This window comes from Phocoena sinus, chromosome 9, assembly GCF_008692025.1.
Source record: "Phocoena sinus isolate mPhoSin1 chromosome 9, mPhoSin1.pri, whole genome shotgun sequence".
NCBI lineage: Eukaryota > Metazoa > Chordata > Mammalia > Artiodactyla > Phocoenidae > Phocoena > Phocoena sinus.
The window spans coordinates 11,451,395-11,523,483 of record NC_045771.1 but is presented as its reverse complement, the minus strand read 5'-3'; the positions used below and the strand labels follow the sequence as shown (position 1 = coordinate 11,523,483).

Sequence of the window (72,089 nt, the reverse complement as noted above, 5' to 3'; positions counted from 1 at the left end):
AGGTAAGTTCAGAAAAGGATGCGGACCTGAGGACGTAGATGTCATAAACTGTGTTTTGTGGAACATCAATGCCAAGCAGATGTTTTTAAGTTTTCATTGAAATAAGTGTTCTTCTCAAGTGCATTTTGAAATGCAAATTTAAAAAAAGTTTCTGGTCTTGATCACATATTCAGGCTGTTAGCTAATGTTCATGTAAATGGAGAAGAGATGATAGTAGGTAGCATTTCTTTCTTTCCTTTTTTTAAATGAAGTGTCTATTATCCAAAGAGCGTGTGTTTCTCAACACATGGTTTGGGAAACACCAAGGTAAGGAATTGATCTTATCTTAAAGGCTATGAAGAGTCATGGAAAGTTTTTCTGCAGGATACGAAGTGACATGTCACCAGGATTAATCTGGTGTGGTTTTAAGATGGAATGAAAAGGGAGAAAATGGAGACAAAGAGAACACTATAGTAATAGTTGAAAGGTGAAGTCATGAGGGCCTGGATTTGAGCAGTGGGTGTGTGAATAAAAGAGAAAGCTCACGTACGGGAGAACCTTCAGGTTCAATAGATAACTGAATGAGAAAGGTGAGGGTAAGGGATAAGTCAAGTGTTATTCAGAGTTTTTGAGTGTAGGCAAAATTTGTGACCGTTGACAGAAATGGAGGCATACGCAGAGAGAGAGCTAGTGAGCTGGAAAGGATGCTGAGGTCAGAACGGGACTCACTGAGCTGCACGTGGCCATTCAGGTGATGATGCACAACAGCTGCTGATGTGGGCGTGAAGCTCAGGAGAGGGAGGGCAGGGCAGGACATGGAAACTTGGAAATTTTTGTGGCTGGATTTTGAGTGGCGGAAGGCTGGTAGTAAGAGTCCATGCAGATTTTATAGGCAGTGTGGTACCCCAGAAAGAATAGACTCTGTCTGGAGTTAGAAAATCTGGTTTCTAATTCTATCTCTGGCACTTTGCAACTTTGGACAAATTATTTATCTTTCCTGAACCTCGATAGATAGATAGATAGATAGATAGATAGATGATAGATAGGTGATAGATAGATATACAATAAAAATGTCTGTCTCGAAGGATTGTTGTGAAGGTTGACTTAGATAATGTTTGTACAGTATAAACTGTAAAGGGCGGTACCAATATTAGTTACTGCTATGAGTGTTAGAGTTAGCAAACTAAAATGTAAACTCCAGATTCAGAGATCAGTCCCAGAATAAGTGGACAGTGAGTAAAGACCATTATAGTTCATGTCTACACAAGTGCCAGGGGCTTCCCTGGTGGCTCAGTGGTTAAGAATCCACCTGCCACTCCCTGACTTCAGACTATACTACAAAGTTACAGTAATCAAGACAGTATGGTACTGGCACAAAAACAGAAAGATAGATCAATGGAACAGGATAGAAAGCCCAGAGATAAACCCATGCACATATGGTCACCTTATCTTTGATAAAGGAGGCAGGAATGTACAGTGGAGAAAGGACAGCCTCTTCAATAAGTGGTGCTGGGAAAACTGGACAGGTACATGTAAAAGTATGAGATTAGATCACTCACTAACACCATACACAAAAATAAGCTCAATATGGATTAAAGACCTAAATGTAAGGCCAGAAACTATCAAACTCTGAGAGGAAAACATAGGCAGACCACTCTATGACATAAATCACAGCAAGATCCTTTTTGACCCACCTCCTAGAGAAATGGAAATAAAAACAAAAATAAACAAATGGGACCTAATGAAACTTCAAAGCTTTTGCACAGCAAAGGAAACCATAAACAAGACGAAAAGACAACCCTCAGAATGGGAGAAAATATTTGCAAATGAAGCAACTGACAAAGGATTAATCTCCAGAATTTACAAGCAGCTCATGCAGCTCAATATCAAGAAAACAAACAACCCAATCCAAAAATGGGCAGAAGACCTAAATAGACATTTCTCCAAAGAAGATATACAGATTGCCAACAAACACATGAAAGGGTGCTCAACTTCATTAATCATTAGAGAAATGCAAATCAAAACTACAATGAGGTATCATCTCACACTAGTCAGAATGGCCATCATCAAAGAATCTACAAACAATAAATGCTGGAGAGGGTGTGGAGAGGAGGGAACACTCTTGCACTGCTGGTGGGAATGTGAATTGGTACAGCCACTATGGAGAACAGTACGGAGGTTCCTTAAAAAACTACAAGTAGAACTACCATACGACCCAGCAATCCCACTACTGGGCGTATACCCTGAGAAAACCATAATTCGAAAAGAGTCATGTACCAAAATGTTCACTGCAGCTCTATTTACAATAGCCCGGAGATGGAAACAACCTAATTGTCCATCATCGGATGAATGGATAAAGAAGATGTGGCACATATATACAACGGAATATTACTCAGCCATAAAAAGAAACGAAATTGAGCTATTTGTAATGAGGTGGATGGACCTAGAGTCTGTCATACAGAGTGAAGTAAGTCAGAAAGAGAAAGACAAATACTGTATGCTAACACATATATATGGAATTTAAGAAAAAACAATGTCATGAAGAACCTAGGGGTAAGACAGGAATAAAGACACAGACCTACTAGAGAATGGACTTGAGGATATGGGGAGCGGGAAGGGTAAGCTGTGACAAAGCGAGAGAGAGGCATGGACATATATACACTACCAAACGTAAGGTAGATAGCTAGTGGGAAGCAGCCGCATAGCACAGGGAGATCAGCTTGGTGCTTTGTGACCGCCTGGAGGGGTGCGATAGGGAGAGTGGGAGGGAGGGAGACACAAGAGGGAAGAGATATGGGAACATATGTATAACTGATTCACTTTGTTATAAAGCAGAAACTAACACACCCCATTGTAAAGCAGTTATACTCCAATAAAGATGTTAAAAAAAAAAAAGAATCCGCCTGCCAAGGCAGGGGACACGGGTTCGAGCCCTGGTCCGGGAAGATCCCACATGCTGCAGAGCAGCTAAGCCCATGCGCCACAACTACTAAAGCCCGCGTGCCTAGAGCCTGTGCTCCGCAACAAGAGAAGCCACCGCAATGAGAGTCCCGCACACCACAATGAGGAGTAGTCCCCGCTCGCCGCAACTAGAGAAAGCCTGTGTGCAGCAACAAAGACCCAACACAGCCACACACACAAAAAAAGTGCCAGGATCTGAGGAGCTGGACTGGTATGGGGGAGGTAACGTAGGGTAAGAGTGGGCAAATAGTTTGTAACAAGGAATTCTGTTAGCAATTATTAGAGATCTACGCATTGGGAATCTGGGGCAGGTGGGGGCCAGCCCCTGGGTGCACTATATGAGGGAAGAAATCTAAGCAGCAGGCCTGGGGTGGAAGATAAGGACACCCACTCCCTTGGAATGCCAAGAGCTCAGCATTAGCAAGAGCAAGGCTGGCAACAGTCAGAATTGGTCTCAGAGTTTGGAGCAGAGAATACTTATGGGGGTCCTTCGATAATAAAAATACAACAATAACAATTAACTCTCCAGCACTTACTGTGTGCCAGGCTCTACTATAAGCTCTCCTCATACTGACTGAATCATTTGGTCCTTAGATACAACCCTAGGCTTCTCAGTCTTTTGCAGATGAGGAAACTGAAGCCCAAAGCAGTGAAGTGACTTGCCCAGGTTCACACTGCTGGTTAGTAGCAGGGTCAGGATTCGCAGGGAGCGGGCTGGCTTCAGAGTCTGCCTTTTACCTTGGGCCACAGTTCTAGTGTTAGAAGGGAGAGGAGGTTTCCTAGAGGGTGGATAATCCATTCAACAACCCACATTCCCAGGGTCTGGAGATTTTTACTGCTAATCCTTGTTCTTTATACCTCTGTACTCTCCATCGCCACCATTAATTAGCGTAGTCACAGTCACTGCATTAGTCCTGCGACAAAGGGTGGTGGCTTTTCTTAGTCTACTGGATTCTCTGTTACGGATTACGGAGGCAGAGCAATGCGGGGTGGGCCCAGGGCTCTGAGAAGGCTGGGTTTGAGGCTGACCCCACTCTGTGTGGCTGTGTGCCCTTGGCTGTTAACTTAAATTCTCCAAGCCCCAGTTTTTTCATCTGTTGCTTTAGACTAGTATTGTGTGTGAGGAGTCCATGTACAGGCTTTGGAATCACACACTTTGAATCCTGACTTGGCCTCTTATTAGCTGTGTGCTGTTGGGAAAATGATGGACTTTTCTGTTTCTCTGTTTCCCCATGTATAATATTGGGATAACAGCAATCATACCTGTGCCAGAGAGCTGTTCTGAGGATTTAATAGAATATTAGCCCCGATACCTGAGGCTCAGTCAGTGTTCTCTATATGCCAATTTATAGGGTTATGGAGAGGGTGCAAAGTGCTCATTCTGTGCCGTGGTGAGCGCAGTACATGGCACAGAGTGAGTCCTCACTAAACCTCATATGTTATTATCTCCTTGTTTATCCTAATGCTTTTACCACAGAACAACAGCAGTGCACGGCCCTCATTCTTTTCCTTGAGGACTGAACCTCTGCGTGTTCTCAGGGGATGTATCTCTTGAATGTAGACGGCCTGTAGGTAGGATTGAATCTAAAATTCACTCTTGTTACTGATTCCAGAATACAGAGAGATATTTTTGTCTTCGACTACTGGCCGCAGGGCAACATCTTCCCAGCTCCTTTCTGTGGTCTCACCTGGAGCACTCTCCTGCCCTTTGTCGCTCTCTGAAGGCTTCGCAGCAGGGCCCTTAGCCCTTCAGAAGAGCCCTCACAAGGCGTGGCTCTGTGGCTTCAGGAGCGATGGCTGGCAAGTCTGCTACCTCCACTTACTTTTGGCTAGATGACCCCTTGTAAGCTTGCTTCATGAATCTTACCACATACCCTACCTCACCCTCAAGCTCCTGGCAGGAAAAAGCACTTCTGTTTTAGCTGGAGTTTTATTTTTATCAAAGTTAAAAAATAATTATGTAAGACTGAAAACAGTATTTCCCCTACTCTGCCCCGTCTGCCTCTGACTTCTGTTCCTCAGTATCTTAGTCTATTATTGGTTGATATTTTTTTTCTTTTTTTTTTTAGTTTTACGTATTTCTCAACTTTCTATTGTGGAAGATGGGAATTTGGCTTTCTTACACTCCTCCCCAACACAAACACACACAAGACAAACACACATACTTCCTTTCCCCATAGAATAATTACATCATTATCTTGGTATAGAGCAATATTCACTGTATCCGTTATTGTAATTATGTTAAGAGTATTCATGGATGAGCCGTAGGTTACACTATTATCACCAATTATTAAATTTCCTTTCTTGTAAAACTTTCATTTCCCCTAGAGTTAATAATTACCTCATTTTTGTTTGTTTGCTTAGCTTTCTAGGTAGCTGTTAGTACTTCACCCCAGAGCACTGAGCCAATAGTGTAAAGCTGTGAGTACATTTAAACATATCAGCAATATGTCAGTTTCACCGTTGTCATGGAGACGTCCCCCCTGGAGTGGAAAACTACTGCTCCAGCGTGGATGGTTGGTCTTTGCTCACTGTATGTACATCTTGTCTTCCTCGCATTGATGGCCCTTTATGCACATCCTGGAGATTACCTTCACTTTCTCTGGGGTCCCTGTTTCCTGGATGCCCGATGCTTCTCTCTCTCATTTATTCCCTTATTTGTTGGAAAATATTCCCCTAGAAACTTCCTTAATATAAGGAATATGAGAAAATAAAGATGTTGTTGTCTTTAACATCTGTTAACGTCTATCTGTCCACACAATGGATTCATACTTTGGATGGGTATAAGATTTTGTGCTGAAACTCATTATTCCTCAGAATTGTGAAGGATCATTCTATTGTTTCTGGACTCCAGTGTTGCTTTTGAGAAGTCCAATCGCATTCTGAATCTCAACCCTTTTCACATAACCTATTTCCGTCTTTCTCTCTGAAAACATTTTGTGTCCTCTGTTTGTCCAGAATAACCTGACATATCATGGCACTGTGCCTGTGGGTGGGTCATTTTAAAATTGAATCATGAGTACTTCAGTGGGTTCAGTCTTGAAGCTCAAGGCTTTCGCTTCTAGGAATACTCATTTATTATGTGTTAGATAATATTCTTCACTTTCTTTGTTCTTTCTTTTTGGAACTTCTGTTCAGGACCCTCTGGACCACTCCTCTTTCTTTTTTCTCAGGTATGATTTTTCTCTAGTTTTTCCTGTATGTTTTTTTCTTTACTTATATAAGGGAGATTTTCTTGAATACCTTCCTAAACTTTCATTGAATTTTTCATTTCTACTGTCAAAGTTCTGATTTTAAAGAGCATTTTATTCTCTGTTGTTTCTTTTTCTTGTGTGACGTGATGTTCTATTTGTTTTCACTTGATAGATGGAATATCTTTTGTAATTTCTCTGGGGAGATGCATTATATATATTTTGTAATAATTTTCTTCTGAGAATTTTTTGTGTGTATATTTTCTCTAATGTTAGAGGTTTTTAAAATGACTGATGCTTCCTAGCTTTCTGCCATATTTATGAGTCAATAAAACTGTTTAGAAGCACAATATGTACAGACAATTCTTGCTGATTGGTAGGCTTCAGCAGTTGAGTGGTGCCTCCGCTACTTCGACAGGGGACCTCTCAATGTCACGATCATAAATTTCTTCTACTGACTTGTCAGTGTACTCAGAAAGAAATTCACATATCTCTAGCTGGTAGGGTATAAGTCTGGCTGCCAACATCTCGGGTGAAAGGGGTTTGAGGGTGAAATGGGGAAGAAGCCTCACTCAGTGTCTGTAAACTACCCCTGTTCTCGGATGTGTATGGAGTCCTTGAGTACAGAGTTCCTCTAGTTCAACCTCTTCATCTTCACCTGGGGTAGAGTGGGGGCAGCTCACTGACTGTATGGATCTCACTGCTTTTGTGCAGACTTTTTAACCAGACCTTATTTCTTCAGCTTTCAAATCTCGACTCTTCCCCAATTCCAGAGACTTTCTAGTAATCTACAGCATAAATCTAGCCTTTAAGAGCTACTATATTTCCAGCTTGGTTTCTGTTTCCCTTGATCCGCTAAGTTGGTTACCCATCAGTTTGTGTTGCTCTCATCACCGCTCCTGTTTTCTTGATCCCCTTGAAGATTTACACCTTTTGTAATTCCTTAATTGTCATTTTAGCGAGGTATGAGAGGGAGAAGAGGTAAATCTCATGCATAAATGGACGTTTCTTGAGAAGCACTTGCACCGTCTTCGGCAGGGCATGTGTGGTTACCAAGCATGGAAGATAGTTTTGTTTTTGTTTTTTTCATTTATTTTCCTTCCTGACAGCAGCCAGATTTGGTTTTAGGATTTAACTCCTTCATAGTCAGATGAAACAATAACCACTGGTCCTGCTCTCTCCAGTCAGGGGCTGGGCATGTGGCCCATGCTGAGCCAGACTGATTCTTCCCCTTAAGATTTCAGTCTTCAGAAGATGTAAGACAAGTCTGAAGATACTTGCCATTCGTCCATCCCATCCATGGCATCCTAACTAGATTTCTTCTTCTATTAGACAATTTCTGGTTTTCTTGCCTTCTAGATTTCAGAAATGACTGCTGACTTTAAAAAATGCACAATGTGAGAGTTTCTAGTTAAGTTTTATTTGGGGCAAAATGAGTAATATAGCCTGGGAGACAGCATTTCAGATAGCTCTGAACAGCTGCTCCGAAGAGGTGGGGGGAAGGTCAGTATATATTTGTGATTTTGGTGGAGGGGGAGTACACGCAATCAAGCACATATTGTTTGCAGAAGGTGTTTGCTGGTCATGAGGAGCAGTCATCACCATGAAAGATTTTAGCGCTTTTCTAGATATGAGGAGATGCAAGAATTGGGATCATAAAATAGGCGCCTGAAAATATCTATCTGAAGACCTGTTCTGCCAGTTTCTCCCAGGGGCGCCTCACTTCTGCTCTCCCCCCTGAACTCCTTTCAGGGCTGTTGGAAAGCAGCAGCTGCAGCAGCACATGTTTTAATCCTTGTAGAGGGAGATGGCAGGTGCCAAGTTGTAGTTGACACGACTTTTATTACCACTGGTTTCAAATCTGATTCTATGGGCTTCCAGTCAATTTTATTAGCTTCTGATAATGTTTCAGTAATTTCACACTAGATTTTGTCATTACTCTAAGGCTGTGTAAGAGTTGCCATAACTTTGATTTGGCGAGAAGCTGCTTCATTACGCAACCCTGCACATTTCCAACTCACTAAATTTTCTCTAAATTCTTGCAAACTGACCGGTTCTTTCCTCAGTTCAGCTCTTTTAGGTAGCACCTCAATAATGTAGCTAGTAGCAGTCAGCTCATCTTTCAACATTCTTCTACAAAACATCTTTGCTTAATGTTATAATTTTGGTAAGGAATTTTTTTTTTGTTTTTTTTCCGGTACGAGGGCCTCTCACTGTTGTGGCCTCTCCCGTTGCGGAGCACAGGCTCCGGACGCGCAGGCTCCGCGGCCATGGCTCACGGGCCCGACCGCTCCGCGGCATGTGGGATCTTCCCGGACCGGGGCACGAACCCGTGTCCCCTGAATCGGCAGGCGGACTCTCAACCACTGTGCCACCAGGGAAGCCCAACGTTATAATTTTGTTAATGACAGTTTCTGTCTTACAAATGATCACAGTCACAGTTTATGCCAAATGCCTTGCCTCTATATAATACACACCAGCATTTTTTCAGCTTCCACCAACAGTCTTCTTATAGCCTAAAGCTAATGCCACATATTCCAAGTTTTTGTTATGTCAGTAGCTCACATCTATGTTTCAATTTGTGTTTCAGTCAGCTATTGCTATGTAACAAACAACCACAAATCTCAATGTTATATGACAAGATTATGCAGTCTTCATCAAGTTCCCTTTACATCCTTGTGAAAAATAAGTCAATCATTTATGTGTGAGTCTATATCTGAATTCTACGCTTTTACATTGATTTATGTGTCTGTCCTTCCACCAACACTACACTGTCTTGATTAATGCAGTTTTATAGTATGCCTTGATATGAGGTAGTCCTCCAGGTTTGTCTTTTTCAAAATTGTTTCAGCTCTTGCAGTTCTTTCGATTTTTTTTCAATGTAAATTTTAGAACCAGCTTCTCAATTTGTACAAAAAATATCCCACTGTAACATTAGGATTGCATAGAATCTATAAAACAGTTGATGGGGAATTGACATCAAGACTTTCAACTCATGAACAAGGTAAATCTCCTATTTGTTTAGGTCTTTGATTTCTTTCACCTCTTTTTTGGAGTTTTCAGTACAGAGATCATAAACATATTTTGCTAAAGTTTTTGTGTTACAATGCACGAAATTATTTTGTATTTTTTGGTGTTATTATGACGTTGCTGTTTGCAATTTTCCAGTTTCCATGGGTAATATATAGAATATATACAGAAACATGATTGATTTTATACTATCAGTAAATTGAACTTATATTGGCCTAATATCCATTGACCTTGCTAAACTTACCTTCTAGCTCTATTAGCTTCCTTGTAAATTCTTTGGGATTTTCTCAGTATACAACCACGTCATCTGTGAAGAGAAACATTTTTATTTCTTCCATTGCAAACTGTATGTCTTCAAGTCTCTTATTTATATCTACTTATTGCAATGAGTAGAACTTCCAGTATGATGTCAAATAAGAGTGGTGAGAGTGGACCTCCTAGCCTTGTTCCTGATCTTAGGGGTAAAACATTCGATCTTTCACCATTAACTATGATGTTAACAGGCCATTTTGTAGATGTTCTTCCTTAGTTTTAAGAATTTCCATTCTGTTATTAACTCCCTGAGAGGTTTTTTTTTGTGAATAGATGGTGAATTCTGTCAAATGATTTTCTGCATCTCTTGGAATGAGCATATGATTTTTTCCTTCTTTTGTGTACTGATGTGGTGAATTAATTCGTTAACTTTGGAATGTTCAGCTATCCTTGCATGCTGAGACAAACCTCACTTCATCAGGATGTCGTTTTTTACATATTGTTGGTTTGCAATTGCTAGTATTTTATTGAAGAGTTTTGGATCTTTTGTTGTGAGGGATATTTGGTCTGTAGTTTTCTAGTAATATCTGTTTTTAATATCAAGTGATGCCAGCCTCATAAAATGAGTTGGATAGCATTCCCTCCTTTTTTATTTTCTGGAAAAAATTTGTGTAGAATTGATATTGTTTTTTGAAATGTTTGAGAAAACTTGATGGTACAGCAGTCTGGCCTGAAGAGCTCTTCTTGGAAGGATTTTTAACCACATATTCTATTTCTAAAATACATATTAGATTATTGAATCTATATATTTCTTCATATCCATTTCACCTTTATAGTTATAAATGTCTGTAGGATCTGCAATGATGTCCCCTCCTTTGTTCCTCTAATTGGTAATTTATATCTTTTCTCTTTTTTTATCTTTGTCGATATACCTAGTCATTTAATAATTTTTAATTTTTTCCAATGGAACCAGCTCTTTGGTTCATTGATTCTTTCAGTGTTTTTCCATTTTTTATCTGTTGCTATTTATATTATTTCCTGGGAATTCTGGAACAATTTCCATGAATCAACACTCTAGGTCACTGTGTTTAAAACTTAAAATAAATTGTGACTTATAAGAAATACTCTTTACATCATATCTTGATATGGGTACAAAAAGCCTACATACATATAATTACAACAAACTTTCTTGTATTACGTGTGATAAATTTCATTTTTCCCTAATTTAATTCCCTTCGGTTCCAACCTGGCTATATTCTCTTTTGTTAAGAAAAATCTGTTCACAGCCTGCTAACTATATTCACTGACTGCTAATGGTTAGTGATCTACAATTTGAGAAACTTTGCTGAAGATTATCCTGTTAACAGGTCATATATACCACACTTCGTGAAACTGGTTACTATTTCTTGATCCATGTCATTGATAAAAATAAAAAAACAAGATAAGATACATTATCTAGTCCAACAGCATATCCCTAGAAATCTATTGAGAGGTTGAAACAGAGCCATTAATGAATATATTGATACTTTGCATGTGTTGGTTTATATATCCATTTGACAAACACTGAACCCAGGTATCAATTTAGGTAATGTGAATACAGCAGTGAATAAAGCAGTCCTTTACCTATGATATTTCTATCTTAGTGGCTAAAGTAGTTAATAAACAGAATGTATAAATAAGTGTGTCAAGTGGTAATAAATGCAATGACGAAAAGTAAAGCAGGATAAACGAGAAAGACGTGGGATGCCAGGCTATTTTATCTGGCAGAATTAGTGACTATTTCTCTTAAAAGAGAAATGAAGAAATGAGAAATAGCTGGGGAATGAGTATTCTAAACAGGGGAAAGAGCAAGTGCAAAGGCCCTGAGGCAGGATCAAGGAGCTAGAGAGGAGAACATTGCGGGAGGAGAGTGGTAGAGATGGGAGCAGAGAGGTCGTAGAGTCTAGGCCATGGACGGCTTTACAGGCCTTGGCAATTACTGGATTTTACTCAAGAGAAAGGGGAAGCTACTGAAGTGCTTTTGCAGCTGAGTTACGTGATCTTTTAGACTTACATGCTAAAAGACTCAGACTGCTGTGGGGAGAGTAGAACACAGGGAAGATGGGGCAAAGGAAGGTATTGCAAAGGTCCAGGCAAAAGGGGGTGGTGACTTGCGTTAGGAAGATAACAACAAAGATGGTGAGAAGTGATGAATTCTGCTTCTATCTAGTAGGTAAGGCTGACCATACCTGCTGATAAATTGTATGGGGGTTCAAAAGAAGGGAAAAAGCCAACCCCCAGTCCCTATCATTCCATTTTATGTATTTTTATAACATTAGTTACCATTTATAATTACACTGTGTATTTTTTATTTCTTGTTTATTGTCTTCCTTAACCCGTAGATTAGGTATTGCATGAGATTAGAAGCCTTGCCTATCTGTTCACAGCCATATTCCAGCACCTAGAAGAGTGCCTGGCACTAAAGATGCTTATTACATATTTGCTTGTATGAACGAGTGAAAGGAAGGGAATTTGACATCCATATTGAGTCCTAAATATATTTTGGCCTTTTCACCTCTAATTTCACTTCTAGGAATCTATTTTGAGGAAATCTTCACAAATACAAAGACTTATACCCATAGACACTCATCAGAGCAACTGATGCTAATAGTGGAAAATCAAACACATCCTAATTGTTCAACAAGAAGAAAATCTGGGGCACTTCCCAAAGGTTTAAGGAAGACTTTGACCACTTTCAGGGCAGGACAGTGGATGGCAGGAAACAGCTGTCTCTGCCAGGGCATTAGCACCAGAGCCCAGCAGACCCGTGGACAGAGGACCATGCCAGCTGGATGGCAGGGTGATGTTAGTTCACTTCAAATCATGCATTCTAATCACAACTCTTAAAATCTTGAGGGTTTAATTTTAAAAGTTTTACAGCGGGCTTTGAGCCAGTTCCTGGGGCCTCACTGTTGTCAGCTCTCTTCACCATGGGCCTGTGTGGAGGGACTTAGGGGGAAGGAGAGAAGTAACTAAGGGAGGAGAAGTGTACATATAGAATGACACGAGGGAAAGTGAGTGCAGAGCTTCAGTTAAAACCCAGCTGGGCAATTTGCATCAGTGAATCTAACTCTGAGAAGGAAAAGGTAGTCTTAGGAAATGCTGTGGGAATATGGGTTTGCTTGACCCCTCAGAGGTAACACTTCCCATAGACATTGCAGTATAGCTCATGGCAGGAACTCGGCATCTTCCTGTGGGAACTCGTGCTGCTGTGCTCAAACTTGACACACTGGCATGTACCATTTTACTAATTATTGAAACCTACACTTATTCTGAGTGCTGAGTGCTGGGGAAAATAAATGAGATATATAACCCCATTTTTTCCTCACCAAAGAAAGAATCCTCTTTTAAAAAACTTGCACACAACAGAGTTCTAGTATCCAATCTTCAGTATATTTATTCCCAAATCAAAGAATTTCTGAGCTGAAAGGTAATCTGAGCTATTTTGCCTCTTTATTTTACAAATAAGGAAAATGATGTCCCGAGAGAACCTCAAGGTAGTAGAGAAAAGAAGAGAATGCTTCGTTTTCTGACCCTTATTTCAGCTCTCCCTCCATGATTCTGTACTGTTTACTCATTTTTTAATGGATTTACTTATTCAACAAATATTTACTGAAAATTTATGTGCAATGCACTGGTTAGCCATTGGGGAAAGATAAAAAGGAAATGAATTATATTTTCCAGGGATGTGTACTCTGCATGTACATGTTCTTGTACTCATTCTTTCTCTCTTCCCTCTGCCTAACTCGAAAACCAACTTTAGGTGCCCAAGACTTTGATCATTGGGAGCCAAATGCAGGACCTAATGCAAAGGGGAAAATGTAGTTACTATTTGGGCTTCCAGAGACTCTAAGATTTGGGTGGAATTCTTGGAGGAAGGGGCTGTGAAGTTGGCCTGGGGATCCTACAGTTGTGGGTATATCTAGTATAGCACTTGGGGATCTTGGCTGGATAGCAACAGAAAAGAAAGCCTTGGCTAAATTTTGCAGGAAGGAAATTTACTAGAAGCAATTTGGGTACTTCTCATAACTAATGTTATATATGGAGAACTGGGCCTGAATACCCTAGGCACCAAAATCTAGATGTTTGGAAGAGCAGCAAAAATGATGCCACAAGAAGAGTTTGGTTGACATGTGGCTGCTGTGGTCACTGGTCACTGGATGCCACCAACAGAATTAATTCCATACTTTACACTCCCCGTGTGTCAACTACTAGCTACAGGGTTGAGGGGAAATATATATGTATCTGGCATTTTTAGCACGTGTGTTGTGAAGAAGAACCTTGTCTTACACGGTGACTTGGACTATTTGAGAAGACCCCCAACAAAATGAGGGTCCTAATGCTGAGCAGCCAAAAAAGAAAAAAACCCAAAACTCTAAAAAGTCTGTTTAAAATTGAATATAATTGAGTTGAGACCAAATAGGCAATCTGTATAAATTTAGTCAAATTTCCACTTTTTCATCCATAGAAGGTTTCTAGGTATGAATTAATAAATATTTTGTTAACAGGTTTATCCTAGATACCCAAAGATATATTGGGAAGTAAGGTGCTATGATTAGGGGGAAAGCTCCCAGATATTTTACTATAATGAAAATAATCTCTGAGCTAATTAGATATCTGTAAAAGATAAACTATCTTTTACACATTAGTCTCTTAAATGTCAAGCATATAACAAAATTCAAATCCAATTGAATTAATAGAAGATCACTTAGGCTGACTTACGGATCATGTTCTATCTAATCTCTTTCCTTTTACTTGAGAACTACTTCATAATTTCCTATAGAACTAAATTTAATTTACTTGCCCCCCCTCTTTCAAGCACGTGTCAAAATTTCTCGCTCCATACTGGATTATTCACATCTTCATTGTAGAAATATTCTCTAGTATTTCATTATCTTCAAAAACAAATTTTTCTTAGTCCTTTATCCCTCTAGTTATCACTCTTTTTCTTTGCTTCCATACCAAGAAAAATGTGTCAAAAGTGTTTCGAATATGGGTTGTCTCAAATCCCTCACCTCCCATTCTCCTCGACCTGTTTTCTGACTCAGCCACCACCCACAAGGACCGACCCCAAAATTGTCTCCACGCTCGTTTTACGTGACTTCTTCACGAGCGTTCAGCAACATGAACTGTTGACATCTCCCCCCTTCTTTGCTATAAAAAACTATTTTCTTCTCCACAGTTCTGTGACACTGTAATAAATATGGGCTTTCTTCTTATCTCACCAAAAGCTAGTCTTTCCCAATCTCATTTGCTTTCACTAAAATAGTGGCTTGCAGCGTACTAGTGTTCTTTTTCTTAAGGAATTCAGTGTGGCCTAAAGCTTTGAATACCGTCTATATTCTGATGAGTTCTAAATTTATATCTTCACACTGGACCTCTGCTCTGAAGTCTAGACTCATCTATCAAACTGCCTATCTAATAACTCCTCTTAATTTTGTACTCCAAACCTCTAAAGTCTAGACTCATATATCAAACTATTTCATGTTTTCTCTTAATCCCATACTCTCATTTCCCATCATCTCAGTTAAAGGTATGAAAAACACTGAGGGCTCATTTGCAGCAACATGGATGGACCTAGAGATTTCCATACTAAGTGAAGGAAACCAGATGGAGAAAGACAAATATATAATATCACTTTTATGTGGAATCTTAAAAAAAAAAGATACAAATGAACTTCTTTCCAAAACAGACGTAAAAAGCAAACTTATGGTTACCAAAGCAGAAAGGGGGCTGGGGGGAGGGATAGATTAGGAGGTTGGGATTAATATATATATACACACTACTATATATAAAATAGATAACCAACAAGGACCTACTCGATTGCACAGGGAACTATACTCAATATTTTGTAATGACCTACAAGGGAAAAGGACCTGAAAAAGAATCTATCTATCTACCTACCTACCTACCTATCTATCACCTATCTCTAAATTGGTGTGCACTAAACTTGAAACTAACACGATATTGTAAATCAACAAAAAATTAAACAAATAAATTTCAACAAAAAATTAAAACAAAACAAAACCCACTGAGGGCTCAAGCCAAGAGCCTAGGTGTCATCCTCGATCTCTCTTTACCTGTCCCCATCACATCCACTTCATCACTATTCATCACTATTATATACAATCCCAAAATATAGAGGGTCATATTTTCTGAAAATAATGACTGTTTTCCCCTTCCTTTGCAGTCTGTTTTTCTTGTCCAAATGCATTAATAAAGACCTCCAAGGATATGCTGAAGGTAGCACTAAGAGTGAACATTCTTTTCACATTCTTGAGTGTAATGTGAGTGCTTCTGCTTTTTAACTACTGAGTATAATGCCTGCTAAAGGTTTCTGGTGCGTACACTACTTGTTATAGGAAGTTTCTACTTCACTGTCTTACAAAACGTTTAATCATGACTGTGTCTTGAATTTTTTAAGCTATTTTCTGTCACGATTGTAAAGTTTTTCTCTTACGATCTGTAAATTCAGCGAATGTATTAGGTATACTATAAATGCATCATTCTTGCATTCTTGAGATGGATCTGTTCCCCCAAGCTACCTTCTCTGGATTTGGAGAATTCCTGTGGTCACTCCTCTCTGTAAAGCACTTTGCACTGAGCAGGTTCTTGGTTTTCTTTTACCATGTGATACCATCTCCCTGGATCTTTTAGGGGATGCTGTGTTAGAATTTTAGAAAAGATCTGGTCTTCCTAGTAATCTAGGGCCAGGAGTCGAAAGAGGCTGGAGCCTGTGCTCAGTGTGCCATCTTGAGGACAGACAGGAAAGGACGGGATTACTTTGGTTGATGATATAAAAAGATTTGGGGATCATCCTGACTTAGAGGAATGCCCTTGATCCAGAATTTAACGGCATATAGCAGGACTAGGGGGAGTGATGATTCCGAGAAAAGAAAAACCTCTCCAAAATTAATGTTGGCTTGAAGTTCAAGTGAAGAGAGAAAAGAAACAGGTATGCGAAGAAGTGAAGACAGAGACCATAAAATGTCAAGACCTAAGAAATTTATTTTAAAAATGATTACATCCCTTGAAAGCTTCCATCTTCATTACCCACAAAAATTTTGCTAAAAACAAACATTCTCATAAGTACTGAATCTTGAATATATGAGTGGTTGGGAGGAGACCAATGGAAAGTTCCCACTCATCCAGTCTGACCACAAATATGACCAAACTTTTTGTAGCCGGGTATGAGGTGTAAAAAAATAGAGGAAAGGCTAAAGTCATATTACTGCTTCCTTCTAGAATAATGGAAGAATTTCTTTGAATTTCAGCAAATATCATAGGGCTCTATAAGATATTCATTGTGGACAGGCGTTGGGAGTCCTTAATCAGTCTTGTCAGCCAACAAATACCTATCCATAAAAAACTTGCGATGCGTCAGGAACTGTGCTATTTATTGGGGATAAAGTCTGAGAAATATAGACGGCAGCCTTGCCTTCATGAAGTGTGCAGTCTGGTGAGGGAAGAGAACATTAAACACACATTAAATGTGAATGTGATGAGAAGTATTGAGTGAAGCATGGGTGGTGTGGCTGCTGGTAAGCAGCGTGCATGGTCAGGACACAGCTGGGCATGGCGTTTCCTCTAAAAAATGACTTTTAGATTGAGACCCAAAAGAGAAGACAAAGAACCATTGTCAGCCTTTCCGACCAGATTCCTGTCTTTCCAAAGCTGGAAAATAAAACCCAAATTCTTTGTCTAGCCTCTCTGTCCAGCGGTACCTTTAAAAACAAGAGTGTATGGTTTCAGAATCATGGAATTCTAGAGGCGAAGGCTTTGGTGACTGTTGGTTATCTTTACCATCAGCGGAAAACTGGCTTGTGTTACCACTGTCTCAACTCATGTTATACTGCAGCTGCCCACTGTGAGTAGAGGAGAGGGATGTGAAAGCAGGAGGGTCTCTTCCAGGTAAATCCTTCCTGAGAAAAGGCAGGAGTCACATTGCTCCAATAGCAAACTGGAGAGGACTTAAAAACAGGGAAAAATTTTATTTGGACATTTCTGATGACAGGTAACAGGAACTCAGCTCAAACTGGTAGAAGCAAAAGGAAGCAATTTATTGATTCAAGGAACAGAAGAGTCTGGGTGTTGCCATGGAGCTTGCAGCACTACTAGATCTAGATTCTTGAACAATGTCCTTAAGGATATAGATCTTTGTCTTTGTCATTGTTTTTCTTTGTGTGGGTTTCATTGTCCGTCAGCCTCTCTTTATGCAAAGATGATATTACAAGGCAGCTCCTGGCTTAAATGGCTCATGGAACCTGTGATCTCAGAAAAAAAATTGTTCTTCCTCACCAGTGACTTTATTACTTATCGAAAAAGGACACTGCCTGGTTCTACTTAAGTCACGTGAACATCCGCAATCCAGTCAGTAGGTCCAGAGGATGGAGTACTCTGGTTGTCCATGGTCTTGTGCCAGCTCTATGGTGGGAATGCTGTGGTCCCTTGATTGACAACCCCATTCCAGTCATGGAGAAGGTAGAGGCAGCTCTCAAGAGGAGGCTTCACAGAACAGATGAAAAAGTGAGTAAGTCCACTAAAGAAAGGCGCATTTATGTATTTTTCTCCTTTGAGCTTACATTGGGCTCCTGTAACTAGAGGAAGAGTAGCTATGATCATATGTTCTTACAGTTAATCCAAATTAACTGTTCTTACAGTTAATCCTTGCTCTGCCACTTGGTAGCTTGTCACTTTGAAATTTAAGCATCCTTGTGTGCCAGTGAAGATTATATATGCATACATGGCTTAGCAGTACTCCATTCAGCATGGATTTGCAGCAGCATTAATCCTCCAGCACAGAAGATACCGACCAAAACGCAACCACGTGCCTTGCAAAGGTTTCATTGATATGCATGGAACAAGCCAATATTTCTTTTTTTTTTAACATCTTTATTGGAGTATAATTGCTTTACAGTGGTGTGTTAGTTTCTGCTGTACGACAAAGTGAATCAGCTTTATGTATACATATATCCCCATATCTCCTCCCTCTTGTGTCTCCCTATCCCACCCCTCTAGGTGGACACAAAGCACCGAGCTGATCTCCCTGTGCGATGCAGCTGCTTCCCACTAGCTATCTATTTTACATTTGGTAGTGTATGTATGTCAACGCTACTCTCCCAGCTTCCCCTTCCCCCTCCCTGTGTCCTCAAATCCATTCTCTACATCTGCGTCTTTATTCCTGTCCTACCCCTAGGTTCATCAGAACTATTTTTTTTCTTTTTTTTTAGATTCCATGTATATGTGTTAGCATACGGTATTTGTTTTTCTCTTTCTGACTTACTTCACTCAGTATGACAGACTCTAGGTCCATCCATGTCACTACAGATAACTCAGTTTCGTTTCTTTTTATCAAGCCAGTATTTCTTTCGTTTGCTTGCCTTGGTCTATCTTTCTGACACTAACATCAGATTTTCTCAGATAACAGGTTTTGAATTGTCAGCAAATTGTTTGATCATTTCCCAAAGGAGCCACATGGGGTGTTTGGTAGGCCGTGTGGCAGCTCCCATCTGTAGAGGTGAAATGGATGTGCGTGGTCCTCTATGCTGCAGGAATAATTCTAAAGAATTTTGTGAAGTAGTAAATCAGCACCCCCTCCCCTATGCATATGAAATAGATCTTCATGAAGTTTAACCTATTATAACGTTAGAGCTTTAATTTCCAGGAACACGTTTTCCTACTTGGAACAGGACCTGTAATAGTTCCTAACTCAGGGTCGCTGCAATCAGGAAATGACTTGGTCCAGTTAAAGCACTTGCTGGCTGGCACACAGTGAGTTCTCTATCACGTAGTTGTTGTTATTCATTTTCTTTTTCTTCTTCTTATTTATTTATATTTATTTTAAAATTTTAGTTACTAATTTTTGGCTGCGTTGGGTCTTCGTTGCTGCACGCGGGCTTTCTCTGGTTGCGGTGCGCAGGCTTCTCACTGCGGTGGCCTCTCTCGTTGCGGAGCATGGGCTCCAGGCGCGCGGGCTTCAGTAGTTGTGGCTCACGGGCTCTAGAGCGCAGGCTCAGTAGTTGTGGCGCACGGGCTTAGTTGCTCCACGGCATGTGGGATCCTCCTGGACCAGGGCTTGAACCCATGTCCCCTGCATTGGCAGGCGGACTCTCAACCACTGCGCCACCGGGAAAGCCCCTATTATTCATTTTCATCAAGTATCTGTTGACCAACTACTGTGTTCAAACCATGCAGACAAAAGATATTTGTGAAACGTATGAAATAATTTTAGGATAAAGAGAAAGGTGCTCTAAAGGGATCCAAGGAAAGACATTCCTGAGGTTAAGTCTTTGGGTCTGAGCAGTTCCTGTCACCCAATAAAGCAAATGTAAAACACAAAACAAATCAAGAAAGAAATCTCTTAAGATTAAAAAATAAAACTAGAGAAAACATGGTTGAGTTATGCAAATTACTAATTTTGAAAAATCACTGTCTAATTTAATCTCTATGTTGCAAATGAATTAGGATATTCTGAACAAGACTGAGAAAAAAAATAAAGCTGAAATTTGGGTTGATTATGTGAGGATTAGATCTGTTATATCCAATGATCTGTTTTAAAGTGAACATTTCTACAATTCTTCACTCCTTTCTGTAGTGTGCATATGATTTCATGGGATTTTCTTGCTACTCAGGCAGACAGGGCAGGCTGTCAGCCACTTCTGGACAGGCCAGCCCCAGGCCTCAAAGGAAGGAGCCAGATTCTTCTGCCCCTTTTCAGAGAACTTCTTCACCACAGATTCATCTTGCCAGTGTTGTCTTTGGGGATGCCAGAGAGGGTCTGGTACTCAGGAAAGAGCTGGACAAATGCCTCCCACCCAAAGGCCTCCTGGAGCTGGGAAGAGAAGGAAGGGGCAGAATGAGGTGTTTGGTCTACAAAAGCCACGCCCCCCCGACACATACTCACATAAAATTACATGGTAATGCTTAGGTGTAAGCTATCTTTTAACACTGATTTAATTCTCAACAGTGGCTCTCTCCTTCTCCATTCTCTCATATGCTCATTCCAGTGACTGGTGTCATATCTTATTCTGCCTCACTCCAGTCTCAGAGATGGAGTCTGTGCTTGCACTTTACTTGGTCTCTAATAAATGGTAGTTACTTTTAGTATTATTATTTTTCTCCTAAGCTTAGAGGTAGATAAAGATTTTAATCTGACATAGGTGAGGATCATCTTGTGTAGCTGAAAAGTGGAATCCTTCCACTTGAAAACACAGATACCACCCAGATGTAAAGATATTTTTGTTCTTTGTTGAAGACTCGACTCTTAGTAAGTCTGCCACATTGTCTTATGGAGACAGGCAGATGTGTAAAAAGAATGCATTTTTTTTTTTTGTGGGTAGAGCTAGGATGAACTCAGACATAGGGAGAGATGTGTACTCAGAGTCAGTTCCTGGAAGGCCCTGTGAAATGGATAGTTGGGATTATAGAACTTGAGAGCTAGAAAGGACACAATCCTGGTCCATCATTTAGGAATCTATGACCCTGGAGAAGCACTGCCTTGAAGACAAGTTAAAGTAGAATGTCTCAGCCAACACCACTATCATTCTTTCATTATTGCTCAGCTGAGATCACAGACTGAGCCATTAGGAGATATCTAATTATAATCAACTTATTAAGTTAAATTAAATTTTAATTAATTGAATTGAATTAAATAACTGACAACCTGGGGTCACTTCAACACAATTGTAACATGGGGGAGCAAGTAACTAATATCTCAAAGGAACATATTCAGGGAGGGCTTCTTGGAGAAGGTGACAATGGTCTGATTTTGAAAGACGGACAGTTTTCTTGGTATATAAAGAAGGCAAAACTATTTCGGTGAGAAAGAGCAATATTTGCAAACGTACAGAAACATGGACCATGGCGATGTGTTCTGAAAACTGTAAACAGTTCGGATTTGCTGGCGAATGAGTAAGAAGGCAAGAATCTGGATCTCGAGGCAGGAGGAGAAGGCAGAGCCAGTTACTAAAGAGTGTGGCATTCTACCTGGAGGCACCAGGGAGTTACTGAAGTTTTAGTAGCTGAAATGTATGTTTTTTTTTGTCAGCACCTTTAGAAGACAGGTCAGTTGGGATCATGGATAGAAGCAGGGAGACTAGTGAAGAGGCTATTGGAATAGCTTGGATGACAGATGCCCGGGACTTGAATTTTGACCATGTGGTGGGAATGGAAGGTGAGGGGTCAGGGAGGTGGCCGCCTGGCCTGAATCCAGCCCCAAAGCTAGAGAGAGCAGTGAACGGAGTCTGCCCCCAAGGGCTTTGAATTGAACTTGTAGGTCAAGCTTCTGGGACACTGACTCTTTCATGCATGTGCTCAGACAGATTAGTTATTGCTAAGGAAAATGGAACAGTCCGGATTTATTGTGCGGCCTGAAGTAATCTCGGAATCTTTGGAATCGTGAACATCCAGAGACGGCGTGCGGTAGTGCCAAAGGCGCGGGGGTCTGGAGTCAGGACACCAAACCTGAGTTCTAGGTCTTCCCCTTTCTCTCAGTTTTAAGGTCGATGACAGACTGCTTATGCCCTTTAACCTTCAGCTTCTGCACTTGCCAAATGAGGATTGTGATAATACATCCTTAATGTGTTTCATGAGGCTGGCAAGGATTAGATGGGGGAAACGGAAGGGAAGGCTTTGAAAAGCTGAAAAACACTACACATGTTACTTATTTTATAATGGAACTAGGACTTATCCACACTTGGGGTTTGAGTAAGAAGATACCATTTTGAGAAACTTGCTACCAGGTCACTTTCCCCAGCCTGTGTCCTCGTAATGCATTGTTGTAGTGAGGTGATGTTCTTGTCTTCTGAACTATAAAGATAACTCAGGAGAAACCACTCAATTTTGGATTTGGCAAAGCTGCGAGTCTACCTCAAGCTTTCATGGCCAGAACTCTGTTATCGTGCTATACTTTTCACAATGATTCCACCCACTTTCATTTATTTCCACAAAGTTCTGAGGTGGAGGGGAGGAGTAGGACACATATCATTATCCATTTTAGACATGTAAAACCTGAGCCACAGAGAGACACCACCATGCAGCCGTCTCCCATGTCCAGGGGGAGGCGGTGCACCCATGGCTGGTGGCAGTGTTGAAGGAGTTGTAGTGTGGTCCCCGTTTCCCTCCATTTCTGCTCTGTACCTGAAGATACGTTTCCAGAGCCGTCCACATGTTCCAGTCACTCAGGGGGGTTCCCTTGTCCATGTGCATTTTGATCCTCTGCTCCCGATTTTGAGGACTCAGACGAGAGTGGGCCTGATTCCCAGGGATGTCCAGCACTGTCTCACTCACATAGACTGACCAGAGGTTGCACATGGCCTCACTGGTATGAGAATGGATAATCCATCCAGAATGCTTCAAGTTGCGGCCCATCTCGTGGAAGAGACCCCAGATGCCTTTGGATCTTATGATCGTCTCATCAAGGAACACAGGCACTGACTGCACGTGGCACATGATGGGGTATCCAGACTGCATCCAACCTGAAGGAAGCAATAAGGAAGAAGAACTGAGGTGATGAACGATGTTCTTTGTAGATTATATCTCTCCCACTATCCCAGGAAGCCTAGAACATTTTAAGTAGTCCCAGATTAATCAGAAAAGCATCCGACTTTACCCTCTTGTCCAAGCTTATTTGTAGTCTAGCCGGTCTCCTTCCTAGTTTCTTGGACTTTTTCATTTTCATCCCTACTTGACCCCAGGGGTATACGTACATGTAATGTGACTATTAGTGTCATCATTCCTTTTTCTTTTTTTTCCATTTTTGCATGGGTGACTATTCCCGTGAATTGCTATGTGGGTGATGTGTTTCAGTGCCATGATGTCCTGTGTCTGCATTTGGGACTACGAGGGAAAACACTATAATTTCTCCCTTCTCTAATTTAGTCTTAATCCATTTTATGGAATCATTTTGAGAGCCTGAGGACGGCAATCAGACTTCCTCATTTTTCTCTAAATACCTACATTTACTCCAGGGTTGTTTTTTTTTTAACATCTTTATTGGAGTATAGTAGTTTTACAATGGTGTGTTAATTTCTGCTTTATAACACAGTGAATCAGTTATACATATACATATGTCCCCATATCTCTTCCCTCTTGCATCTCCCACCCTCCCAACCCTCCCTATCCCACGCCTCTAAGCGGTCACAAAGCACCAAGCTGATCTCCCTGTGCTATGCGGCTGCTTCCCACTAGCTATCTATTTTACGTTTGGTAGTGTATATATGTCCATGCCACTCTCACTTTGTCCCAGCTTACCCTTCCCCCTCCCCGTATCCTCAAGTCCATTCTCTAGTAGGTCTGCATCTTTATTCCCATCTTGCCCCTAGGTTCATCTGACCATTTTTTTTCTTTTTCTTTTTTTTTTCTAGATTCCATATATATGTGTTAGCATACAGTATTTGTCTTTCTCTTTCTGACTTACTTCACTCTGTATGACAGTCTGTAAGGTCTATCCACCTCACTACCAATAACTCAGTTCTGTTCCTTTTTATGGCTGAGTAATATTCCATTGTATATATGTGCCACATCTTCTTTATCCATTCATCTGATGATGGACACTTAGGTTGCTTCCATGTCCTGGCTGTTGTGAATAGAGCTGCAATGAACATTTTGGTACATGACTCTTTTTGAATTATGGTTTTCTCAGGGTATATGCCCAGTAGTGGGATTGCTGAGTCATAAGGAAGTTCTATTTTTAGTTTTTTAAGGAACCTCCATACTGTTCTCCATAGTGGCTGTATCAGTTTACATTCCTACCAACAGTGCAAGAGTGTTCCCTTTTCTCCACACCCTCTCCAGCATTTATTGTTTGTAGATTTTTTGATGATGGCCATTCTGACCTGTGTGAGATGATATCGCATTGTAGTTTCGATTTGCATTCCTCTAATGATTAATGATTTTGAGCATTCTTTCAGGTGTTAGTTGGCAATCTGTATATCTTCTTTGGAGAAATGTCCATTTAGGTCTTCTTCCCATTTTTGGATTGGGTGTTTGTTTTTTTGATATTGAGCTGCATGAGTTGCTTGTATGTTTTGCAGATTAATCCTTCGTCAGTTGCTTCATTAGCAGATATTTTGTCCCATTCTGACGGTTGTCTTTTGGTCTTGTTTATGGTTTCCTTTGCTGTGCAAAAGCTTTTAAGTTTCATTAGGTCTCATTTGTTTATTTTTGTTTTTATTTCCATTTCTCTATGAGGTGTGTCAAAAAGGATCTTGCTGTGATTTATGTCATAGAGTGTTCTGCCTATGTTTTCCGCTCAGAGCTTGATGGTGTCTGGCCTTACATTTAGGTCTTTAATCTATTTTGAGTTTCATTTTGGGTATGGCGTTAGGGAGTGTTCTAATTTCATTCTTTTACATGTAACTGTCCAGTTTTCCCAGCACCACTTATTGAAGAGGCTGTCTTTTCTCCACTGTATATTCTTGCCTCCTTTATCAAAGATAAGGTGACCATATGTGTGTGGGTTTATCTCTGGGCTTTCTATCCTGTTCCATTGATCTATCTTTCTGTTTTTGTGCCAGTACCATACTGTCTTGATTACTGTAGCTTTGTAGTATAGTCTGAAGTACAGGAGCCTGATTCCTCCAGCTTTGTTTTTCTTTCTCAAGATTGCTTTGGCTATTCGGGGTCTTTTGTGTTTCCATACAAATTGTGAAAATTTTTGTTCTAGTTCTGTGAAAAATGCCATTGGTAGTTTGATAGGGATTGCATTGAATCTGTAGATTGCTTTGGGTAGTATAGTCATTTTCACAATGTTGATTCTTCCAATCCAAGAACATGGTATATCTCTCCATCTATTTGTATCATCTTTAATTTCTGTCATCAGTGTCTTATAATTTTCTGCACATAGGTCTTTTGTCTTCTTACGTAGGTTATTCCTAGATATCTTATTCTTTTTGTTGCAGTGGTAAATGGGAGTGTTTTCTTAATTTCACTTTCAGATTTTTCATCATTAGTGCATAGTAATGCTAGAGACTTCTGTGCATTAATTTTGTATCCTGCTACTTTACCAGATTCATTGATTAGCTCTGGTAGTTTACTGGTAGCGTCTTTAGGATTCCCTATGTGTAGTATCGTGTCATCTGCAAACAGTGACAGCTTTACTTCTTCTTTTCCAATTTGGATTCCTTTAATTTCTTTTTCTTCTGATTGCTGTGGCTAAAGCTTCCAAAACTATGTTGAATAATAGTGGTGAGAGTGGAAAACCTTATCTTGTTTCTGATCTTAGTGGAAATGGTTTCAGTTTTTCACCATTGAGGACAATGTTGGCTGTGGGTTTGTCATATATGGCCTTTATTATGTTGAGGAAAGTTCCCTCTATGCCTACTTTCTGCAAGGTTTTTATCATAAATGGGTGTTGAATTTTGTCGAAAGCTTTCTCTGCATCTATTGAGATGATCATATGGTTTTTCTCCTTCAATTTCTTAATAAGGTGTGTCACATTGATTGATTTGCGTATATTGAAGGATCCTTGTATTCCTGGGATAAACCCCACTTGATCATGGTGTATGATCCATTTAATGTGCTGTTGGATTCTGTTTGCTAGTATTTTGTTGAGGATTTTTGCCTCTATGTTCATCAGTGATACTGGCCTGTAGTTTTCTTTTTTTGTGACATCTTTGTCTGGTTTTGGTATCAGGGTGATGGTGGCCTTGTAGAATGAGTTTACGAGTGTTCCTTCCTCTGCTATATTTTGGAAGAGTTTGAGAAGGATAGGTGTTAGCTCTTCTGTAAATGTTTGATAGAATTCACCTGTGAAGCCATCTGGTCCTGGGCTTTTGTTTGTTGGGAGATTTTTAATCAGTTTCAATTTCAGTGCTTGTGATTTGTGTGTTCATATTTTCTATTTCTTCCTGGTTCAGTCTCGGAAGGTTGTGCTTTTCTAAGAAATTGTCCATTTCTTCCAGGTTGTCCATTTTATTGGCATATAGTTGCTTGTAGTAATCTCTCATGATCCTTTGTATTTCTGCAGTGTCAGTTGTTACTTCTCCTTTTTCGTTTCTAATTCTGTTGATTTGAGTCTTCTCCCTTTTTTTCTTGATGACTCTGGCTAGTGGTTTATCAATTTTGTTTATTTTCTCAAAGAACCAGCTTTTAGTTTTATTGATTTTTGCTATCATTTCCTTCATTTCTTTTTCATTTACTTCTTATCTGATCTTTATGATTTCTTTCCTTCTGCTAACTTTGGAGTTTTTTTGTTCTTCTCTCTCTAATTGCTTTGGGTGTAAGGTTAGGTTGTTTATTTGAGATGTTTCTTTTTTTTTTAATTAATTTTTCTTTTCCTTTTTTTTTTTGTGGTACGTGGGCCTCTCACTGCTCTGGCCTCTCCCGTTGCGGAGCACAGGCTCCAGACGTGCAGACTCAGTGGCTATGGCTCTCGGGCCCAGCTGCTCTGCAGCATGTGGGATCTTCCCTGACTGGGGCATGAACCCACATCCCCTGCATCGGCAGGCGGACTCTCAACCACTGCGCCACCAGGGAAGCCCTGTTTCTTGTTTCATAGGGTGGGATTGTATTGCTGTAAACTTCCCTCTTAAAACTGCTTGCTGCATCCCCTAGGTTTTGGGTCATCGTGTTTTCATTGTCATTTGTTTCTAGGTATTTTTTGATTTCCTCTTTGATTTCTTCAGTGGTCTCTTAGTTATTAAGTAGTGTAATGTTTAGCCTACATGTGTTTGTATGTTTTACAGATTTTTTCCTGTAATTGATATCTAGTCTCATAGCGTTGTGGTCAGAAAAGATACTTGATACGATTTCAATTTTATTAAATTTACCAAGGCTTGATTTGTGACCCAAGATATGATTTTAAAGTCCATTTTGTCTGATACGAGAATTGCTACTTCAGCTTTCATTTGCATGGAATATCTTTTTCAATCCCCTCACTTTCAGTCTGTATGTGTCCCTAGGTCTGAAGTGGGTTTCTTGTAGACAGCATATATATGGGTCTTGTTTTTGTATCCATTCAGCCAGTCTAGGTCTTTTGGTTGGAGCATTTAATCCATTTACATTTAAGATAATTATCGATATGTATGTTGCTATTTCCACTTTCTTAATTGTTTTGGGTTTGGTATTGTAGGTCTTTTCCTTGTCTTGTGTTTCCTGCCTAGAGAAGTTCCTTTAGCATTTGTTGTAAAGCTGGTGTGGTCGTGCTGAATTCTCTTAGCTTTTGCTTGTCTGTAAAGGTTTTAATTTCTCCATCAAATCTGAATGAGATCCTTGCTGGGTAGAGTAATCTTGGTTGTAGGCTTTTCTCCTTCATCACTTTAAATATGTCCTGCCACTCCCTTCTGGCTTGCAAAGTTTCTGCTGAAAGATCAGCTGTTAACCGTATGGAGATTCATTTGTATGTTATTTGTTGCTTTTCCCTTGCTGCTTTTAATATGTTTTCTTTGTATTTAATTTTTGATAGTTTGATTAATATGTGTCTTGGCATGTTTCTCCTTGGATTTATCCTGTATGGCACTCTCTTGCTTCCTGCACTTGATTAACTATTTCCTTTTCCATATTAGGGAAGTTTTCAAGTATAATCTTTTCAAATATTTTCTCATTTCCTTTCTTTTTCTCTTCTTCTTCTGGAACCCCTATAATTCGAATGTTGGTGCATTTAATGTTGTCCCAGATGTCTCTGAGACTGTCCTCAGTTCTTTTCATTCTTTTTTCTTTATTCTGCTCTGCTGTAGTTATTTCCACTATTTTTTCTCCAGGTCACTTATCCGTTCTTCTGCCTCATTCTGCTGTTGATCCCTTGTAGAGAATTTTTAGTTTCATTTATTGTGTTGTTCATCATTGTTTGTTTGCTCTTCAATTCTTCTAGGTCCTTGTTAAACGTTTCTTGCATTTTGTCTATTCTATTTCCAAGATTTTGGATCCTCTTTACTGTCATTATTCCTATTCTTTTTCAGGTAGACTGCCTATTTCCTCTTCATTTGTTAGGTCTGGTGGGTTTTATCTTGCTCCTTCATCTGCTGTGTGTTTTTCTGTCTTCTCATTTTGCTTAACTTAGTGTGTTTGGGGTCTCCTTTTCACAGGCTACAGGTTTGTCGTTCCTGTTGTTTTTGGTGTCTGTCTGCAGTGGCTAAGATTGGTTCAGTGGGTTGTGTAGGCTTCCTGGTGGAGGGGACTAGTGTCCGTGTTCTGGTGGATGAGGCTGGATCTTGTCTTTCTGGTGGGCAGGTCCATGTCCGGTGGTGTGTTTTGGGGTATCTGTGGCATTATTATGATTTTAGGCAGCCTCCCTGCTAATGGATGGGGTTGTGTTCCTGTCTTGCTAGTTGTTTGGCATGGGGTGTCCAGCACTGTAACTTGCTGGTCGTTGAGTGAATCTGGGTCTTGGCGTTGAGATGGAGATCTCTGGGAGATTTTCGCCATTTGATATTACGTGGAGCTGGGAGGTCTCTTGTGCACCAGTATCCTGAAGTTGGCTTTCTCCTCTCAGAGGCACAGCCCTGACGCCTGGCTGGAGCACCAAGAGCCTTTCATCCACATGGGTCAGAATAAAAGGCAGAAAAAAAGAAAGAAAGAGAGAAAGAAAGGACGAAAGGAAGGAAGGAGATAAAATAAAATAAAGTAAAATATATAAAATAAGGTTATTAAAAAATAATTAAGAAAAAAATTAAAAACAAACCAAAAAATGGACGGACAGAACCCTAGGACAAATGGTAAAAGCAAAGCTATGCAGACAAGATCTCACACAGAAGCATGCACATACACACTCACAAAAAGAGAAAAAGGGAAAAAAAAAAAACATATTTTCTCCCAAAGTCCACCTCCTCAATTTGGGATGATTCGTTGTCTATTCAGGTATTCCACAGATGCAGGTACATCAAGTTGATTGTGGAGCTTTAATCCGCTGCTTCTGAGGCTGCTGGGAGAGATTTCCCTTTCTCTTCTTTGTTCTCACAGCTCCGGGGGTTCAGCTTTGGATTTGGCCCCGCCTCTGCGTGTAGGTCGCCTGAGGGCATCTGTTCTTCGCCCAGACAGGACGGGGATAAAGGAGCAGCTGATTCGGGGGCTCTGGCTCACTCAGGCCGGGGGGAGGGAGGGGCACGGATGCGGGGCGAGCCTGCAGCAGCAGAGGCCGGCGTGACGTTGCACGAGGCTGAGGCGCGCCGTGCTGCGTTCTCCCGGGGAAGTTGTCCCTGGATCCCGGGACCCTGGCAGTGGCGGGCTGTGCAGGCTCCCCGGAAGGGGGGTGTGGAGAGTGACCTGTGCTCGCACACAGGCTTCTTGGTGGTGCCAGCAGCAGCCTTAGCATCTCATGCCCGTCTCTGGGGTCCGCGCTGTTAGCCGCGGCTCGTGCCCGTCTCTGGAGCTCCTTTAAGCAGCACTCTTAATCCCCTCTCCTTGCGCACCAGGAAACAAAGAGGGAAGACAAAGTCTCTTGCCTCCTCTGCAGGTCCAGACCTTTCCCCGGACTCCCTCCCGGCTAGCCGTGGCGCACTAACGCCCTGCAGGCTGTGTTCATGCCGCCAACCCCAGTCCTCTCCCTGCGCTCCGACTGAAGCCCGAGCCTCAGCTCCCAGCCCCGCCCACCCCGGCGGGTGAGCAGACAAGCCTCTTGGGCTGGTGAGTGCCGGTCGGCACCGATCCTCTGTGCGGGAATCTGTCAGCTTTGCCCTCCGCACCCCTGTGGCTGTTCTCTCCTCCACGGCGCCGAAGCACCCCCTCCGCCACCCACAGTCTCTGCCTGCGAAGGGGCTTCCTAGTGTGTGGAAACCTTTCCTCCTTCACTGCTCCCTCCCACTGGTGCAGGTCCTGTCCTTTTTCTTTTGTCTCTGTTTTTTCTTTTGCCCTACCCAGGTACGTGGGGAGCTTCTTGCCCTTTGGGAAGTCTGAGGTCTTCTGCCAGCGTTCAGTAGGTGTTCTGTAGGAGCTGTTCCACATGTAGATGTATTTCTGATGTATCTGTGGGGAGGAAGGTGATCTCCACGTCTTACTCTTCTGCCATCTTGAAGCTCCTCCTGTATGTTTAAGAAGTTACTTAGAATCAAATCCCAGCAGAGTTTATTGTTGTAGTTGTTCGCTTATTTGTTCCGGTGGAACGCAATGAGCTGATTCTAAAATTTAAATGAAAGCAACAAAGAACCAAGAATAGTTGAATGTTCCTGAAGGAAAAAAAAGGTAGAACAAATATCAAGATTTTTTGTAAGAATATTGCAAAAGCATAGCATTGTCATAGAGATAGAAAAATTAATCAACAGAAAGGAAGAGAGAGCATCCAGGAAGGCCCACCCATATACAGACACTTGACCCTGCAGATGAGAGGAGAGGGGGGGAGCTTTTTAATGAACAGTGCTATGATAACTGGGAATCCATGTTTTTAAAAACTGAAATTGTGTTTCTACTTCACACTACACACAAAACTCGTTCAAAGATCTAAAATTGAAAGAAAATTTATAAAACGTTAGAAGGATACTGTAGAAAATATATCTACATGAAGTATGGGTAAACAAAAAAATGAATCAAGATACAGATAGCACTAACCATAAGGAAAAGATTACTAACTTTGACTACATAAATTTAAGAAACAATGTTTATCAAAAGATACTCTAAGAAGAAGGGCAACCCAGAGTGGGAGAAGTTATCAGCTACACAAAGAACTGACCACAGTTATATACACAAAATATCATGACACAGAAAATCCAACAGAAAAATGCATGAGAGACTTAAATGGGCACTTCAAAAACAAAAACAAAACCAAAAAAAAAAACATCTAAATGTCTAATTAATGTATGGAAACTGTTCGACCTCATTAGTAACCTCTGTGCTGGATCTCTGAACATGTGAGATTTTGCATGAGTGGTTTAAAAGCAGTCACTGTTTCCTACAGCTCACTGGCTCTCCTGTGCACAGGCCCCACAGGCCTAAAAGCCAGATGTTTTGGGGCTCATCTTCCCAGTGCAGGACCCCTGGCCGCTTGAACCCCTCGCTCTTTTGAGAGAGCCTCTGCAGTTGTGGTTATCCTTTCATTCAGGGGTCTTCTACCCGGGGTGTGGGTGTTGACTATACTGCATCTCCACCCCGCCTCCCCATCCTGTGGTTCCTCTTTACAGCTTTAGTTGTGGAAAATCTTTTCTGCTATACTTAAGGTCATTCTCATTGATAGGTGCTCTGTAAATAGTGTAATTTTGGTGTGCTCATGGGAGGAGGTGAGCTCAGGGTCTTCCTGCTCTGCCATCTTGGCCACACCTCCTACAATTATTATTTGAATTGTGCATATGTTTTATGCAATTTTTTTGTGAGCATGATGCATTTCATAATAATAAGAGTATTGTTGGGTTGCTTATTGTGACTCTAAAAACTCCAAATTTAGTTATTAGAGCACATTATAACTTGTGTAGAAATCATGACAGTGTTCATAAAAATACTTTTCCCCCCATTGTTAAAGTCTGTATTACAACAACAGGATTATGGCAAGTAAAGATAAAAGTCCTACTTGCTTCTCAGTTGTATCTGATTGCTTCTTCATTCAAATTGTCTGTCCCTAGCACAGATTCAAAGAATTTCCATGTTTCCTCTAAATTTGATCTTTAAATGTCTTAAGACTATATCCCAACTCCCAGCCCCTACTCCAAGGTCTCATTATCTCTGGAGGGGTTCCCAAGAGGTTTGAGTATTTTTGATAGGAAATCATAATAGCCTAGTCAAATTAATTTAAATCACTGTTGCCTTAAACTGAGAACTGTGTACATCAAGGAGTCTTGCTTCAAGTAAAGACAAAGAAAAATAGAGTAGAATCTCCCTCAGTACTATCTGTTCTTCTTTGTCCTTTTCCACTTGAGTGTAGGATTTTGGTAACAATTAAAGGAATACATTGACTCAGATCCTTGTAAGGGCAACCAGCTATTCACATTCATACATCAATTTCTTGCCACTAGAGGAATAGCTAGAGCTCCCTAGAACATGAGTTCTGATTAAGATATCCACTGCATAATTCTGCTTAGAATCTTTTCATATATATATACACACACACACATTTTTATGTATATTTGGTTGGTATCAATATATGAGACTAAAATTGTACTTAATCTGTATATTTGACCAGCGCTTTTCAGATTTACTTGTTCCATATTAGTTTGGATCCAGTATACTAATTGTCCCCCACACTAGCGCTTGACCCCAGGTCCCAGATCGTTGGAGGTGGTGCAGGAATTTTCTTTGCACCTAAACATTTGATTCTGCAGCCTTTCAAGATCTTTGGGCAGGACATAGATGTTGCTTTCAGTGCTGTCTTAAGCAGGGCCACAAAGTTCTTGACAAAAAGTTGGAGAACAGAGAATCAAAACTAAAGACCCATGAGGTCAGAACTCTGCTCTTAAGAGTAGTGTTAGAACTCCCTGGTCATGGATCCTGTTTTGATGAGGTGATGAATGACCGAGACATGGAGGAAACTCCTCATGAATTTATTTCCAGATGTACTTGGACATTTTTTTGGCAGAGGTCTCATTAGCCTTAATTGTCCTGTGGCTGGAGATATTTTCGTTACTCAATTTTTAAAAATATATATATTTATTTATTTTATTTATTTATTTTTGACTGCGTTGGGTCTTTGTTGCTGCGCGTGGGCTTTCTCTAGTTGTGGCGAGCGGGTGCTACTCTTCGTTGCGGTGCGTGGCCTTCTCATTGCGGTGGCTTCTCTTGTTGTGGAGCAAGGGCTCTAGGCGCCGGGCTCAGTAGTTGTGGCTCGCGGGCTCTAGAGCACAGGCTCAGTAGTTGTGGCACACAGGCTTAGATGCTCCTCAGCATGTGGGCTCTTCCTGGACCAGGGTTCGAACCCGTGTCCCCTGCATTGGCAGGTGGATTCTTAACCACTGCGCCACCAGGGAAGCCCCATTACTCAATTTTTAATAAGTAGTTTATAGCACTTGACGTCCTTCTGTGAGTAACTTTTTTTCCCCAAAAATTGGCCCTTAGAGGCACCAAGCGGCCAAGTTTCCTTTTCTGTGTGGCATGAGACAAATGGAAAGGCAGCTTGTACTGTGACCTGAAAAGCTTGTAAACATCTTACTACTTCTTTTCCCCAGTGGGAGGTCACTAATTTACACATGTCCCAAAGCATTAGGCTGGAGAAGCCTACCCAAATCTTGAATGGGCTACCACTAGTTATAAGGCTACTAATCTTTGTACCTCTTTCTTACAAGAGCTAGTGTAAATGAGAGAAAGGTAATGTTTATTTTGGGAGAATATTTCTCTGTGGTCTGGATGGCCCCAAAGGTATATTTTGGGAAGCCTCTTGGGCTTGTTCTGATAATCATTTATTTTATGAAAATCATAAATTTAGTAAAAAGTGTTAACTAAAACTTCATATGTGTAATTGATAACGGCAGTAACTCTTTTGTATGCCAAGAATCTAAATCCATTTTGACAACGTTACGAGCTAAAGAGTAGATGAGTTTGTTTCCATTTCAGTTGAAGCAAATTGATTTGGGTGGTTTTTTTATGGATATTAAAAGTGGAGAGCATATTGACCAATCTGTTTCTTCATGGGAAGAGTCACATGAATATGTCTTTTAAACTAAAACTAAGACAGAAACAGAGTTTGCCTCCATGGGAATAATTACGCTGTTACAATTGATGGTCAGGAGCTGTAAGGTTTTCTAGGTGGCCATAAGGGGGAGACAAAGAGCAACATAGGCGACCAGGGAATGTACAATGCCAGAGATTTAGTCAAGATAGAAGATCACTTTAATCCCCTTTAGAAGTGCTTGTTATTTTATTTCAACAGTATTTGCCACAAGTATGAGGTGTTGTGGTTCCATTTAGTGTGACCAACCACTAATGCTTTAATTTTTTGAAATTGTCCATTCTTCTAATAAGTTGCTGGTATCTTGTGCTCAGGGGAGATAAGATAGAGGTATAGTCCTTTTTAATCTCCTTTAAAACTTTAAGGTAGCCATTACTACTTCCCTGAAGTATCCTATGGTGATTTCTTTCCTTAGAAAATTATTCAATTTGCTAGAAATTTCGGTATTTCAGATATTCGATCTAGTAACCTATAAGAATGCATGGGCTCCTTTGTCTAATAACAGTCTCAGGCATGAGGATGGAAGTTTGGGTATCCTTAAGAATGAGCAAAGGACACTTGGATACAAGCCCTGAGGTTAAGACAAGCTTCCTCCAGGACTCCACGAAGTTGTTATTTGAAGCATAGGATCTTTAAAACCTTTCAGACTTGGTAGGGCAGGGTCTTGGTATTGAGGGATGTGTGCCTTAGATGCATGACCCTTATGGTTAAATAATTCCTGTTTGAGTAACTAGAAGTAGTCTGTTTGGTTTTTAGTAGTTTTTATGTGGTCATTTGTGACGCAGTAGCCATACACATAGTTCCATGCATGTAGAGCTGCAGGCGGTGGCAGACCCAGTAATATAGTATACGGTAGTATATAGTGTGCGGGCTAAAGCGTGCGTCCTGAGTCCAACTTCCAGGGACGGAAATGTGGTTTCACAACTTGCTACCCCTGTATCTCTGCTTCTTTCTCTGAAAAATGGAGACAGTCATAGTACTTATTCCATAGGACTGTTGTGAGGATAAACAAATAAAAAGCACTTATAACAGTTCCCTGGCAAATGGCATTCACCGGACCTGCATAGACATCCTTCGGAGCAAGTTCGCTCTGGAATACAGAATACTCTGAGAGTGTCACAGGTACACGCAATTAATTCTGAACTTAGAAACAAGCGGCAGAGCCACAGTCTCTCTGTAAGAGGGAGAAGGGCTCCAACTTCCACTACAGAGAATGTGGGGAAAAGTCAGGTTTTGTCTTTGTCTCTTTGGCAACCTCTTAAACCCAGCATTATCCATTCATTTACTCATCCCTAGCATCACGGGTAAGAACACCAGTTCTGGAGTTGAGTTGCCTGGGCTCAAATCCTTTCTCTACCTATAGGGAAGCTAATCACATGCTGAGACAACCAGAAAATCAGGTACCAATATTTTCTTAGAGGTTACATTTTATATTTAATAAAAATTCAATAGTGAGCATGGCATAAGTCAGAACTTAGTTGAACTTCCATTTTCTTGGTGAATTTGTGTCTAAATTGAAAATCATTCTTGGAGACAAGCTCTACAGTTTTTTCATTGCTGTGGGCTTCGGTCAAGCCCCGACGCTTCCTCTTACTAGCTTTGTGACTTCAGAAGCTAGTTAATATCCTTAAGTGTTCATTTTCTCGTCTATGAAATGGGATAATAATATCCGTAAGATAACTCATAGGAAATACCTCACACAATGTCTGGGACATAAAGACTGTTCATTATGTGTTAGGTGTCTTTACTGTTCTTTCAATTAACAAATATTTACTGAGTACTTTTCATGTGAAAAGCACCTGACGAAGGACACTAGTGAAATAGAAGGAAATTATCCTAGAATTGGGAGAAGGATGTGCTGATGGGATTCAGAAGAAGACATTCCCTAGGTTAGTTCTCCACCTGAGGAGTCTCTCTAGTCTCAACAAAGCTAATGGAATGATATTGAAAACAACAAAAATATGGTTTAAAAGCGAGCTAGAGGAAAATGGGTAGATGTACACCCCATTAATCCTGAGGATGCATCTCTAATTGGAATGCCACCCAGCCAAAGAGCCATGGATATAATCTCAGAATGAGATTATGAGAAAGCTTGGGGATGCTGGTTTGTGGGGTAATAAGTGAGTGTGGGTTAATTCGGTCTGCTGCACTCAGGAATCCTGTTCCGTTGGAGCCTGTCCTGGCCATGGCCCTCTCAGCACAGTAGCTGTCGATAACTGACAGTGCCTTGATTCCAAGGTGACCAGAGGAGTCAGACACCTGTTTTGTGCTAAGAACCAATGGGCTTATGGAGTTGGTAGGGCTGCTGGAATGATTTTTTCCTTTGGTCGAAGCAAATGTACTCGAAGATGAAACTAACCAAGAAGACCAAACCCCAGTAGCTTTGTAACCTCCAGTTTGAGTTCATACCACATTCTTGGGGTTAGGTTATACCCAAGAATCTTTCCAGAGGCAGAAGAAAGGACACATAGGATGGGCTAGGATCTTGAGGACTATCATTGATACCATGTCTGGGAACAACACTGGTGTTCACTAAATACTCTCACACAAGGACTGAATGCTGACCTCAGGGAGGTTGACTCTGAAGGGAGATTCAGTGTTCAGGTTGTCCACGCGAAAGTGGGCAGACAGGCTACTGTGGGGCCTGGTGAAAGCTGAAGAGCTCCCTTCTATGCGTCTGCAGGTTGTGTTCAAAGACGTTCACCATCATCAAACAATAGATTTTTATCCCATGTCATGGATAAGAATCCAAATGCAGACGGAGTTTAGTGATTTTCCATAGAACCGAAGCTGGTTCAGGGCTCTCTCCATTATACCAGCCTGTCTCGCTTGCTGTTAGAAAGCTTCTCAAAGCAGAAGTTAAGAGCTTTGTTCAGGGCTGGCTGGGGTGAGGGAGTGATATCAGATTATAATGGAATCCATGGTCTTTAGAGCTACCGGTCATAAATAGAAGCAAAGAGCCTGCAGAAACTCAAAATGCCAAGATGAAACATCCTCTTCTGGAGGATGAGGATGGTGAAGCAAGTCTCTTGATGAGAGCAAGAGTACCAGTAGAGAAACAATAAAAGCAGCACAGCAGCCTGAGAAAGTTGGTCCCGTTTTGTCTTAGGACCTTAAAGGCCTTCCTGAGGACAGGTAGGAAGTAGGATTCAGGCTCAAGGTACACTAGGCAAGAAAGAGGGTGGCAGAGTTGGTGAGTGATCACCCCCCGTCCTGCACACACACCCCTTTGTGCACATCTTTTAGCCCTCAGTCTGGATGTACGTCTGCATGGGGTTTTCCTGCCACTCAGGCAGACAGGCCAGGCTCGCAGCCACTTCCTTCTGGACAGGCCAGCCCCAGGCCTCGAAGAAAGGAGCCAGATTCTTCTGTACCCTTCCAGAGAACTTCTTCACCCACAGATTCATCTTGCCAGTGTTGTCTTTGGGGATGTCAGAGAGGGTCTGGTACTCAGCAAAGAGCTGGGTGAATGGCTCCCATCCAAAGGCCTCCTGGAGCTGGAAGAGAAGGAAGGGGCAGGATGAGGTACAAGTTTGTGAAAATACCTGCAACATGCGTGTTCATGAGTGCATCTCATTTCTGGTGATTTCTTCCCCTTAATCATTCACCAGCTTCACTTCTTTGCTTGCCCTTATCTCCCCATCTCAACCCTGCACATAAACACAATCTTACTGGCTCATTCCACTCCTTGGCCACAAACTCTGTACTCCCTGAATGTAGTAGGGGACTACATGAAGACCCTAATGGCTGAAAAGAGGTAAATACTCAATAAATGACAGTTATCATTATATCCCTATTTAAAAAAATTATATCCCCAGTTCCTAAGTGTTTCCCGGGCATCAGACAGGTTTGAGCCTGACTGAGATGGGGATTTTGGGAGCCAAAATCTGGGAACTTCTGACACCTTCCAGACATAATAAAACCTTCCAGACAGAATAAAGCCCTTGTTTTTTTCTCTTTTTCAGCCGTCTCAGAGCTGTGACTATTTTCAAGGCTACTGTTTTTCTCTGTGGAACACTGCCTTTGGGACAAAACAAGGAAGAAGCAGGTATGTCACAAGGAGCTCAAAATGAGAGTGACTCATACTTTATAGGGAACAGCCCACCTGAAAGCCATGGGCAGGAGACTCTTGCCAAGATTATAGAGGTTTAAAAGTAGCAGGGATCTTGAGGTTTCCCAGACCACCCCTTTTATGGAGGAGAATCCTCTGACTCTGAGGTGTAGAAGCCCGAGGACAGACGGCATTTTGATCAGCCTCCCTCTGACCTCACTGTTGTGCTCTCACTGCTTGGCCTTTGACAATCGTCCTGCTCGTCTCTCTTAATTAGTAATCCACAAATTAAACATTTATCACACATACAACATTAAAAAATATCTACAATGTGCCAGGTATTTCTAGGCAAAATGATTAAGGCTCTTGTTTATCTGGAGGTCACTGGTCAATGGGAGAGACAGACTTGTAAGTAAACAAATGACAAAAAAAGTTGGCTTGTCAAGGAGATGATGTCGGGAGAAGAGGACAAGAGAGCTGGATTTTGACAGGTGACTTGGCAGGTAACAGACAAGGTGTTCAAGCACGTTGCAGCTGCAGGAAGGAAACGTGAGGAGGTATAGGAACAAAAACAGCAAGATGTGTTCATAGCGGGAAGCAGCTCGGTAAACTGCAGGATAATTATGGAGACAGGAAATTGGGAGATGGAGATGGAGGTGTTGGCCAAAGCCTGATGATAAAGGGCCTTCTGCACCCAGCTAAGCAGCTTCCATTTTATTCTGTGTGTGAAGGAGAACACTTGACGAGCTTAAACATGGAATATTCAGATTATTCTGGAAGTGGTGTGGAAGATGGATTATAGGTGGTTGAAGCGAGATGCTGGAAAAACTGAGGAGGCTTTTAAAACAGAAGAGGATCCTGAGGATCTACGCTAAGGCAACAGCAGGAGGAATGATGGCGAGCAGACCTCCCACAGGTGAAGAAAACAGAAGGTATCTCTCTGTCCTGGGACCAAGTCTCAGGCTCCAAGGTGAGGGGTCTCCCCAAAGCTTTTGCAAAATGATATTCATGGTGAGTGGGTCAGTAGGTAGGGTGGAATTAGAGCTTTGCCTTACACTTCAGTGGCAACTACCATGTAAGGTCTCTTTCCCTGTAGACCCTCAGACTGGCTCTAGAATCCTGGGCTGATGCTGCACAGTTATCTCATTGACTGGGGCTGTCTCACACTCACTCTTCAGAAAATGAGTGAAAAAAGAAAAAGAAATCAGAGGGAGGGTTCAGAAGTGCAAAAGCCTGGGCTTGTCATTAGCTCCTGATTTTAGGTTCTGGTTCCATCATTTAAATGTGTGACATTGGACAGGATGCTTAAACTCTCTAACTCAGTATGTGCCTGTAAAAAGTGGGCAATACCCACTATCTAAAGAGTCATGGTAGACAGTATAGGAGATCTGATATGGGGAGTGGCTCTGACAACTTGAAAATATAAAAATTCAAAGCAGGATAGGGGAGGGGAAAGGGATTTATGCTTATTTCATAGGAAATCGACTCACTTTGGGACTTCGGTGTTCCTCTGTTGGGTTGGTTATTTACTTATTCATTCTAAAGACATTTTGGGATCAAATGGGTGATGGAAATTTGAGAATCACATTGACAGATTTACCTCCTAAGAGGCCTTCTTGTAATGGAGTTGCCCCTAACACATCACTGTAATTATGAAGGGATGCAACACTCACTTGACGCATAAAACTAAGGTGAGGGAAAACAAAGCAAAGCAAAATGATCACAGCATTTCCAAGGCACCTACCTGGGGACAAAGGACGGACGAATGAGTGGGAGCGCTTTGACTCAGTCTCAGGAGTGTCTCACTCAGAGCTTCTGCTCTTGACCGATATACCCAGAGACTACATTCTCTACTTATTTTCTTTTCACAGTAGTTTTCATTTCCTCTTACATATCATCACAAAACCACAGTACCTGAGTGGGACAGGCATCATTATCTCCATCTTAGAGGTGTATGACCTGAGAAGCACCGCCATGCAGCCAGGGGAGGTGGTGGGCCCAGGCTGATAGGGGTGGTGAAGGAGTTGGAGAGCTCCTGGGGTTCAGGATGCTACACGACTGAGGGTCTAGTGGCCCCCATCTCCCTGAATTTCTGTTCAGTACCTTTAGATACGTTTCCAGAGCTGTCCACACATTCCAGTCGTTCAGGGGCGCTCCCTTTCCCAGGTGTGTTTTGATCCTTTTCTCTCGTTCTGGAGGGCTCAGAGCTGGGTGGGCCTGAGCCCTGGGGATGTGCAGGACCGTCTCGTGCACATAGACTGACCAGAGGTTACAGGTGGCCTCGGTGGTGTGTGGGGGGAACTCCCACCCGTGCCGCTGCTGGTTGTGGCCCAGCTCGTGGATGGCTCCCCACAGACCTCTGCTTCTCATGCCCATCTCACTGATGAGCTCCTGCACCGACTGCAGGTGGCACATGATAGGGTATCCTGAGTGCATCCAGCCTGGGAACGCAAAAGGAAGAGTGAGGCATGGTGGGCGTGGTCCACCCAAACCCATCTCACTTCATTCCTCTCCATGGTGTAACTTTTTCTCGCCATCCTGGCTGCTACCATAATTCCAGAATCTCCATGCTGATTGGAAAGCAGATGCTTTCTCTGACTTGGTCTGAAGAGTCCCGACCCTTCTTCCCGGCCTCCACACTGGAGTTATGCTTCGCCTTCTCTCTGGCCCCCCAAATGTTAACACTTTATATAGTCATTCTCACTATAATTCAGTGCTTCCTTTTGTGTGAGTTTTCTTTGCATGTGAGTCTACGACATTAGGTCCTGTGTCTGAATTTGAGATCCCTGAGGCTAGGGCAGTGCCGTTTCTTCTCCTGTGTACGCTACTGTTGGCCAGAGTTATACTTTTTAACAGTGAAAATCTTGTGGTTTTTTGAAGATTAGAAAACAGGTCCAGAGGAATTTTCCACATGTTGGAACCAGATATCCGTGTTTTTTTTTTTTTTTTTTTTTTAAGATGGCCTTCTTTCCTCTAAACCACTGAATACTTAACATAAACCTCTTTACTCTCTCTTTTCATTGCCAACACGTTTGAAGGAGATATTTCTGTTTTAAACTCTCCTTGAAACAACGCTCACTGCCATCTTGAACTCCTGGTACCAATTTTTCTGAGACTGTTCTCCCTCCTGTGAAATCTTACGCTTTAAATGAACATGATTTACCTTTTCACATGTAAACATCTTTTCATCTCCATCAAAGTCCATGTCTTGAACATCTTTTTTTCCCTTACTTTACTGGTAAAATTATGCCTTACGCATATTGGACGTTTAAAAAAGGCAAAATAGATGTCAGCAGAAGGAAGGAAATAAAGATCAGACAGGGAATAAATAGAGATTAAAAAAACAATAGAAAAGATCAGTAAAACCAACAGCCGGTTTTTTGAAAGGATAAACAAAATCAACAAACCCTGGCCAGGCTCACAAGAAGAAAAGAGAGGGGACTCCAATAAACAAAATAATAAATGAAAGAGGAGAAATAACAACTGATACCACAGAGATACAGAAAATCACAAGAGGATACTATGAACAGTTATATGCCAACAAATTGGACAACCTAGAAGAAATGGATGAGTTTCTAGAAACACACGGCCTGCCCAAATTGAGTCAAGAAAAAACAGATAATTTGAACAGACCAATTGCTAGAAGTGAAATAGAACCTGTAATTTAAAAAACTCCCTACAAACAAAAGTCCAGGACTGGACGGCTTCACAGGGAAATTCTACCAAACATACAAAGCAGAACTTATACCAATCCTTCTCAAACTCTTCCAAAAGATGGAAGAGGATAGAACACTCCCAAAGCCATTCTATGAAGCCGCCGTCACCCTGATACCAGAACCAGACAAAGACATTACAAAAAATAAAAATAAAAAACTACGGGCCAAAAAAAGGCAAAATAATAAATAAATGGTGTCCACAGACTAGGAGCATCCCTCTGGAGCACCTACCGGCTGAGATCTGCACATCAGCAACAATCCTCTCTGGACGGAGGAAAGGAAAGGGCTGGGCTGCCAGCCTGGCTATAGCCCGCATCATCTCATCCCAGAGGTGGAGTAAAGATTCGGGGTCCTCCAGGGCCTGGAGGTCTGCAGTTGGCACCGTCAAGATGATGTTGTCTGTTGCCAGCTCTCCCCAGGGAGCTGTGCTCTCCTGGATACGCCTCTTCCACTCCTCCAGGGATGTCTTACCTGGGAATAAAGGGCATGGAACCTGTCACCCACTTCCTCAACTTTCCTTGAGCTGAAAAACACAACTGGAACTCCAGGAGGAGGACAGTGAAATGATGAACTACTATCATGTGGGTCTATGTGCTGTGAAGTGAAGGACAGGCCCCCAGACCCTTCCCTCTGTTCTGCCCGGACGTCTCCATGGACACAGGGAGTCCCTCATCTCCTACCTCCACTGGCACCTCAGACAGTCCCTCCTCCTCTTGTCCACCAATCCTCTTCCCTCCCCTCCTTCAACAAGCCCATCAACACCACAGCACCCCCGGCTCTCCCACTCCCCTCCACGTTCAGTCCACTCACCCAGCCTGTAATATGGGGCAGGCACAGCCCTCTTGATGGTGACGGACACGGGGCCCAGTTTACTGCCCTTGGGCACGATGACATAGAGAAGGCCACCCCAGAGGCAGGAGACTGACAGTTTGGTCCTATCCATGCAGCACTGGTGAGTTACCACAGGGGCTCGAGACAGCTTGCTGGCACTCGTCAGGTCATCGGTGTGGCAGCCAATCTGTACCTGGAGAGGCGATTCCACCATGTGTGCTGTGGGTGTGTGGTACTGTGAGCTTTTAGCACTCCAAAAACCATATGGACTGAAAGGTACGCAGAATCATTTTTCTAGGGATTTAAGCAGCTCCACAATGGACCACGATCAGGCAGACCAGGCATAACCCTGAGGCTGATATTGACTAGGGTCCCGTGGTGCCTCTGTACCAGGCAGAACCTGGGCTCTCGCTCCAGGGTTCAAGCCCCTAAGGTGATTCCGATGCTGGGAATGAGGTAGAGGGAATCTTCATCTGCCCTTTGTGCACAGACTGGAGGCCTATCCAGAGGCAGTGGGATATGGGGTGACGGGGGAGAACTGGTTCTGTCTTCCCCCTTTGTCTCAGCCTCCCCTCCTGGTCAGGTAGATGGAGTGCATTTTGTCTGGAGTCCTGTGACTGCTTTTCTTAGGTTTAATGTAAGTGAGCTTGAGAAAGGAGACGAACCCAAAAGAGACCCTTACTATGGTAGGAAGTGACCCTCAAAATTGAGGCGGGAAGAATTTTACTTCTGCATGACAGCCTGTTTTTGTGAGTGACGGGGTTAAGTACACCCTTCAGCAGTCAGGGTGAAGAGGTAAAACCCAGAAAGGCCGCGTTGGAGAAATGAGTGAGGTTCCGAATAGGTAACAGGCGCTCCTTCGCCTCACAGCCCTGTCGGGAGGTGGAAACCTGAGGGCTTGTGTTTGAGGACTGGATCTGATGTTAGGAGCTCTGGCATCTTCAGTCACTCCCTTAGGCTCCCTGAAACTTAGCTGTTTCATCTGTGAAATCTGTAACGTGGGCAGAACAATGCCTTCCTGCACTCCTGGAAGAAGTGTCGCGAGCTGGATGAGAATGAAGCCCTGTGGCTCTGAGATGTGGCAGTGGCGTTCTGGCCTTACCTTCAGGCCAGCAAAAACCGCAGCTTCAGACAAGGAGACTTCTGCATTTTGTCCATTTGGGAGGTAGAGCCCTGTACTCACCCAGGAATCACCGCTGCCTGACAAAAGCCATAGGAAGGGCTGAGTTATTCCCCCACCTGACTCCAACCCACCTGGAACCTCACAGCCCCTCCCAGAGGTGCAGCCCTGCCCTGCGCACCTCATCTCATCCATGCTTCTTGCATCCATCCCACCTAATCCCTGAGCAGAACCCCAACCCCCGTCTCCTGGGAAGTACCTGTTAGAGAATGGAGCTGGCCTACCTGAGCTTCAGCACCTGCAATGTCGTGCAAATCTCGCTAGCCCCACCTTCCCCCAGGTCCCTCATTCTGTACCTGGGTTGCTTCCATCGATCTCCACTGTGATGGCGTGTTCTGAGGGGTACGAACTGGAGCTGCAAGACCAGGTTCCAAGCCCCTGTGCCAGCTGAGAGCAGTCTGTGCCGGAGCGTGCCAGCTCCGTGGCCAGGCAGAGCAGGGCAGCCTCATAGGAGTCACTGGCAACTGGCTTTTCCCTGCTCACAGCTGGGAGCCCCGACAGATGCAGCATCTTCCTCAGGAGCCGGTGCAAGGAGACATAAGCAGGGACCCCCTCTGCGGGGATCTGCAGGAAGCCTGCTGCATCTGCTCCCAGTTTGGCCAGCCAGCTCTTTTCCAGGTTCCCACCCCCGTGGTTCACGATAAGCTGGAATTCAGACAGTGCCTTGCGGAAGTGGTAGCTCTGCTTCTCAGGGGTAGGGACAGGGAAACAGCCTGGGTCCAGAGTCCGAGCTAGGATACTGAGGCCAAAGCAGTTGAGTATGACGTTACCAGGGAAACTAGCCAAAGTGGAGCGGCCGGGGTTCTGGGAGGCCCACCACCAGGCCTGGCCCCCGATCAGCAAGCCCCCACCCTCAGCCACAAACTCCTGCAGCTGCTTAGCCTCCTTGTCACTGTAAGCCACACAGCAGTAGACACTCAAGTCAGCAGTCAGGTGGGGCTCCAGACTGCATTCCAGGCCATGCTCTGACAGCAGGGCACACAGATTTTTTAGACACGTGTTCACCCCAACTTTGCTCGTCTGGCCTCTGGCCAGCCAGTGCACAGCATTGAGCAAAAAGGGCCCCATCTTGGGCGTACAGAGCATGCCCTCGTGGGCAGCCAGAACCACGCGGCCCCGGCCATAGCGGGCAGCTGCCAGGAAGCAGCCGAGAGAGGCATCTAAGCCCAGGGGGAAGGCCAGGGCCCCATGCACCAGCAGCTGCGAGGGGATTCCCCCTGTTTTGATGTCCAGCTCTGAGATCCCTTCCAGGAGCTCCTGCTGATCCTGCCCGAGATTCTCCCCAAACCTGGAAAAGAGACAAAGGAAAAGGAACAAAGGGGCTATAGTCAGTGAGTGAACCACTGAAATGAGCTCACTGAATAGAGCAATCTGTGTGGGTACAAAGATACACAGTTCATGCCAATCTTCTTATTCTTGCTAAGATTTGAGATTTGAAATCACTCGTGTGACTCGCTTTACTGCAGTGGTCTGGAACTGAACTCGCAGTATCTCCGAAGTCTGCCTGTTACTGAACGTATAAATGAATTGTTAGAAAAATGGATCTGTTATTCTTAGAGAAAGTAGTCCTACTTAGACATTTTTCAGAGTAACATTTCTGTAAAAGAAGGCAGTAAAAATCAAATCCCCCTCTCCACATGCTAGCACTGATCCAGGAACATGTTACAAGTAAACTATTTAATACTACACTTGAAGATTTATACAAACTCACTCCTTTTAAAAACTGTCACTTAGGTGATTCTAATGTGCAGCGCAGAAGGACAGCCACTGCAGGCCACCGCCTCCGACTCTGAAGGCACTCCCGCCGTGTGGCTGACAGGGTCTGGTGCTCCGGCCGGGTGTCAGGCCTGAGCCTCTGAGGTGGGAGAGCCGAATTCCGGACATTGGTCCACCAGAGACCTTCTGGCCCCACGTAATATCAATCAGTGAGAGCTGTTCCAGAGATCTCCGTCTCAGTGCTAAGACCCAGCTCCACTCAATGACCAGCAAGCTCCAGTGCTGGACACCCCATGCCAAACACCTAGCAAAAAGGAACACAACCCCACCCATTAGCAAAGAGGCTGCCTAAAATCATACTAAGTTCACAGACACCCAAGACACACCACCGGATGCGGTTCAGCCCACCAGAAAGTCAGGATCCAGCTGCATGCACCAGAAGACAGGCACCAGTTCCCACCACCAGGAAGCCTACACAAGCCACTAAACCAACCTTACCCACAGGGGGCAGACACCAAAAAAAAATGGGAATTACGAACATGCAGCCTGCGAAAAGGAGACCCCAAACACAGTAAGTTAAGCAAAATGAGAAGACAGAGACATATGCAGCACATGAAGGAGCAAGGTAAAAACCCACCCGACCAAACAAATGAAGAGGAAATAGGCAGCCTACTTGAAAATGAATTCAGACTAATGATAGTAAAGATGATCCAAAATCTTGGTAATAGAATGGAGATAATACAAGAAATATTTAATAAGGACCTAGAAGAACTAAAGAGCAAACAAACAATGATGAACAACACAATAAATGAAATTTAAAATTCTCTAGAAGGAATCAATAGCAGAATAACTGAGGCAGAAGAACGGGTAAGTGACCTGGAAGATAAAAGAGTGGAAATAACTACAGCGGAGCAGAATAAAGAAAAAAGAATGAAAAGAATTGAGGATTGTCTCAGAGACCTCGGGGACAACATTAAATGTACCAACATTCGAATTACAGGGGTCCCAGAAAAGAAGACAGAAAGGGACTGAGAAAATATTTGAAAAGATTATAGTTGAAAACTTCTCAAACATGGGAAAGGAAATAGTCAAGTCCAGGAAACACAGAGAGTCCCATACAGGATAAATCCAAGGAGAAACATGCCAAGACACATATTAATCAAACTATCAAAAATTAAATACAAAGAACAAATATTAAAAGCAGCAAGGGAAAAGCAACAAATAACATACAAATGAATCTCCATAAGGTTAACAGCTGATCTTTCAGCAGAAATCTGCAAGCCAGGACGGAGTGGTAGGACATACTTAAAGTGATGAAGGAAAAAAATCTACAACCAAGATTACTCTACCCAGCAAGGATCTCACTCAGATTTGACGGAGAAATTAAAACCTTTACAGACAAGCAAAAGCTACGAGAATTCTGCACCAACAAACCAGTTTTACAATAAATGCTAAAGGAACTTCTCTAGGCAGGAAACACAAGACAAGGAAAAGACCTACAATAACAAACCCAAAACAATTAAGAAAATGGTAGTAGGAACATACATATCGATAATTACCTTAAATGTAAATGGACTAAATGCTCAAACCAAAAGACCTAGACTGGCTGAATGGATACAAAACAAGACCCATATATATGTTGTCTACAAGAGACCCACTTCAGAACTAGGGACACATACAGACTGAAACTGAGGGGATGTAAAAAGATATTCCATGCAAATGGAAATCAAAAGAAAACTGGAGTAGCAATTCTCATATCAGACAAAACAGACTTTAAAATAAAGACTATTACAAGAGACAAAGGAGGACACTACATAATGATCAAGGGCTCGATCCAAGAAGAAGATATAACAATTGTAAATATTTATGCACCCAACATAGGAGCATCTTAATACATAAGGCAAATGCTGACAGCCATAAAAGGGAAAATCGACAGTAACACAATCATAGTAGGGACTTCAACACCCCACTTTCACCAATGGACAGATCAACCAAAATGAAAATAAATAAGGAAACACAAGGTTTAAATGGTACATTAAACAGGATGGAATTAATTGATATTTGTAGGACATTCCATCCAAAAACAACAGAATACACATTTTTCTCAAGTGCTCATGGAACATTCCCCAGGAGAGATCATATTTTGGGTCACAAATCAAGCCTTGGTAAATTTAAGAAAATTGTAATTGTATCAGATACCTTTTCTGACCACAACGCTATGAGACTGGATATCAGTTACAGGAAAAAAACTGTTAAAAATACAAACACATGGAGGCTAAACAATACGCTACTAAATAACCAAGAGATCACTGAAGAAATCAAAGAGGAAATCAAAAAAATACCTAGAAACAAATGACAATGAAAACATGACGACCCAAAACCTATGGGATGCAACAAAAACAGTTCTAAGAGGGAAGTTTATAGCAATACAATCCTACCTCTAGAAACAAGAAACATCTCGAATAAACAACCTAACCTTACACCTAAAGCAATTAGAGAAAGAAGAACAAAACAACCTCAAAGTTAGCAGAAGGAAAGAAATCATAAAGATCAGATCAGAAATAAAAAGAAATGAAGGAAACAATAGCAAAGATCAATAAAACTAAAAGCTGGTTCTTTGAGAAGATAAGCAAAATTGATGAACGATTAGCCAGACTTATCAGGAAAAAAAGGGAGAAGACCCTAATCAATAGAATTAGAAATGAAAAAGGAGAAGTAACAACTGACACTGCAGAAATACAAAGGATCATGAGAGATTACTACAAGCAACTATATGCCAATAAAATGGACAACCTGGAAGAAATGGACAATTTCTTAGAAAAGCACAACCTTCCGAGACTGAACCAGGAAGAAATAGAAAATATGAACAGACCAATCACAAGCACTGAAATTGAAACTGGGATTAAAAACCTTCCAACGAACAAAAGCCCAGGACCAGATGTCTTCACAGGCGAATTCTATCAAACATTTAGAGAAGAGCTAACACCGATCCTTCTCAAACTCTTCCAAAATACAGCAGAGCTAAAAAAAAAAAAAAAAAAATACAGCAGAGGGAGGAACACTCCCAAACTCATTCTACGAGACCACCATCACCCTAATACCAAAACCAGACAAAGATGTTACCAAAAAAAGAAAACTACAGGCCAGTATCACTGATGAACATAGATGCAAAAATCCTCAACAAAATACTAGCAAACAGAACCTAGCAGCACATTAAAAGGATCATACACCACGATCAAGTGGGGTTTATCCCAGGAATACAAGGATTCTTCAATATATGCAAATCAATCAATGTGATACACCATATTAACAAATTGCAGGATAAAAACCATATGATCATCTCAATAGATGCAGAAAAAGCTTTTGACAAAATTAAACACCCATTTATGATAAAAACCCTCCAGAAAGTAGGCACAGAGGGAACTTACCTCAACATAATAAAGGCCATATATGACAAACCCACAGCCAACATCGTCCTCAATGGTGAAAAACTGAAACCATTTCCACTAAGATCAGGAACAAGACAAGGGTGCCCACTCTTACCACTATTATTCAGCATAGTTTTGGAAGTTTTATCCACAGTAATCAGAGTGGAAAAAGAAATAAAAGGAATCCAAATCAGAAAAGAAGAAGTAAAACTGTCACTGTTTGCAGATGACATGATACTGTACATAAGAATCCTAAAGATGCTACCAGAAAACTACTAGAACTAATCAATGACTTTGGTAAAGTAGCAGGATACAAAGGTAATGCACAGAAATCTCTTGCATTCCTATACACTAATGATGAAAAATCTGAAAGAGAAATTAAGGAAGCACCCCCATTTATCATTGCAACAAAAAGAAAAAAATATCTAGCAATAAACCTACCTAAGGAGGCAGAAAACCTGTATGCAGAAAACTATAAGACACTGATGAAAGAAATTAAAGATGATACAAATAGATGGAGAGATATACCATGTTCTTGGATTGGTAGAATCAGCAGTGTGAAAATGACTCTACTTCCCAAAGCAATCTACAGATTCAGTGCAATCCCTATCAAACTACAGACTGGCATTTTTCACAGAACTAGAACAAACAATTGCACAGTTTGTATGGAAACACAAATGACCCCGGGTAGCCAAAGCAATCTTGAGAAAGAAAAACAGAGCTGAGGGAATCAGGCTCCCTGACTTCAGACTATACTACAAAGCTACAGTAATCAAGACAGTATGGTACTGGCACAAAAACAGAAAAATAGATCAATGGAATAGGATAGAAAGCCCAGAGGTAAACCCACGCACATTTGATCACCTTATCTTTGATAAAGGAGGCAAGGATATACAATTGAGAAAAGACAGCCTCTTCAATAAGTGGTGCTGGGAAAACTGGACAGCTACATGTAAAAGAATGAAATTAGAACACTTCCTAACACCATACACAAAAATATACTCAGAATGGATTAAAGACTTAAATATAAGGCCATACACTATAAAACTCTTAGAGGAAAACATAGGCAGACACTCTATGACATAAATCACAGCAAGATCCTTTTTGACCCGCGTCCTAGAGAAATGGAAATAAAAACAAAAACAGATGGGACCTAATGAAACTTAAAAGCTTTTGCACAGCAAAGGAAACTATAAGCAAGATGAAAAGACAACCCTCAGAATGGGAGAAAATATTTGCAAATGAAGCAACTGACAAAGGATTTATCTCCAAAATATACAAGCAGCTCATGTAGCTCAGTATCAAAAAAACAAACAACCCAACCCCAAAATGGGCAGACGACATAAACAGATATTTCTTCAAAGAAGATACACAGATTGCCAACAAACACATGAAAGGATGCTCAACATCACTAATCATGAGAGAAATGCAAATCAAAACTACAATGAGGTATCACCTCACACCAGTCAGAATGGCCATCATCAAAAAATCTACAAACAATAAATGCTGAAGAGGGTGTGGAGAAAAGGGAACCCTCTTGCACTGTTGGTGGGAATGTAAATTGATATAGCCACTATGGAGAACAGTACGGAGGTTCCTTAAAAAACTATAAATAGAACTACCATATGACCCAGCAGTCCCACTACTGGGCATATACCCTGAGAAAAGCATAATTCAAAAAGAGTCATGTACCACAATGTTCATTGTAGCTCTATTTACAATAGCCAGGACATGGGAGCAACCTAAGTGTCCATCGACAAATGAATGGATAAAGAAGATGTGGCATGTATATACAGTGGAATATTACTCAACCATAAAAAGAAACGAAATTGAGTTATTTGTAGTCAGGCGGACGGACCTAGAGTCTGTTACACAGAGTGAAGTAAGTCAGAAAAAGAAAAACAAATACCATATGCTGACACATATATATGGAATCTTAAAAAAAAAAAGTGGTTCTGAAGAACCTAGGGGTAGGACAGGAATAAAGTCGCAGATGTAGAGAATGCACTTGAGGACATGGGGAGTGGGAAGGGAAAGCTGAAACGAAGTGAGAGAGTGGCAATGACATACATACACTACCAAATGTAAAATAGCTAGCTAGTGGGAAGCAGCTGCATTTCATGGGAGATCAGCTCGATGTTTTGTGACCACCTAGAGGGGTGGGATAGGGAGGGTGGGAGGGAGATGCAAGAGGGAGGGGATATGGGGACATATGTATACGTATAGCTGATTCACTTTGTTATATAGCAGCAACTAACACAACAATGTAAAGCAATTATACTCCAATAAAGATGTTAAAATATTGTCACTTAAATCTGATGAGCATATTTACTACTTCTTATTGAGAAATGGTCAAAATGTAATGAATTGAGGAAAGATTTTGTATTTCAAGAATTTTTAAAACCCATTTGTAGATACTTTGTCAAGCGACAGGAGATTGGTTAAATAAGTTATGGTTAACTGTAGATAGCATATCATATGGCAATTAAAATAATTACTGGAAAATGCTTCATAGAAAAAATTTTAAGTCAGATTCTAATATACTATGCTCTAAATAAGCCACATTTTGCACAACAAACTGCCAAGAACAAACAAACAAACAAAAAACAAAATCCACAAGACCAGACAGAGAAACATTATCCAAAGTATGTTTATCAAAATGTCCTCAGTGATCGTCTTGGCTAGTGGGATTTAGATGATTTTAATTACCTTTATAAAACTTTGTCTTATAATAAAAATCAAATGTTAATAAAAAGGTTTAGTCACTCAAGTAGCAGAACATTACTGAAGAAAATTCCTCCTGTACAGTTTCTCCTTAATTTCTCTTTAGCATGAAAATGGAGACACACGTTTTAATTTTGTCATTCCGTTTTCAACTAACATGGCCAAATGTCAAAAGGTTTCTGGCATCAGTTTAGCTTGTACCTTTTTTCCACCTGTAGAGGCTTAAAGACTTACTTTGTGGGGCAATGACGTTGAGCCACAACACTTAGTTTATAGGCTTAGCTTCCACACTAAGTGTTCTGCCAGAATCTTCTGACGGGCACTTTGTGAAGTCCAGCTACTGATAAAACACCTTCACTATGGAGAGGTGTGATAATGAGACCGGGAACCTGAAGGTTTACACTCATGTGCTTATGAAAATGTGTAACTGCCGCTGTCCAGCTGAGCAGGTCATTGGTGGACTCTGGCTCTGACTGGTCAGGATGATCCTGCCTCCTCCCTTGGCAGAGTAGCTGGAAGAGCCTGTGAAATCTACATCCCCTCTCCAAGCCACCACTTGCTTACCACCACTTGTGTCTGGGAGTATTCAATAAAGACGACGTCCCTAAGTTGGCTAACATAGTACCTGATATATAGTAAGTCTTCAACACGTGTTAGTGGGTATATAAAGCACACAAATACACACAGAATATTTATCTGATAATGAAAGACTTCATATCTGATAGACAGGGACCTTACTACCTAAAAGTATTAAGGGTATACAGGGTTATGGGTTGAGTTGTGTCTCCTCCAAATTCATTTGTTGAAGTCCTAACCTCAGAATGTGACCTTATTTGGAAATAGGATCATTGCAGATATAATTAGCTAAGTTAGGATACGGTGGGCCTAATCCACCATGACTGGTGTCCTTATAACAAGAGGAAATTTGGACACAGACACACACACACATAGGGAGAACTCCATGTAAAAATGAAGGCAGAGATCAGGGTGATGCTTCTACAAGCCAAGGAAGGCTAAAGGTTGCCAGGAAACCACCAGAAGCAGGAGAGTGGCCTGGAGCTTATTCTCCCCACAACCTCAGAAGGAACCAACCGTGCCAACCCCTTGATCCCAGATTTTTAGCCTTCAGTGGTGTGATGACAAAATTCTGCTGTTTAAGCCAGCCAATCTGTGGTACTTGGTTATGGCAGCCCTAGGACGTTAACACAATCACAATTCTGAAAACTGATCCACACAGGACACTCTGGGGGTAGGTGATCTGTAAAATTGGTCTGGATGTATCCTAACATTCTTGGACTTATTTTTTTGTTTTTAATTAATTAATTTTTGGCTGCATTGGGTCTTGGTTGCTGCGCGCGGGCTTTTCTCTAGTTGCAGCGAGTGGGGGCTACTCTTTGTTGTGGTGCGTGGGCTTCTCATTGCAGTGGCTTCTCTTGTTGCGGAGCATGGGCTCCAGGCACGCGGACTTCAGTAATTGTGGCTCGCGGGCTCTAGAGCGCAGGCTCAGTAGTTGTGGTGCACGGCTTAGTTGTTCCGTGGCATGTGGGATCTTCCCGGACCAGGGCTTGAACCTGTGTCCCCTGCATTGGCGGGTGGATTCTCAACTACTGCACCACCAGGGAAGCCCCTTGGGCTTACTTTAAAAACACTGATAACTGAATCAGAAAGTTACCCAGGGGTAGGACCATATCTTGTGTGTCTCTAGTTCCAACAGCACCTAGTGTGGTGTCCGGTGGGAAGCACTACCTAGCGGTAGTAAGACATGCCACAGAAGTGAGGGGGCAATCATGTAAAATTAACATGCAATGGGCTGAGAGCAGCCCTCTGAACTGCAATGCCTCTCACCTTTCTTCTGAAAAAGGACTCACCCTCTCACTTATACAGGAGTACATATGTGTATATGTATTTATATGTGTTTATATATACACATAGGCATGCATATGTACACAGAGACATGTGTGCACACCCATATATGTATACATATACTATATATGAAATGATTATATGGGCCTGAGGAAAACTATGGAAGATGACATCCTGGGTTGTCAACATGGTTCCTGGGGAAGGGGTGGGAAGATGGTGTGCACAGTACCATGAAGGAGGAGCAAATAAAAGCCTGGCATTTAATCATACTACAGCTTACTATTTATCAGTTACAAACAACAGGGCGACCTCTGAGAACTAACGTGGTCAGATGTTCCAAAACATTTTTTTGAGTAAAAATTTTAAAAATAAAAGCTAACAATTTGGTGATACAATTTATATAAGACAAAAATAAAACAAAATAAATATATGTCAATATATATGTCAAAAAAGTCAGGACAAAAATCACAAGAGTGTAAGAAGTATTCTGAATTGTGTGATGGAGACAAGGGGTTGGTATTGAAAGAGCTGCTCAAAGGGGACTTGTCTCATCAGTATTTTTTTTTCAAATACGGAGAATGTATGAATATATTTCTCAGGTAATTAAGAATTAAATTTTAAATGTTAAGGTAACTGATGGAAAAATAGAACTGAGAAGCATAATCTACAAACATGCTGGGAGAATTTAAGGAGTAGAGAAAACTAGGTCAAATACTGTAACGAAGAAAAAATGTAAAAAGAAACAAAGTATAAAAACAGAACCGGGAAACAACAAGGCAAGAGTAAGAAATACACTTGAATTATCACTACCTAGAACTGGATTACATTTGTATACAAAGAGACAGATGCTCTCAGACTGGGCTAAAAACATCTAGGTATAAGTTGCTTACAAAAGACACAATTGAAACTATCAATAAATGGTACACAAAGATTGAAATGAGGAAATCAACAAAGGTATATCTGGAAGATACAACAAAAAGAAAGCAGAAGTGCCGGTATTAATATGAGATGCAGTTGATTTCAAAGAGGAAAGAATTAAACAAAAGATGAATATTTTCTATGAATAGAAGTTAAGCCTTCCAAAGATATAATTTTCATTAATTTTTATGGGCCTAAAAACAAAGTGCTGAAAGCAAAAACTGCTACAAAGAAAATTAAAATTTGATGAATTCATAATCACATTTGAAAATAGTAACAGATCTCTCAGCATCCAATGGATCAATTAAAAGAAAAAAAGGATAGAGATGATTTGAGCAGAATGACTGACAAACTTGATTAGAACCAGAACACAATGGTGCAATATCGCCTGGAATCTGAGGGTGAGAAAGTGAGAGCCTAGAATGCTGTGCTCTGTCAGTTTGTTGTGTAAATATAACAAAAATGAAGACAAACTTGATACATTAAAAATATAATTTTTTAGAACACACACACAGGCATAGACAAGCAATTGAGAGGCTCCATATCAAACTTCTAAGAGCGGCTACCTTAGTCCAGAGGCATGAGACTGGGAACGGTGGTGTGGGATGAAAGACAATTTGCCACTCTCCTCTATACATTTTTTAATTGGAGTATAATCGCTTTACAATGTTGTGTTAGTTTCTGCTGTACAATGAGGTGAATCAGCTCTATGTATACCTATATCCCCTCCCGCTTGGACCTCCCTCACCCCCCACCATCCCACTCATCTAGGTCATCACAGAGCACCGAACTGAGCTCCCTGTGCTGTACAGCAGGTTCCCACTAGCTATCTATTTTACACATGGTATCTATGTATCTTATTTATTTCAAACCTAAGCTCCCAATTCATCCCACCCGTCCCTTCCCGCCCCCCGACCCGTGTCCACACATCCATTCTCTACATTGCGTCTGTATTCCTGCCCTTGTATTTTTCATTATAAGCTTGAATTCATTTTGACATATTTTTTGTAAAACGGTGAAATGTTTCAGGACTTCCCTGGCGTTCCAGTGGTTAAGACTTTGCCTTCCAGCGCAGGGGTTACGGGTTCAATCCCTGGTCAGCGAGCTAAGACCCCGCGTGCCTCGCGGCCAAAAAACCAAAACGGAAAACAGAAGCAATATTGTAACGAATTCAATAAAGACTTAAAAATTGGTCTAAATCAAAAAAAAAATCTTTAAAAACTTTTTTTAAAAAGGTGAAATGAAAAAAAAAAAAAAAAAAGGTGAAATGTTTCTCAAAAGAAAGGAGCGAGAGAGGGAGGGAGGAAGGGAGGAGAGAAGGAAGAAGGGAAGGGAGGAAGGCTGGACAAGCAAGCATAGAAGATGGGATGTCAAGGAATTCTCAACAGATGTTTCTGTTTACCAATATTTGAGTCTTGTATAATATCTATTTACAGTATTTAAGTTTGTATAATAACATAATGAAAGTAGCTATTATTTAACGAGGTTTAATATATTCTAGGCATTTGCACATACAGATCATCTCGTTTAATCATTATAATAAACCTGAAAGTTATTATTCTCGCTTTATAGATGAGACAGAAAAGTTAGGCTATTTGCCCTATGTTTCTTAGCTAGTAACTGGAAAGGACAGGAAACAAATCCAGGGTGGTTTGTCTCTAAAGCCAATGATGTTGTCCACACACCAGTAATCTCTCAACTACTGAGTTTTGAATGAAGACCACAGTTGGGTATGCGGCAATCAACAGGTATATTTTGTGCAAAAGAGGCTTTAAGTAGACACGAAAGTGTGAATATACTGCATTTATGGAAAAGGAAAAGCATGTGCTCCTTCAGAGCTGGAAGTGCAAGAGAGGGCACTGAGGAAAGGAAGGGAGAGGTGGCAGTGCTCAGGTACCAAATCACACCTGAGCAAACAGGTGATACAGGAGATGGCTTTCTCATGGAGATTTAAAACCTGTCATAGTAACGACAGCAATGATCAGAGAGTTCAGTGTGAGGCGAGCTGCTGTCATTGTCACCATGCATTGGCCTTGTCTCTTCTCTCCCATGTGCTGGCTACTAGACCTATTTCACGTGGGGTGTTTGCTTCTTAATTTGTTTTCTTCACTCTGAAATTCCCCCTTTTCATCTCATTCTGTCTCTTGTTTTATATAACGTACATTTTTAGAAAGTTCTGTTAGAGCGTGAAGCATTCTCAAGGAGCGAATGTGTCCTCATTCATGTATTTATTCACTAATTATATAGTCTGCAAATATTCTGTTCTGTTCATTGGGTCATATTTTTCTTCCAGCCATGATTGATTCTGTTGTCTTTCCACACCAAATTTCTGTCGAATATTTCCCTTTTAAGTTTAATGTAGCCTTTTTATATAGTTATTACATAGTTTTTTTCACCATGGGAGTGAGGAGACCTTTTGCATGTTCTGATACCGTGTGGGTGAGGTCCTCTTGATATTCTTTCTGAGTTACCCCAGGCCAGTTTGTTTGTAGCCACGTACCACATCCACCACCTTCTCAAGTCATATTGGGGTCTGTATAATGCTTCCTTCCACTTTCTTATTGCTTACCGTCTGTATCTCTAACTGAAGGGCAAAGATCAGCTGGGGCCTGTTGCTGTCCTTACTGGGGGCGTGTCCCTCCCCTCTTTAGGGACCTAAAGCAAGGTCTGCTCCACCCAGCCAGGCATGGAATGCACTGGAGGTGTTCAGCCCACCATTGTCTTTGGAAGATGGCAAACTCCAGCATCCCTTTCTGCCTCCACCAAATTCTGAAGGAGCTTTGCTGCTTTTACATTTGAGGGTTTTTTCCCTTAAGTGTCTACTCACCCAATTTGTTCATTCTTCTACAACATGAGAAGGCATCAGTGATAATTCTTGGATTTGTTTCAACTTTTTCCTGTGGTTGTGCATCGTGGGTAGGTACAGTCTCAGGAGATGCTGCACACCCGGCCACACATCAGTCACCTGGCACTCCCACCGACTGTGCTTTAGCAGTACGTGGGATCAGCATCAGAAGCCCCACGTTTAGTTGTTTGCTTACTATTTTTCATTCACTTGGTCAGATTTGGTGGAGAGGGCAATTCTGGGATCTAGGCTCATTTCACACTACCTTTACCTGGAAACTCTCTACATTTATGGATCTTGAAGGTGAAAACAGAGCAGTGCTGCTTACAAGCTGAGAGTCCTCAGACGAAGACCTTTGCACTCTATGGGAATGTGGTGATGATCAAGAGAGAGAACACATAATCTTTAAGAGAGGCATACACCTAAGCTACTAGTTTGTATTTACTTTTATATGAGCAGCTCCTAATACACTCTAGACCTTGTAGGTTAAGCCATGTGTAAGAGTAATGAGCTGCTGATCTGAGATTAATTTTTCCCCAGACTCTCCCGTGTCTTGGTATAAAAGCAGCAAATGCCTTTGGGTCTGGCTTTGCACGTTAAAGTACAGGCAGGACCTCCTCAGGTGTGTAAAACTAGGTGTGCAGGCAGCTTTTGCCCTTGGGGATAGGACCCTTGAGAGGATCTTTTGTTGGTTTTATGAGACTGCTCCTCCCCTGGGCAGACAGGGCAGTTCCCTTAAGGAGCTCCAGAGCCTCCTGCAGCAATTTAAAGTCAGCAAACCTGTTCGGTCAGCCCAGGAGCCATTGACCAAGATTTGTTGGCAGGAAAGTTCACTGAAAACCTCAAAGGAGACATGCGTGAAGGCGGCAGGAATCTGAGCTGAGGGCCTGGGCACCATACAGGCCTTTTAAGACTTTAGAGTTGATGGGGTCAGTCAACTCCAGCTCAGTTTTGGGCTGAGGCTGGAAGCCTGAGTCACAGCACATTCTATAACATGAAGCTGTCTGTAGGCTCAACCCTGGTACCCAGGCCACCCTTTCCTTTCTCGTGGTTTAGGATGTATATTCGTTCATATATTTATTCATTACTTTACACAGTCTACAAATACCTGTTTCTCTCTACCATGTTTCACACATCAGGCACTGAGAATAACGCAGCACATGTGACAGGCAAGATCAGTGCATCCGTGGAACTTTAGTCTTTGGTTGGCTAGACAGGTACCAGCAAGCACACATGTTGGGTATTTACAGATTGTGATCACTGATGTTCAGGCAAGAGATGGAGAAAAGTGAAACTGGAAGTTTAGTCTTAGTTTCAAGAGAGTCATTGAGGAAGACTCCCCTGAGGAGGGTGTTTGAGCTGAAACTGAATAAGGAAAATAAATTGGCTTTTCAGGAGCTGAAGGAAGATCCAGAATAGGAAGAGAAATTTGAAAACCAAGTCTTACATTCAGCTTTGCCGGAGCTACCAGTGTAATTTTTTCGATTAACTGAATTTCCAAATATCTGATATTTTGTAAGACAAACTGTAAGGAAAAAATGTTGCCTGCCGTCCCAGTTCTACAAGGATCAAGCCATTGGCCAGTGCGGTCACGCACTGACTTATATAAAATTCGAACATGAATCTGATCAAGCCTCTCAACCAGGAGGTGGGAAACTTTTTCTTAGCAGCCCAATAATAAATATTTTAGGCTTGTGGGCCACATGTTTTCCACTGACACAACTCAACTCTGCCACTGTAACTCAAAAACAACCACAGGGCTTCCCTGGTGGCGCAGTGGTTGGGAGTCCGCCTGCCGATGCAGGGGACACGGGTTTGTGCCCCGGTCCGGGAGGATCCCACATGCCGCGGAGCGGCTGGGCCCGTGAGCCATGGCCGCTGAACCTGCACATCCGGAGCCTGTGCAAACAACCACAGACAATATGGACACAAATGGACACCGCTGTGTTCCAATAAGACTTTATTTATGTAGTAAACAGGGGGCTGGCCCACAGGCCATAGTTTGCCAATCCCTGCTGTAGAATCCAGATCTAGCTAACAATTTACAAGAAATATAGAGAACAGAGGAATACATTTAATGCCACCACAGGGATTCAATCAGCAAAACTCAGATTGTTTTGAAGGAAACACATTCTGTACTGTGGGGAAACTTCATGACAAAGTACCTAGTTTCTTCAACAAAACAGCAAGAGATAAAAAGAATTGGAAAAGAAACAACATTATATGAGACATAAAATTCATATCAAGCAATCAAAATATTTGGGTTTTAATAAAAGACCAATTCCAACAAACTGAAAAAATAAGACAGTTATGGAAACGAATAATGACATTAAGAGTATTACTTCTTTTGGGTATGATAATGGTGCCTTGTGGTTATGTTTTCAAAACGATTTACATCGTTAGGGATACATATTAAAAAACAGATGGAATGATATGATGTCTGTGATTTGCTTCAAAATAATCTGGGGTGAAGCGGGGGTGTGGCTATAGATAAAATTAGATTGACTGAGTTGGCTGTTACTGAGCTTGGGTAATGGCTGCATGGGGGCTCTTTGTACTGTTCTCTCTACTTTTGCATATCTCTGAACTTTTCCATAATTAAAAGTTAAAACAAACATAAAACATACTTCAGATTCAGTGGCAGAGATGAAAAATGTAGGCGTGGATGAAGAAAAACAGGTTTAGTTTGATGGACAGGAGTCCTTTGGAACAATTAAGAGCAGTTAGGTTGATGGGATTTAACCTTGTTTGTCCCTTCGAATTAAAGAGAAGTTGGAGTGAATCAGATCCACCCTGCCTCTCTGAGTAACTCATCACCTCCCAACCCTCTCAGAGGGAAGGAAGACCAAGGGAGCCAGGACTTGGGGCTGAGGCCACTGCTAAATGCATACTAAATATGTGTACGCCCTTCCTTGTAGCAGAGTCTTGATTTCTTCAGAGATGCCAGGGCGCATTTAAAAATATTCAGCCCTTCAGACCCTCTGGCAGCTAGAGTTGGCCAGGTGAGCTAATTTTGGCCACTGAAATATAATAGAAGCCTAATGGTCAGGGCTCCCAGAAAATATATTCTTTTCTGCATTAGAAGGGACATATTCAGGTGTATTCATTCTAGCTTATTCTTGCGGAGGTGTAATTATAGTGCCTGAAGCAGTAGTACCAATCTTGTAACCATAAAGATAAAAGTGAAACATTGTGATGGGAGGGGTGGGGGCCATGGGGGTGGGGAGAGAGCAAGAGAGAGATGGAGGGCGAGGGACGAAGGGAGCGAGAGAGGGAGAGAATGGATTTGCATGAACGAACCTGGTCATCATGAAGCAGGGACTCAGTGCCCCAGGCCTGATTATCTTGCCTGCACTTCGTTACATGAGAAAAATAAACTCCTGCGTGGTCAATCCGCTACGATAAGGCTTCTGTTACATGTGGCCAAGCACAGTGAGTCACTGACAACAAGTTACCTAGAACCCCAGATATCCAAAACTAAACTCCAGACCTCCTCTAATCTGTCTTCTCATAGACTTTCACAGCTCCTTACGTGGCAACACACTCACCTTTTTTTTTGCGATAAGTGGGCCTCTCACTGCTGTGGCCTCTCCCGCTGCGGAGCACAGGCTCCAGACGCGCAGGCTCAACGGCCATGGCTCACGGGCCCAGCCGCTCTGCGGCATGTGGGATCTTCCCGGACCGGGGCACGAACCCGCGTACCCTGCATCGGCAGGCGGACTCTCAAACACTGCGCCACCAGGGAAGCCCCAACACTCACCTTTAAGTCATTCGACCACCAAAATGCTTGACTTCTCTTTTCCCCCCCTCACTCCACATTCAGTCCATCAGCCAAGCCCGAAGGCAGGAAGGAGGAAGGAGCGGAGGTATGTGTCTCTCTCAGGCTGTGTCTCTGGCCATCACTGTGTCTTCTCTTAGGCTCCAGGTCCCATCAGACAGCCCCCGCATCTGGGGTCCCGGCTGCTGCTGGACAGGCCTCCACCAGGTGGCTGCAGCCCCTGGGCTGCTGGACCACCACTGCCTCTGCCAGTCCTCTGCTGCTCATCTCCTGGCTACCTCGCTGCCTCCTGTGCAGCTTTCAGCTATGTCGCCTGCTTAGTCAGCTACCCATATTAAATCCCTTCTGTTTGAAACACCAGTTAATGCTGACCAGGCCTGATTGATAAGCCTTCCCTGATGACCCTAACTAAAACATTCTCCACTCCCCTCGCGGTCACTTGATCACTTATCCTGCTTTACTTTCCTTGTAGCTCTTATCAATACCTGCTAGAGTATGTATCTGTTTGTTTCCTTAGTTGCCTAATTTTCCACTGGAATGTAAGTGTCAAGACAGCAAGGGTCTTCTGCATGGGGCCTGGCACATGGTATGTGCCTCACACAAAGAAACAAATGCTTTTCCATTCCTTTAAGAGATACTGACACACACTCTCCAAGTCTCAGGCGCTAGACAGATTGATGAATAAGACAAGTTTTAGACTGTCGCTTTGGCCACAGGTGGGAGTGGCAGTGAGAACCCAGCCGCTCTTGGGCTTCAGTGCATTTTAATTGTCCTATTTTCTATTTGTAGTGGTTCTGAAAAGCAGTGGAAAATCATGTGTATTTGGAAGCTCACCGAAGAGGGGGATCAAATCTATTGTGAACATACATCAGACTCCCCATAGGGAAACACCACTCACCTGACCTGGAGAGGGATCTTGGGCACCTTCTTAGAGACCTTGAACCGGCTTCTGTCCCCACAGGTATCAGTGAAGTACACACCAGCCACACTGGTCACCTGGTTCCCTGGGAACTTGGACAGCACCTTGTCATGACCATGCTGACTGGCCCAGTACCAGGCTTGGCCCCCCATGAGCAGGCCCCCTCCACGTTTCACAAACTGGATCAGCTCTGCAGTCATGGTGTCATTGTAGGCATTGATGCAATAAACCCCCAGGGGTTCTCTCGGTTCTGGCTGAATCTGTGCCTCAACCCCAGAGCCCTGCAGGATGTTCGCTAGTAATGCCAGGGATGGGTGCACTCCAACGGGAGCCCCAGGAGAGGGACAGAGCCAGCCCACTGCATTGAGAAGAAATGGGGCCAAGCCGGCGTCCAGCAGGTAGCCCTCATGGGACACAACCACAAGGCGGCCTCGGCCATAGGAGGACGCAGCAATGAGGACCTGGCCCTGATCATTCACCATCACGGGGAAGGCAGCCTCTCCAGTTAGAAGGAGTTCACTGGGGATGGGGCCTTTAGGGACATCCCAGCTTGTCACTCCATTCATGAGGGCCTCAAAGGCAGCAGCAGGAGTTGTCGCCATGGTTCAGTCAGCTGCAGAAGAAGAAAGCAAAGACTGAGCTTGGTCAGAACAAATGAAGGAATGAGTGAAAACAAAAACAACTAAATGCATTCAGATGAAAACTACTTGTCAGGTCCCCCACTGTGTGCCACGGCCTGGGGTGCAGCAAGGAACACAACAGACAAGGTCCCTGCTTTCACGAATTTAATATTTGAGAAGGGGAAGGACAATAATTAGATAGGTAAACAGATAAAATGCAGCAATTAATAAGTGTTAGATGAAAATAAAACATAATGATGTGATATCGAGCAACCAGAAAATCACTTTAGATTGGGTGACAGGAAAGGCCTACAGGAAAAAGTGACCTTGAAGCTGAAACCTGACATTTAAGTTGAGGCCTGAAATGCTGCAAGAGAGCATTTTAGCAGTGAGAAGCCCCAGGGGTGGCTGGAGGAACACACAGGGAGGAGCAGGACCTGAATGGAGTGAGGGCGGGGCTGGATCCCACAGAGCAGGTAGATCAAGGTGAGACCTGAGCCGACTTAGCATTTTCTTCTCTGGAAGAAAAGGTCAGTGGACCTTTCAGAAACTAAATTTCTTCTGGTAGCTTTGACCAAATGAATTGGAAACGCCTCCCAATTTATCATGTCTGCCCTAACCAGGGAGCTCCCCGCCTCTACTTGGGGAGCATGCTGAGGTTTGCCAGGTCTTTTAGAATTTGGTGTGCCTAGAACTGAGTTAATCACTCCCTTCAGAGCAGCTCCTCTTCGATAAATGACTTACACTTTAGTCTCTCCACTTACATAAGGAGAATAGTACAGCCCTTGGAGGATTGTTTTTGAAGATGAAGAGAATGCGAATAAAAATGCCTTGTCCAGTGTCAGGTGTACAATGAGCACTGAGAAAACACTAGTGTCTGTCCCTCTGCTGTCTTTTCTAGCTTCCTAAGTGACAAGAGCCATGTAGTAGGTGCTCTGGGGGCCCCGGACCGCCTGTGACTCCAGCAACTGCCCTGGAGGACTTTCCTGGGCACTGGGAAACCTTTCTCACCTGGCAGGTGCTCTGAAGTGGCGGTGAGCTGATACAGGGTAAGCTTCACCCGGGGGAGGGCGTCACGGATAAATGCCACAGGGCTGTCCTAGGTGCATTCTGGAGCCCCTCACAAGGTCACCCAAGGAATTGAGTTCCAGCTGCCCACAGCGGTAAACAGCTCAGCGACAGCCCTTCCCTGCTGGCTTCCCCTCCTTCCTGGTCTCTTCCTCCCCATGTCTTCACTGTGCAGTACTGGGCTCACTTCCCAGATAAACCACCTGCACTCAGGTCCTTCTATCAGGTTTTGCTTTGGGGAACAATCTAAACTGACAGACACCAAACCCTTCCCTTCCACTACATCTGCCTCTGTCCTTCCTCCCTCCTGCTTCCGTACACCGTCAGCCACCTCATTTTGTTCATCTTCTTTCACGTATCTCTCAAATATCAGTCCCTTCAGTTTACATTCATATCTAGATGAAACCAATCTGGTTTCTGTCCCCAGGATACATCCCACCAACAATCTCCCTCAAGCCATCCTACTCACACGTCTTCCTAATCAGATCTCTCAGGTTCATCCACTCCCCCAGGTAAAAACTGAGTGGCTCACCCTGGATTTTAAGCCTCCAGGATACGGGCTCTCCACAGTTTTTTAGACTTCTTCCTTCACTTTCTCCACCAAATCTCTGGTACGCTTGGCTCCCTGAGCATGCCCTGTATTCCTTGTAAAGTTCCAGCTCCTTTTTTTTTTTTTTTTTTTTGGTTTTAAACTGCCGTTCCCATCTGCCACCTCTTAATATTGCCCCCAGTAAAGTGAGTTCACAAAAAAGCACCAGTTCCCAGCTGGAGTATGGAGCCCGTGGGTGAATAAGCTCAGCTTGCGGGTTTGGGGTAGGAAAAGGCAGCGAGAGATCAGGAAGCCTGAGGTCGAGCCAACCACCTCTGACAGGACAAGGGAGGGCTTTCACGAAACCGGGCCTCCCTAGTTTTACAGGAAAAGCACCAAAAAACCCAGGAGATGAGTAATACGTTCTCAGAACTTGGCCCACAACTCTCCATAACTACATGCCCGCGCGCGCGCACCCAGAATCACACCCACACACGATCACACATCTGTCAAATTCTTGGCTCACAAATTCAAAGAGGCGGGAGAAAAGTTTCTTGAGACAAACAGCAAATAGGGAAAGAAGGGCGAAACGAAACAGGGACGTGAACCTAAGAAGACAGACACCCCGATTGCCGGGAACCTTCTCGGATCTGTAACTGACACCTTGGGGCGTACCCGTGTCCCCAGGTGCTCGGCCCCCGGTCCACCCTACGGACCCGCTCGGATCGGCAAACTCACGCTGGGGCCGCCGTGGTGCGCGGTGCAGGCCAGAGCGTGGAGGCCGGAGCCGAGGTTCGGCAGGCGGTCCCGGCGCGGCAGGAGCTGCGGGGCGGTGCCCGGGAGGCTCCTCCCCGCCGCGCCAGGGGCGGGGCCGGGCTCCTGCGGGGTTCGCAGCCCGTCCCGCCCCCCCGGGAGGTGGGGCCTCTCGGCCCTCGGGTGTCCGGGCCGAAACCGGCTACCCCGGGCTCTCCGAGGGTCGCGTCGGAGTGAGAGGGAGCTCCGCAAAGTTGCTGTCACAGTTGGTGAGGAAAGCACACGCCAAGTCTCCAATAAGGCAGACTCGGGGCGAAGAATCCCCCAATAGCAACGTAACCCACGGCCGAGGTTCTGCTTGGGCCCCGCGTGGAACTGGGCCCCCTCCCCTCCGGTCCGGGGGTGCGGCGCCGGAGAACCCAGGCTGTCGTGTCGCCGCCTCAGGGCGGCTCCTGAGTTGAGGGGCTGCCCCCTGGTGGCCAGCGACCGGCCTTACACCCCGTGCCGGGCGGGATTCTCGGCGGTCCACGGAGCTCCACCAAGAGAACTGAGTCTGGGAGTGTAGGCGGAAATGCCGCCCAGTGATGTGCTTGCTGGGAAGGAAACGTGCCCGTTACAACACCAGACACGTCCGTTCCAGCTAAAGCTGTAGAGTGGCTGCTGCTTGGATTTCTACCTAAAACTGGTGGGAAGGTCAAAATCAAGGTTAAAGAGTTCTAAGTTTGCCGCGAATCCGATTTTGTACAGCTTTGTGCAGCAGATGCGCTGTTTTAACTTTTATGGAGTTTTTGTTTTGCTAAAGGGGGAGAGAGTAACAGGTAGGGGTGGGGACACGCGTGCGTACTTGAGAGTGATTATGGAGAAGGGGGCTTTTTAGATCCCTATTTTATAATCCCCCCACCCCCGTTTGGGGCTAACACTGGTTATACGTGTAAATCATCGCACTGTTCATAAAGTTACCGGATGTATCTATTTTTCTTAAAGGTTCATGACTGTCTTTTTATAAGCATGAATTAATAGTAGCAGTTAATCTTACATCCTCGTTGATTTTAACATGTTGTGGACACTTCACTCATATTCTCTTCTGTCTCGGGGCTTATCAAGGCCAGTGCCTTCACCAGATCTCGAGCCCATTCTCTTTGTAAAATAGGTAGCACCTCCTCCAGGATCTTGCTGTCGAGTTCCCTTTTTTGTATTTTCATTTTTTAAACCTCTTTTGACTTCTTCCTGAGTAAAAATATACTTTGGTAGACTCCATTTCTTGCCTATCTGTATAGAACATGTCATTTATTTCCTGCAGCTCACCCTCACCTTTGCCAAGAATGAAGTTCAGACCTTGCAATCCAGCTTCTGCTTCTTCCACTTCATTCCCTTCCCAAGTCCAGGCTCCACCCCTGCCTCCCCTTAAGTGTACACTGGGTAGTGCTGACTGACTCTTTCATTTTCCCTCTTTGGTGTTAAATTAACATAATGCTAATTATTATTCTATTTTTCTTTGGATCTTTACGAAAATATACTTTCAGGATTTTAAAGCAGTTTTTTTTTGTTTGTTTGAGAGTGGGGGCAATCAGGAATGAAGTGCTGATACTTATTTTAATATGTTGTGAAATGCTTTTTGTTATGGGCTGAATTGTGATTGAGTTAAAATGAGGCCAGTGAGGTGGGGCCCTAATCTAATAAGACTGGTGTCCCTGTGAGAAGAGGAAGAGACACTAGGGATGCCCTCACAGAGAGGACAAGCCATATGAGGACACAGTGAGAAGGAGACATCCCTAAGCCACTGAGAGAGGCCTCAGGGAAACTGACCCCTGCTGGCACCTAGATCTTGAACTTCCAGTCTCCAGAACATGAGAAAGTAAATTTCTGTTCTTTAAGCCAAAGACAACTCAAAATTACCTAATCAGTAAATTCTAACAGTAAGTTAGTGGTTAAATTAAGCTACATCATACAGTGGAACACTTTTCAACTGTTAAAAGGAATGAAATAACTCTGCAGGTACTAGTATGGAAATGTTTAAAAGCTTAATGTTTAAAATGTGTTGGTTAGTGTGTGTAATATTGTTTAATATAGAAAAAGATTTTATAGAGACACACAGCTTCTTTGTGTGTGTGTGTGTGTGTGTGTGTGTGTGTGTGTGAAGAACTTGATAACCATAGTTACCTCTGATAAGTGATTCCAGGGTGTTTGGGAATGGAGAATACTTTTCATCTACTGTAGTTCTTTTTTTAAAAAATATATTAATTATTTTATTTATTTATTTTTGGCTGTGTTGGGTCTTTGTTGCTGTGTGCAGGCTTTCTCTAGTTGTGGCGAGCAGGGGCTACTCCTCATTGCGGTGTGTGGGCTTCTCATTGCGGTGGCTTTTCTTATTGCAGAGCACGGGCTCTAGGCACGCGGGCTTCAGTAGTTGTGGCATGCGGGCTCAGTAGTTGTGGCTCGCAGGGTCTACAGCGTAGGCTCAGTAGTTGTAGCGCACAGGCTTAGTTGCTCCGTGGCATGTGGGATCTTCCCGGACCAGGGCTCAAACCCGTGTTCCCTGCATTGGCAGGTGGATTCTTAACCACTGAGCTACCAGGGAAGTCCTTCTTTTTTTAAATATAACTTTTCTTTTTCTTTCTGTCTTTTTTCTTTTGGTTTTATTGAGTTATAATTGATGTACAGCACTATATAAGTTTAGGGTATACAGCATAATGATCTGACTTACATACATAAGGAAATGATTATCACAGTAAGTTTAGTGAACGTCCATCGTCTCATATAGATGCAAGGTTAAAGAAATAGAAAAAAGTTTTCTTTGTGATGAGAACAGTTAGGATTTACTCTCTGAACTGCTTTTGTATATCAGGTACAGCATGTAAATTATCTTTATCATGTTGTATCTTACATCTCTAGAACTTATTTGTCTTATAACTGGAAGTTTGTACCTCTTGACTACCTTCCTCCAATTCACCCTCCTCCCACACCCAGCCTCTGGTAACCACAAATATAATCTCTTTTCCTAGGAGTTTGTTTTTGAAGTATCATTGAGCTACAACACTGTATTAGTTTTTTTGTTACATAACACAGTGAGTTGATATTTCTGTACGTTTAAAAATGATCCCCTTGATAAGTCTAGTTGTTGTCTACCACTGTACAAAGATATTACATAATTATTGACTGTATTCCTCACACTGCACATTTCATACCTGTGACTGATTTAGTTTGTAACTAAAAGTTTGCACCTCTTAATCTCCCTCACCTCTTCACCACCACCCCCAACCCCTCGGCAACTGCTGTCTGTTCGTTCTCTGTGCCTATGACTCTGTTTCTGTTTAGGTTTTTTTTTTTTTTTTTTTTTTTTTTGTGGCGTGTGGGCCTCTCACTGTTGTGGCCTCTCCCGTTGTGGAGCACAGCCTGCGGAGCACGCAGGCTCAGCGGCCATGGCTCACGGGCCCAGCCGCTCCGTAGCATGTGGGATCCTCCCGGACCGGGGCACGAACCCATGTCCCCTGCATCGGCAGGCAGACTCTCAACCACTGCGCCACCAGGGAAGCCCTCTGTTTAGTTTTGTGTGTTCATTTGTTTTGTTTTTTAGATTCCACATATAAGTGAAATCATAAAGTATTTGTCTTGTCTGATTTATTTCAGTTAGCATAATACTCTCTAGGTCCGTCCATGTTGTCGAAAGTGACAAGATTTTATTCTTTTCTATGGCTGAGTAATACTCCATTGTGTGGGGCTGCAGGGCCTTGGTGGTACCAGGGCTAGTGCTGGCCTACTGGCAGGTGGGGCTGGGTTCTGGCCCCTCTGGTGGGCAGTGGCGTGTCCTGGGGTGACTGGGGGTTCAAGGGGTCCTATGGTAGCTGGCCTGCTGTCTGCTGGGGCTGTGTTTCTACCCAGCTAGCTACTTGGTCTGGGGTGTCTCAGGACTGGGCCTGGCTGGCTGGTCGGTGGGGTCAGGTCCCAGTTCTAATAAGCTAGAGGACAGATCCCCAAATCGCACTTACCAACACCAGTGCTTCACCGTGGGATGAGCACCCCAAAATGGCTGCTGCCAGCATCTGTGTCCCCAGAATGAGTCCCAGTTGCCTTCTGCCTCTTTTGGAGGCTCTCCAAGATGAGTAAGCAGGTCTGACCCTGGCTCCTTTCATATTACTGCTTTTGCCTTGGGTCCCGGAGTGTGTAAGATTTTGTGTGTGCCCTTTAAGAGTGAAGTCTCTATTTCTTACAGCCCTTTGACTATTGCGAAAGTAAGCCGTGCTAGCCTTCAAAGCCAAACATTCTGGGGCTTGTCTTCCCAGTGCAGAACCCCTAAGGCTGGGGAGTCCCAATGTGAGGCCCAGACCCCTCGCTCCTTGGGGAGAACCTCTGCAATTTTCATTATTCTCCTGTTTGTGGGTCACCTACATGGGAGTATGGGTCTGATTGTACCATGATTCTGTCCCGACTACCCCGTTTGTTGTGGTTCCTTCTTTATACCTTTAGTTGTAGAAGATCTTTTCTGGTAGATTCTGGTTTTTCTCATCAGTCCTTGCTCTACTATCCTTGTAAATAGTGTAATTTTGGTGTGGCCGTGAGAGGAGGTGAGCTCAGGGTCTTCCTACTCCACCGTCTTGGCCAAACTCCCCTCCAGGGGTTTTCTTTAAGGTTGCTCGATGTACAAAACTCCCTCCTACCAAAGTGCAATTTCCTTCTCCTAGAAAATGACTCTTTTTTCCTATCTTAGCTCAGTCATCACTTCCTTAGGAAAGACTGTCCTAACCTCCAGAACTGTACTAAATCCTCCTGATAAACCTCTGTTCTTACCCAGGTTGTAATTCTACAGTTATTTGTAAGCTCATCTGATTAATGTTCTCTCTCATAGGCCCTCATGGTATGAGTGTGGAGTCTGTCTCCTGTTTGCCCACCATTGATTTTGGTTCATTTCTGGAATGTCATATCTTAATAAATATATAAATGTATGTTGAATAAATAAGTATATATTGAATGTTCAAGAAATGTCTATTGAATTGGTGAGTAAATAAGTCTTTGGAGGATTAGTGCAAACCTGATTGGCAGAGAACCAAATGCAGTCATGTTGCAGAAAGAAGGAGCATGGCGAAACCTATACAAGGAAGACAGTTTGGATACAACAGATCAGAATTTCCGAATACTTCAGGATGGAAACCCAATGTGAGGTGAAGTTAGTTGAGTTCTTGGTCTCATACCAGCAAACAACTGACCTTTGAGAAGCAAAGTGGGAAACGAGCACTGAGGGAGGGTCAAGCAAGTTCCATGTCAGCGCTGAGCTCAAGATCTCTTTTGAGAGTTTGTGCTCTTAGGTTTTAACCGGTTTCTACCTACATCAATCTCAGTCTTTATGGTAAAATACCATATTTACTTTACCGTACTGTTCTAAAAGGACTCCTGAGCCTATTTCAGTGTTGATCTAATAGAAGAAGGGATTTCAAACAAAGGTGATTTTTCCAGGGTCAGAGAGCAGAAGCAGACCCACCATCAGTAACGTACCTGCCATTTGGGAGCAAGGGTTGGCTGAAGAATGGAGACAAAGCCACATAAGGCACAGCATAAGGGTCCATTTTAAAAAATTGGGAAATGAAAGATGGTGACCAGCATGGATGTGACTAAGGATCATTGCTCATGTGAAGGTGTGAACCCCCAGGCCTTTCCTCCCACCCAGGAGAACACAGAAACTAGTCCATGAAAGTCAGCATGTTCTCACGGGGCACATATTCTGTGAGGCACTCTGGGAGATGACGGTGATACTGTGGTCAGTAAGTCGAGAGAGGACAGGAGACACGAAACAACTGTAGTATCAGATGGATTTATGTAGATGCTGAATTGGCTGCAAATTAAGTGCAAGGGAACAGAAAGGAAGAAGCAATGATTTCTAATCAAGATATCAGAGGTTAGTGTTAGTGTTACAGAGGTAACAAGATATCAGAGGTTAGTGTTACAGAGGTAACACTAAAACTTAGCCTTGGAGAAACATGTATGATCTTTGTGGGCGGATGAGGGTGGCAGACATTACAAAGTGAGGCTGTGTCATAGTCTGCAGCATGAAGATGTGTGTGTGAAAAGCTTGGTTTGAGAAAAAATGTTCATTGTGAGTGAAGCTTGTTAACAGGACTTGTATATATAGTGCTAGCTCTACGAGGCATTTGGGCCAGATTTTAAGGGACTTTAGCTGGTACACTAAGGAGCTTGGATTGTAGTCTCCAATTTGTAGGAAGGTTTTTAAGAAATGCCATGTAAGAAACACTGAGGTTACTTCCTCAACATCTATTTTCTACCTCACCTCTCTTGTCCTTTCTAACCAAATCCCAATTTTGTTCAGATAATCTACCTCTCCCCTACAAGATTCAGGGGGAAATGAAGCCATTTCCAGTTCCAAGGGTAGATATGAATTAGCTTAAGCCAAGCATGCTAATCCATGCCCTTTGCACTGCAACGCTGGGCTCTTTTTGGGTTATAAATAGTGTAATAATTGTCTAGCATACACAGATCAGAATTTTCATTGTTACTAGTGTTACATCAGTCCATTTCTGTCAAATAGAGGAAAATCTCTGCAGTAATTCCAATTTCTCACTAAGCCAAATGCAGGGGTTACTTTATACACATGCTTTCCAACTGTGGGCTAGCATTAATAGTCACTGGCCTCCTCCTTCAATTATTTTTAGTTACGAGTTAAACTTAATGTGGTCCCATATAGTCTTTCCCTAAAGGGCCTCAAGAATCTGGAAAGGATTAGCCACACTCTAATTTAGGAATAGAGATGGATGAATCCACCTATGTGCCTGTACTGGTATGAGTCACTGGCGAGGTTAATTAAGTCACTAAGATGATCCAGAACAGGTGTCTACAGCTGTTTTAAGAAGGAGTGTTTTTGTGGCTATGAAAACGCTCGGCTCAGATCTCCCAACTGCAGGGAGTGGGTATGCAGCTGACGGACAGACCCAGCTGCTGTGCTCTAGAATCCTTGGCGCCAAAGCCACGTGGCCCAGGAGCTTCTGCTGGCCAGTGATTAAGTATGGTGGGGGCACTAAGGAGACATGGGACTTTTTTGGTTTGTGACTTTGGCTCACGGACTCTCCAGAGGCCTTGTCAAAACCTTCTGAGACCTACAATGCAAACCATTCCTTCTTTCACTCTCTCCTCACAAAGGTTAAAACTACATCGCAGTCTGATGGCTCTTCCAGCCT

General features: G+C 42.7%; 1 protein-coding gene across 2 annotated transcripts; it reads right to left on the bottom strand.

The window, feature by feature from the left end:
• Window positions 1-34,215: 34,215 nt before the first annotated feature.
• On the bottom strand, window positions 34,216-64,982 carry TCAF2 (TRPM8 channel associated factor 2). 2 transcript variants are annotated; one of them, XM_032643880.1, is made up of 8 exons: window positions 64,894-64,982; window positions 61,918-62,551; window positions 44,044-45,035; window positions 43,670-43,767; window positions 42,547-42,760; window positions 41,968-42,207; window positions 40,124-40,461; window positions 35,386-37,466 (listed from the first exon to the last, which is right to left on the bottom strand). In XM_032643880.1, the coding sequence occupies exons 2-8, from the start codon at window positions 62,538-62,540 to the stop codon at window positions 37,212-37,214; spliced, it is 2,760 nt and encodes a 919-aa protein (XP_032499771.1). In that variant the 5' UTR covers window positions 62,541-62,551; window positions 64,894-64,982; the 3' UTR covers window positions 35,386-37,211. The 2 variants fall into 2 exon arrangements, with proteins under 2 accessions (XP_032499772.1, XP_032499771.1); XM_032643881.1 differs by lacking the exon at window positions 64,894-64,982 and having other exon boundaries at window positions 34,216-37,466.
• Between the last annotated feature and the right edge of the window lie 7,107 nt (window positions 64,983-72,089).

Coding starts and splice junctions, on each gene's coding strand:
- TCAF2 (XM_032643880.1), bottom strand. CDS start 62,540: ATGGCGACAACTCCTGCTGCTGCCTTTGAGGCCCTCATGAATGGAGTG. Junction 43,768..44,043: donor GATCGATGGAAGCAACCCAG/GTACAGAATGAG, acceptor GGCTTTTGTCAG/GCAGCGGTGATTCCTGGGTG. Junction 40,462..41,967: donor TGATGTGCAGATCTCAGCCG/GTAGGTGCTCCA, acceptor TTGCGTTCCCAG/GCTGGATGCACTCAGGATAC.